The sequence below is a fragment of the Globicephala melas genome, chromosome 2 (assembly GCF_963455315.2).
Source record: "Globicephala melas chromosome 2, mGloMel1.2, whole genome shotgun sequence".
Classification (NCBI taxonomy): domain Eukaryota; kingdom Metazoa; phylum Chordata; class Mammalia; order Artiodactyla; family Delphinidae; genus Globicephala; species Globicephala melas.
In genome coordinates this window covers 167,435,027-167,495,804 of record NC_083315.2, presented here as the reverse complement: position 1 = coordinate 167,495,804, position 60,778 = coordinate 167,435,027, and the positions used below count along the sequence as shown (strand labels likewise).

Sequence of the window (60,778 nt, the reverse complement as noted above, 5' to 3'; positions counted from 1 at the left end):
GCTATTCATATGTCTTCTTTGGTAAAATGTCTATAGAGTCTTTTGCCCATTTTTTTAAATTAATTAATTTATTTATTTTTGGCTGCGTTGGGTCTTCATTGATGCACAAGGGCTTTCTCTAGTTGCAGCGAGCAGGGGCTACTCTTTGTTGTGGTGCGCTGGCTTCTCACTGTGGTGGCTTCTCTTGTTGTGGGGCACGGGCTCTAGGTGCGTGGGCTTCAGTAGCTGTGGCTCGAGGGCTCTAGAGCGCAGGCTCAGTAGCTGTGGCACATGGGCTTAGTTGCTCCGTGGCATGTGGGATCTTCCTGGACCAGGGCTTGAACCCATGTCCTCTGCATTGGCAGGCGGATTCTTAACCACTGTGCCACCAGGGAAGTCCCTTTAGCCCATTTTTAAATTGGGTTGGTTTTCTTTTTATTGTTGAGTTATAAGAGTTATTTGCGTATTCAGGATACAAGTCCCTAATTAGATACACGTTTTACAAAAATTTTCTCCCAGTCTGTGCCTAGATATTTCATTTTCATTATGTCCAAAGCACCAAAGTTTTAATGAAGTCTAACTTATCAATTTTTTTATTCTTGTATGACTCATGCTTTTGGTGTCAGGTCTAAGAAGACTTTGCTTAAACCAAGTTCACAAAGATAATTTCCTCTGTTTTCTTCTAGAAATGTAATGATTTTAACACAAACTTAAATCTGTGTCCCATTTGAGTTGAATTTGGTATCTGTTGAGAGGTAAGGTTATAAGCTTTTTGGTTTTACTTTTGCAGATGAGATTCTCAATTTTCCAAGCACCATTCGTTGTAAAGACTAACCCTCTCCCCCTTTAATTATCTTGACACCTTCTTTTCTGATATACGTATTTAAAGTTATAATTTTCCCTCTAATAGCTGCTTTAGCTGCATCCCATAAATTTTGAAATGTTGATTTTTTTTTGTTTCATTTACTTTAAAATATTTTTACTGTCCCCTGTGATATTTTCTTTGAACCATGAGTTATATAGAAGTGCTTTGTTTGTTTTCCAAATATTTATGGCTTTTTCAGATTTCTTTCTGTTGTAAACATATCACAGTCAGACACCATACTTCTTATAATTTCTGTCTTTTCAGTTTATTGTTAGACCTGTTTTGTTGACCAGATTATATACTATCCTGAATAACATTTCCCATCATTTTAACCTATTTATGTCTTTGAATCTAAGCTGTGTCTCTTGTAGACAGCATGTGGGTGGGTCTTGCTTTTTTATTCAGCCTGATAGTTTGTTTCACTTAGATGCAATGTTTAGTGCATTCATATCTAATGTATTTATTGATATATTTGAATTATGTCTCACATTTTGCCAGCCTCATGCCTTTTTTGCTTTTCTGTTCCTCCTTTATTGCCTTCTTTGGGGTTAAATAAAAAATTTTAGTGTATCACTTTAATTCCTCTTTGAAAATATTTTTCTTCTTGTTGGCTCGAGGGATTACAATATATACCTTAACTTATCACAATCTACTTCAAAATAGTATTAATTTCAGTAAAATATAAAAACTTGAGACCAATATAGCTTCATTTCCTCCTCCTCCTTTTTGTTATTATTGTACGTATATTGTGTGTATATATGTTATAAATGCAGCAACACATTGTTGTATTTATTGCTTTACACAATCTTATGTATTTTAGAGAAGTTAAGAGAAGAATGAGAAAACATATTTAGAGTCTCTATATTTACCATTTTTATCATTGTTTATTTCTTCCTGTGGATTCAAGTTACCATCTGGTGTCATTTCCTTTCAGTCTGAAGGACTTGTTTTAGTATTTATTGTAAAGGAGGTTCTCTAGCAACTATTCTCTGAGTATTTGTTTACCTGTAAATGTTATTATTTCACCTTCATTTTTCTATCCAGTTTTGCTGGATAGAATTCTTTGTTGACAGGTTTTTCTTTCATTCAGCACTTTAACTATGTCATCCAACTGCATTCCTCCCTCTATTGTTTCTAACTAGAAGTCAGCCACTAATTGTTTTGTTATTCCCTTGCATGTGATAAGTTATTTTTTCTCTTGCTGCTTTCATGATTTTCCCTTTGTCTTTGCCTTTCAATAATTTAATTATGGTGCCTAGGTGTGGATCTCTTTGAGCTTCTTGGATTTGTAGATTAATGTTTTTCCACCAAATTTGAGGAGCTTTCCATCAGTATTTCTTCAAGTATTTTTTCTGCCCTTTTCTATCTCTCCTCTCCTCTGAGACTCCTGTTACAGTTATGTTAGTATGCTTGATGCTGTGTCACTGGTCAATGAGGCTCTGTTCACTTATTTTTCAATTTTTAAATGTTCCTTTCTCTGCTCATATTGGAGCATTTCTATTGGTCTAGATTCAAGTTCACTGATTCTTTCTTCCACCATCTCAGATCTACTGTTGAGCCCTTTAGTGAATTTTTATTTCAGTTATTGTACTTACAAATCCAGAATTCCCATTAAAAAATAATTTCTATCTCTTTACTGAGTTTCCCTATCTGTTGTATCAATGTCTTCATATTTTTCTTTCATTCTTTAAACTGGTTTCCTTTAGTTCTTTTGACATGTTTATTACAGCTGCTATGAAGTCTTTGGCAGCTAAATCCGACATCTAGGGACACTCAGAGACCACTTCTATTGACTTCATTTTTCCTGAGTATGGATCACACTTTCTTATTTCTTTTCATTTCTCACAATTTTTTTGGTTGAATGCTGGACATTTTAGATAACATATAGCAGTAACTGGATTCTGACTTCCCCTCTTGAGAGTTTTTGTTTGTTTAGTAATTTGCTTGGACTGAATCTGTGAAGTGTGTTTCCCCTGAAATTTATGACCAATGATGTTTCTTCTCAATCTTTATTTTTAAACCTGCCTCCTAGAGGTCACCCCTGTGTCTGTATTGTTTATTGTTCAGCCACATATTGGCCAACCTCAAGTACCATCATATTTTACTTTCCCCCTTTCTCTCTTGCTTCCCCAAGGGCCAGGGAGGTGTGGGTATCTTGGGTCTGCTCCAGTCTCTGTTTGCACACGTGCAGAACCTCCTTTCAACTTGAGATATGCAGAGAGCTTGTCAAGCCCCCAGTAGCTGTCACACCTCTTGGGACTCCCTGTTTAATCCCCTGCTAATCCATTAGTCCCTTTATTGTTCCAAACACAACTCCAGGCTAACAGAACCCCTGCCCCCACCCACACTCACACACACTCTGCTTGCCACCGATGTCATCACTTTAACTGGCAATGCTCCAAGTCAAGTGAGTCTGCTCTGGCGACAGCAACCCCCCTCCGGTTAGACAACCCACCAGCAGAGCTGGATTAGGGTGGAAGCAGCCCCAGACAAGCATGCCACAGGCTCACTCTGTTCTTACACAGAGTTCAGTACTTTTCATGAATGAACACTTATCTGTTTGTTGTGGGCCTTCGGTGGATTTTCTATAGCACCGAAACGGTTGTTTTTGACAATTTTGTCCACCTCTTTAGTTGCTATTGAAGAGAACATTTGGCATTCACCTCACTCCACCATGCCAGAAGTGAATTTCTCCTAGACTTGGAGAAACCTTGCACACACAGCCTTGACCACCACTCCCCCAGGGAACTTCACCCCAGCCCGGCATCTAGAATTCCCTCTTCAGGCTTCCTGGACAATACATTAACTCTTGTGTATTTTTTTAAGACTTAGAGGAAATGTTACTCAATCTCTCCTAATTGTCCTAAATTATTAACTGTGCCCTTCTCTGTCCATGCACAGCCCCTTACTGGTAATGCGGACTCTCCACGAACTAGTCAAAATGTAGCCCACAGTCCTTTTACATGTTTGTTTCTTCCTCAAAACCAAGATCTCCTTGAATTCAAGGGTGAAGTCTCCTCAAGGGTGGAGGTCAGGCCTGAAGCCTTGTGTTCCCCCAGTCCCTAGCCCAGAGCATGGCTCTTAGTAGGAGCTAAGTAAATGTTTGTTGAAATAGCACAGGAGTAATTTAATGAACAGTAGCTCAAACGGTACAACAATCCATTAATTTGTTTATTGTCTCACTGGGAACTGAAATGATTCATCTCTTGTTTGTTCTGGACAATATTTGAACACAATCTTTTGGCCAAGTTAATATTAATTCAGGTTTATCCATTTCATTACACCAGTGGCAGTATAAATAAGTCACTGATGGATGCAGAGAACAGCAGCAGTAGACAACAGCAGGCTCTCCTGGAGGGTAAGTCATCTTTCTCCTCTTGGGGACAGTGAGGGTCCACATGGGTAGGCATTTTATTGCTCTCTTGCTATGGTTCAAGTAGCATCTGCCTTAGTGCACAGCAGATGCTATTTCAGTAGCCATGAAAAAGGTCACCAGTGGTGGCAGTGATGATGCAGAGAAGTGGACCCTGTACCCAGAGCTGAGCTGGTTACTGTAGGAAAATAAGGAAGGGAGGACATGGCCCTGCCCTAAAGAGGTGAAACTTGAACGCAAGCTCAGGTCATGGTTCTCATCTTCTCCTTTCCCATCAGTGGGGCCAGAAATCCACCATTGGTGTCCCCTTCAGATGCAAGGCCTGACTTTTGGTCTCAGTCAATCATGGGGGGCACTTATGGGGGCAGAGAGGGTTTTTGCCCTGACAGTGGGTGAGGGACCATAGCTGTGAGCACAGGGAGGGCTTAAGTGAGGTGACCAGGATTTCCTGAGATGACCTTTGCCAGGCCCTTGATTCAGCTGATGTCCAAGTCGCCTGAGCACCACCTGGGCTTTACTTTAGAAATCACGCTGGCAGCTCTAAAGCCAGATCTGGCTGGGTTGCATCTGGGCCAGCTGCTACTAGCAAGTTGCTTTTGGCAAGATTGAATTTTCATGTAAAAACATGGATTTCTAGATGCTTCAGAAACAAAAAAATCCGGCACCACTGACCCAGCACTGCCACTAATCACAGCTGGAGCTGAGTGACACCTGCCTCTTCAGCCTGGCCACGATGACCCATTTTCCACAGTCCCCAGCACACCTTATTGCATTACACTTGCTGTCTTTCCACGTGGGTATTTCTGGCCAGATCTCTGCAGATGTTTGAATCTGCAATCTGTGCTCTCTCTCTCCTCTTGTTTCTTTCCTTTCCACACTTTTCAGGATTTTTGTCATGACCTCTGTATTAAAAAAAAAGAAGAAGAAGAAAAGCAAGCAAAAAGGATAGAAAAAACCCCAGTGTGGATGGAGAAGACCCACTTGCAGCGTAGGCTAGGGGCAGAACTGAATCCCTGTTAATCAGGTCACTTACCTTTAATTTGTCTGAAGTCATGTTCCAGAATACTCATTAGACTTTCCTTGTTAGACTTAGCTAGGATCCTTCAATTAAGAACAAATAGCGACCCCACCCAGGTGAACTGCACCCAGGTAAGAATGAGCCTTTTTCAATCCCCTCAGCATTGAGAACACGTTCCATAGAATATTCACCCGTATACCTCTTCTTTCCAATAACAGCTCTGGATTGTTGCAGAAATGTCCCACAGGAAAATACATCTGGTGCTGTCTCTGGTCCTTATACTCTGTGGCCTTTTTAATAGCATCTTCTGTGAAAAGCAGCAAGACTCCCAAAAGAATATCAACTTAGTCTTATTAAAGAAAATTCCATCTCTCTCCCAGAAGACGGAAGCTGGCCATAAGGCGTTTGCCCAAAAATTGTTCAAGGCTTTGATAATTGAGGATCCCAGAAAGAATATCATCTTCTCCCCTGTGGCCATCTCCATCGCCCTGGTCACCCTCTCCCTGGGGATCAAATCCACAACACGCATCAACCTCATTGAGGACCTGGGACTTGACCTCAGAAAAATCCAAGTGTTAGACAAGGACAAGCATCTTGTCCAGACGTGGAATGAGCTAGTGAAGCAAGAGCAACTGAAGCACAAGGACGTTCTCTTTATTGATAACAACAGGAAGATCAACCAGATGTTTCTGCAGCAGATAGACAGAGTACATGAAGTGGACATCCAGACGATTGACCTTAAAGATACAGAAAAAACCAAGAAGGCCATCAATCACTATGTGGCTGAAAAGATACATAAGAAAATCAAAGACTTAATCACCCACCTGGACCCTCAGACTGTCCTATGTCTTGTCAACTATGTTCTCTTCAAAGGTGAGGTTTATTAAATGCATGAATTCTCATTTGGGGTAAACTTTGCCCTTGTGTTTCCTAAAAGATTTAAGTCAGGAAAAAAAAAAAATTTGTCAGTATATCCCATTTTCCCAGAAACCAGTAGATCCAAAACTTTTTAAATGGACTTTGATATCATTGTGTTGTCTAAGATTTTTCAGTATTTCTCCTCTTAATCTTCTCAGTCATCTTGTTTGCCGTGCTTAAGATATTTTGGAGTAAAAAGGCAATGACTCTTGCTGGTAAAAAAGAGAAAAAGAAATCTTTTTGCAGAGGCATGAGCATTGGCTAATTCACTTGTTTTGTAAGGTCAGATCAGCGTGAGATGAGATGCTTTTCGAAGTTTTGTCCATTGTTGAATTCAGGATCACACACCAGGTGTCTAAACTAGCAGTTTAAATTCCAGGTCACAGGTCTTGACGTGGCCCTTGTTTCTTCAGGTGGGCTCAGAGTTACCGCTCACTGGCATCTATTTATACCCTCTTCCTCCACTTAGCATTACCAGTCTCCTTCCGCCATGGACTCTCAGTCAATGGCCTTGCCTCCTGCCCGAATGGGGACAAGAAAGCAGTTCTGACAGGATGTCCTCCATGTGCTGCCCAAGGCTCACACACCTCTCCTCTCACTCTCCCCTCTGGTCACAGTGAGGGAGAGCTTGTCCCCTCCCCTTCCTCAGGGCAGGTCCCCTTCCATCCTCCCTGCCCAAGGACTCCCTCCACTTTCCTCTTACCCCATAGCTCATGCCTTTTTTGTCTCCTTTGCTGGTTTCTCCTCTTCTGACTTCTACAACTGTCTCCTGCCTCACCTGAGCTCACGACCTCAAACACCGTCTGTACTCGGACTATTCCCCGCACTCTAGATGTAGCCTGGACCACCTCTTCTGAGATCCAGACTCTAATACTCATCTGCCTACTGACATCTCTTTGGGGATGTTTCACAGACCCTCGAACACAATCCCCCCAACCACGCCCAGCATCTGCTCACCTCAGAGAATCACAATGCCATTCACCCACCTTCTCCTGACAAAAGCTCCCCTCCAGCCTCCAGATTCAAGAACACAGTAAGTCCCATGGATTCTGCCTGCAGAGCTGATCTGGAGTGTGTTCGCTTCTCACCATCTGGTCTACCACATTTGTAGCCAAGGTCACCACTATCTCTTGCCTAGATGACTTGCCCCAGCTGTCTAATTACTATGTTTCCATTCGTGCCTGCCTCCAATCCCTTCTCCATTAAAAGACCAGAACAATTTTCTTAAAACATAAATCACATCATTCCCCCATCTGAAGCCCTTCCATAGCGTCCTGATGCACTTGGAATGCAATCCCACCCAGAGCCAGCTGTTTGAGCCCTGCTGATCCCTCCAGTGTCTCCCCATCACTATTCCTCTCATTGTTATGCTTTGCCCACAAAGACCTTCCCTTCTTCCTTAAATGCATCCTGCTTTTTCCTGTCTTAGTCCATGATGTTCCTTCCCTAGGAATGTTCTTCCTCCCCTTCTTTGCCAGATGGAGCGCCCTCTTCTTTTAAGCCTCCGCCTCAATGCTCTCTCCTCAAGAAGGCCTTCCCTGGTCTTTCAGAGGAAGTGCTTCCATGCTAGCACTCAGCTCTTTACTTGCATCTTTCCTAATGCTCATCACACTTTTAACCATTTACAGTGGTGGATTGCTTTTCTCTCTGTATCCCCCTTAGAAAGTAAACGCCATGAGGACACACGTCCTCTGTTTTATTCACTGCTATAACCTCAGTACTTAGCGTGGTACCTGGCACATTTTTTGAGCTCAAGAAATTTCAGATTTGAATGAGTCAATGGATAAACTGTTGTGGATTAAACAGGGTTCCTACCAGGACATGCAGATTGTTTGTTCTTTACATGATAAGTGAAGGAAATGTTCATAAAAACAATGCTTCCCAGCACAGGATGCTTGCTCAGGCTACTGGGACCATTATTCATATTGGGACTCACAGTTCCAGATTAGGTGCCTGGGACATAGAAAGTGCTCCACAAATGATCTTGGAGGGATCATGTCTCTGGATGCTTCAGAGAACTCTCGGGCATGATTCCCTCTTAAAAGCTTTATCTATATCACACTTTAGAAGCCAAGTTGTAAAAAGAGAACAGAGAGGACCGTAAGCCTGGCTATAGAATCAGAAGCAAGGCTAACACTTGCAGAGATTTTCCAGACCAAACTAGATGGCCGTCACTCTGGGTGACATGCATTTTTTAACTGGTGTGTGCCTTGAATCTTTTTTTAAATCCACTGGGGAAGTGCATTAGCTAAAGTAGGATTTCACGCAGGGGTGTGCATGTATGCGCAGGTGTGTGTATTCTGATGAAAAGTTTCCCTCCTGGAATAAGTTACATAAATTTTAAACAGGTTTCTTTACCGCAGGACTTCTTTGAACTCTTAATACACTCAAATGCAGTGGGAGTTTTCAAAGAAGGTTGCTGTGGTCAATGTTTCCTAAATTATTTGATGACAGAATCCTTTCTTGGTGTAATAGTTCCAGAAGCAGGTATTTTGGTAAACATCCTTTGAGAAATACAGATTTAAAGAAATTCTATGGTGAATATCTTTGAAAATCATGTGTTAGCTTTTCTTTCCTTTGCACCAGTCTAGAATTTTAAATATTCTGTTCACTATGGTCAAGGTATCACCAACAATAGACTGCTTCCTTCCCAAGCTGATGACCTCTGGGGTCCCCGAACCTGGGGGTGGTGATGATTTTCCGCCAGATCACTCTTTGACTTTTTCCTTCCTGATTCCCCCAGGCATTTGGGAAAGAGCTTTTCAGAGCAACCTCACGCAGAAGGAGGACTTCTTCGTGAATGAAAACACCAAGGTGCAGGTGGACATGATGAGGAAGACAGAACGGATGGTTTACAGCCGCTCCGAGGAGCTGCTTGCTACGATGGTGAAGATGCCTTACAAAGGAAATGTGTCCCTCATTCTTGTGCTCCCAGATGCAGGACAGTTCCACTTGGCTCTAAAAGAGATAACTGCTAAGCGAGCTAGACTCCAGAAAGCCAGTGACTTCAGGTATCCTGTTCAGGAGGGACATGCTATTGCATTGCATTTTTGCTCAGCCCTCACTTCCTCTATGTAAAAGCCTTATTGGTGGTGGTGGTGGGGGGGGGGGAGTTTGGCATCTGGTTATTTCCTAGCACATTTGTGGAAAATGAAACAAACCAAACAGAAAGAATAGCAGCCTGAGTCCCCTTACCAGCCAGAAGCCCCTTAAACTGTTAATTATGGTTCTTTTTGTCACATGTACAGCATCAGAAACCCACTTCATACAAGCTCAGGATGGGTAAAGAGAGGACTTTATTGGAAAGATACATGGGAATTTCACGGAACCCCAGGGAATATACACAGCCGGGTCTCATGAGGGATTGGAACAAGGGACTACAAGGGCACCCAGAACCCCATCTCTCTTGGTGTCACTAGTCCTTGCTTCTAACCTCTCTAGCTCAGCAAACCAGCTTTTCACACACATGTTAGCCCGTGATCCACTCACCCAAAAAATATTTTCTGAGCACCTATTGTATGCGAGAAACTGCTTGGTGCTGGGAATATAATGGTTAGCCAAACACTTCCCTACTATCGTGGAATTTTCAGTCTGGTGGAAGAGGTAGAAAGTCAACTAACAAATACACAATTTCAAACTGTAGTAAAAGCTAAGGAGATAATGAGTAGGGTGACATCGGCCAATTCAGTTGTGAAGTATTAATTAGGGCTCTTAATTAGTTATGACGGTCAGGGGAGGAGCCTACGCAGGTAAATTTCAAGCTGAGACCACTGTAGACAGGCATGGCTCTCTTTCATTCAGTCAAATGCTCCTCCTCACACTGAACTGAGTATCTTTCTATTCCCGCTGCATACTCCTGGAAGGGAGCATTGAACTAACCGAGCTTGGGTATGCTATTCACCAAGGTCCCATCAAATGTGGGTAAATTAAATAGTGAAATCATGACTTTCAATGGCCCACTGATCTGAGCGGCAGGGTTGGGGAGACAGTCTTCAGGCAGTAAGTGTGTAGATTGGGAAGAAATCTCTCAACAGCGTTTACTCCTACAGTTGAGGGCCACGGCAGAGGGGGTCTGCCATCTTCTGCCATGGTTGTGCCTACCACAACGTTCCTGGTTGGGACAGAGCGGGTACAGCAGTAGAGAGACCCAACGGAACGGGTTGCTAGCCCATCAGAAGCTCAACACCGCACTGACATAGTCTAAAATGTTGGGTGGGAGGACTGGCGCTATGCACTCTGATACTCTCCCTTAGTCATAGAGTGGTTGGTCTATAGAGGGAAGAGTCCTCCTCTCTGTTCGAAAGCTTATCATCCAGGCTGGAGCTTCCTCTCCTGTGGAAACTCCCTCTGCTCTACCTGCAGCATGGGGACCTCATGCCCTCCATCTCCCTCACCACATGTAGGGTCATTGCCCAATTTAAACCCCTGCTTCCAGAAGAAGGGTTGGAGGGACTCAGGGCTGGATGCTCTTGGTCTGACCCTCATCTTCTCTTGCATAGAGAGCCTGTGAAGGGACTCATTTGAATAGCAAGGTATATTTTGAGTAAGTGGTTTGCTTGGAAATTCAACATTGCAGCTCATACCCCGGCATCTTTAATCTCTCCCCAACCCAAAACAAACACTTCTGTTACCTTTTCACTCGGAAGAGGTCTTTCAGCCTAAGCAAGGTGCTTCCCCTAGACTCCAGGAGAGGGACATTGTTCAGCTTCCTTGTCGTTTTCATTCTCAACAGATTGGTGCACTTAGTTTTGCCCAAGTTCAAGATCTCCTCCAAGATAAACTTAAAACATCTGCTTCCCAAGATTGACGTCAAAGATGCGTCTACTACAACAGCGGCCACCCAGAGCATCACAAAGAAGTCTTCTCTATCTATTTTGGAGGTGAGTGGGGCAATTTCTAGAGTCTCTGTTTTATCCACCACAGTCCTGTTTGAGAAACATTTTTTTTTTTATACAGCAGTTATAACTCTTATCTGACTGGGTCCCTGGGCTTTGGGGGTTCTTTCGTCATTCACTCACTCAAAAGTAATTGCATCAAGCACTGGAGGCACTGAGGATGAAGTCGTGAGCCAGCCAGACAACACCTTACTCTCGTAGCCGTTCCATTCTATTGACGGCGTAGGCAGTGAGCACGCCAACAGACAGATATGTATTACGTCCCCCAGTGATACTTCCTGTGAAGAAAGGAAAGCAGAGAAACTGGGAACGGCATGCTGGGGTGCAGTGAGCAGGCTTGAGAAGGCCTGGGTTGGCCTTTATGCCAAGGCCTGAATGAAGGGCAGGAGAGAGAAGGGAGCAAATACCTGGGGACATGTGTTCCAGACAAAGAGAGCAAGTGTATCCTAAGGGAATGTGAACTTGAAATTTCTGAGGAACCCCAAGAAGGCCCAGGCAGTTAGAGTGCTGAGTAAGATGGAGCCTGGTAGGAAGTGAGGGCAGAAGTCAGGCAGGGCCAGGTCATGTAGGTGTCCCAGGCCCTGGACAGGACGGGAGTTTATTCTGACTGACATGGGAGACCACCGAGGCTGACATGAGCTGACATATGTTTTACAAAAGACCACTTTTTGCCGCGCGGAGAACAGGCAATGGCCCTGGAGGAAGAGGGGGACCCATTAGGAAGTTTGGCGGGTAACCCAGGTGAGAGGTAATGGAGGATGGATGGGGCCTTCGAGGGAGGGTTAGCTGTGGTGAGAAGGCTCTGTGTGCCTTTTGAAGACAGAGCTGGGGAGCAGGGAGGGAAGAGTCGGGCTTGTAAGCTGGAGCCTGGGAAACGATGGAGCCAATGCATGAGGCAGGAAAGATGGAGCAGGAGTGGTTTGGGGGAGCAGACAGAGACTGGCTCTCTAAACTTGAGGTGCCAGTTAGATCTCCAGATGCCGGGGAACATTTATTTATGAGATAGTTTTACCCATCCCGGTGGGCACAGGGGCTGCCCTCCAATGACTCCACCAAGGTCACTAACTGGCTGGCTGCTATGTGGCCGCCATAGGGGCCAGGATACTCTGAGGACTTTGCCTAGGACAAAAATAGCAAACACAATCCCTCCCCGTGATACAGCCCCTGACAAATTACAAAGCACTTTTTCATGGTTTCTCTTGCTCGAGTCTCCCAATGACCTTGGGGGTCGGGACAGGGCAGGGGTCCTGTTCTTTAATTAGGAGATGATGAACCTGTCACTCACAGACACTGGATGGAGTTCCCAGGGTTGGGACCCCGAGGGGACGCCGTGCTTCCCGTGGCCCAGTGGGTGTAAGCACTACTTACCGTGTCCAATTCAAACAGAACCCACCCGGCAGGTGTGCACTGAGTGCTGGTTGTTGGGCTGGGTTTGAGAGATGTTGAATCCATCACCAGTCATGCAAGCAATGTCATGGCCACGTTCCCCAGCAGGGCCTCTTGCAGATCAGGGAGGCCAACGTGCATGTTCCGGCACAAGCACTTTTACACGGAGGTTAAATTGTCCTTGCATGGATGGAGACAAGAAGAACTAGCCCCCTAGTAGATTTTATCACATTCTTCTTGAAAGTGTTGGAAATGACTATCTCTCAGTCGTTCTATGGGATTTTTTTCTAAGCCTACAGACCACCCAGCCTTCCTCTGTGTTTTATTCCCCTTTCCTCCTTTTTAAACCTGTTAACACCTTGAGCTGTCTGCCCTGCGCTGAAAATGTCTGAACTCAACAATTACCAACCCTAGTATCAACCCCACTCGGGGACGTCTGGCCTTCAATGGTGAACCCAGCTGCTGGGAGCTGAGGGTGGTTTTCTAGGAATGGAAGTCAGCTTTCCTCCACCTGCCATCGGCCATGGAGGGAAGCTGCCTCCCTGATCTTGACCACAGGAGATAGTTGGGCACACCGCCCCGCCTTGCTCTCCAGCCAGCCAGGTGAGTTCACTCCCAGAGCTGAGAAGGAAACTGTCTCTCCCAGGCCGTGCATCAAGCTGAGATAGAGGTGAGCGAGCATGGCTTAATCACGGATGCAGCCAAGGACGCGGACGTGTGGAAGGTCCCCGTGGACACGAAGGAGGTCCCTGTGGTCGTGAAGTTCAATAGACCCTTCTTGCTGTTTGTGGAGGATCAGATGACTCAAAGAGACCTCTTTGTGGGCAAAGTCTTAAACCCCAAAACTGAGTAGAGGGGCCAGGCTGTGCTGCACAGGAACTTAGCTGGTCATGAATAAAATGAATACAATTCACCACCCTGTGCATCAAAATGCTGAGACTGACAAGTGTGGTCTGGGAATGGAGTGGGGAGGGCCACTGCTGGTCTTCTGTCCAAGAACAGAGCAAGCTAAGAAGCAGGTTGAGGGCCTGCCAGACACATTTGGCTGGGGCACCTTCTGTCCTGGAAGAAGGCTGACTTAGGCATGGAAGCAATTCTGAGGGGGGTGAGCAGGTGCGGGGGAGCTGTTTCCGTCAGTGGCTGTCTCATCAGCCTTGCTTCCTGTCCAGCTGGCAATCAGAGCCTGTCGTCTCATCTGTACAAGAGGAGCTGTACTAACTCCCCCGGCAGCTGCGGGCAGAGGCATGTCCCACAGCAGAGAGGAGGCTGGGAAGAGGGTTGGTACCCACAGACACCTCGGTGGGCTTCCATGTGTTCACCCAGCTCCAGGGGGAAATGGGGATACCCGGAGAAGCAGAGGATCCCAGATATGTTGGCAGCATCTTCTCTGCCCCATGCTCTAGTCTCTTTTCATCTTTACAACAACCCTCTATGAGGGAGTTATTATTGCCCCCTACTGGAAACGAACTAAAACTGATGAGGGGAAAACAGGATTGTGTGTGTGTGTGTGTGTGTGTGTGTATGTGTGTGTGTGTTTGACAGGCTGGGACTTGGGAACTAGCTGGCTGGCCATGACTTGCCTTGGACATATGGGAGGGATCATGGAGTCTGATGGAAACCAGACATTTGACTAGGGAAGTCAGATCCAGAGGCCATGGGCACAGCTGGCAAAGACACTGGCCAAACAGGCTGACCCAAGAGTGATACCCAAGAGGCGGGACCTTGCCTGGGTGGGCTAGTTCAGAGCAGTAACTGCAGCAGACTAGGACAGAGGGTGAAATAAAACTCTTCTGGTAGAGAGCCCAGGCTCAGTGCTGAAAACACAAGGCCAGGAATGAGATTGGAGGCCAAAGATGGGACAGGGGGGACTGACTGCAGAGCCATGCAATGACATGACCAAGCCAGAGCTACCTGGGGGCCCACAATTAGACCCAGGAGCCTTGGATTGGATGAGAGAGGGCTGGTCACCCCAAACCACAAAAGTTCCTCTGTGGTGGGGTTTAGGACACAACCCAAGTATTCTCTTCTGGGAACAATGTGACCCTGAAGGAACTCCATCCACTACCAAAGGAGTCACTTCAGGGCTAAAACTTTCATTCCTTTAACAAGGATGCTCAAACACCCAAGAAAACACCCAAGCTTGTCACTTGTATCACCACTTACAACCCAAGCTCCAAGAAAGGAGAGGCCTGGGGATGGGCCACAAGAGCAGTTTGGAGAAGTAGCTCAATAAGGAAGCTAACTCGAGAGAGGAACAGTAAAGTGGATTGTTCTAGAAAACGTGCAGGAAGTGAGTCAACAGCATAACCAGAGGGAGGAAGGGCTAGAGATCCATGCTTGTGTATGTCTTATCTCCAAGCAGATCCACAGCAGAAGCAGAAGGGGAAGGTGCTCGTGAGGATGTTGAGGGCCTGGACCCATTTAGTAGAGGGTATCCGTGGAGGATATTGAGGGCCCACTGACCCACACGCTAAAGGGAGGTAGGCAGTGGCACGTGAAACAAGAAGATTATTGGCATATATAGGAAAAAGCCCGGGAAACGACTGAGAAGCAGTCGGCACCCAGGTCAACTCTGCAGACTTAACCAAGCCCACCTGCCCAAGCTCATGGCGAACTGTACCATCTCACAAACTTTGGTGCCACAGATGCGGTGTCTTCACTAGAGGCCAGGGTAGGCTTTTTCTATGACTGCAGCAGTGAGCTGGTGTGATTCCAAGGTTGACGGTGAGAGGAGTTTACTTTCATATGTGTAAGGGCACATTTTCCTGCCCTTTGCCTCTGAGATTGGACACACAGGTGAGGTATCCATGCATCAAGGTCAAAGGTTTGCACTCCAGGAAGGAAACCAAGCAACCCAAGGAGGTGGTACTCAATCCTCTTTCCTACTAACACATGACATGTGTGATAGTTAATTTTATGTCAACTTGCCTGGGCCACAGTGCCCACATACGTGGTCGAACATTCTTCCGGATGTTTTGCTGAGGGTGTTTAGGGGAATGATTAACATTTAAATTGGTGGGCTTTGGGTAAAGCAGACTGCCTTCCATAAGTTGAAGGCCTGAATAGAACAAAGACTGACCTCCCCTGAACACGAAGGAATTCTACCAGCAGGCAGCCTTAGGACTTGACCTGCAACGTCCACTCTTCTTGGGTCTCCAGGCTGACAGGCTACTCTGTAGACTTTGGACTTGCCATCCTCCATAATCACGTGCGTGAACCAATTCCTTAAAATCTCTCTCTCTCTCCTTGCTCTGGGCCAGGCATTGCATAAACGTTGCCCACGTACAAACGTTTCATTCCCACCACAGCTCTGTGAGGGTCTCTACTGTGGCGGGGTCTGTAATCGATTCCAAAACGTGGGTCTCCCGGGATCGTTTCTTCTTCCCTAGCATGTGACACACGATTGTAAACAGCCAAGTAATTTATGTGCAAGCCAAGAGTGAACTGGATTCCTCTTAGGTGAGAAAGGAACTCTGGCCGTGTACTTCAATTTTTTGTTTATTCATACTGCAAATGTGTCTTTATAAAGCACCCAGAAAGTTCTCGGCACTGTTCTAGACCCAGGGGTAGCGTCTCAAACATCAGTGGGTGTACCAGACTCCATCAGTGCCTGGCCAAAGTGTCCTTGGCTTTCACCTTTCCAGCACACACCTGTTGGGTCCTACTGTGAGTACCTTCTGCTCTCCATCTGGGGCTTCAGCACACCAGACAGGCCAGAGGTACCTCCAGTCCCACCCTATCATAGCAACAGATTCAATATCCTAGGAGCCTTTATGTTTTAAAAGTGCCTTTTGATTGGAACCACTGTGCCGACCTGAATGAGCTTTTATTTTGCTTTACGTGTACAATTAAATAATTCTACTTTTTAACAATGTTTTATTGTTTTTTGTTAAAAATAAAATACATGCTCTTTTTGAGAAATTAAGAGAAGACGAAAATCTACAAAGAACATAAAGATTACCCAATTCCATCACCAAAAGACTCACTCATAAAAAATATTCATTTAGTTCCACGCTTGGTTCTAGATCTTAAGTAAACAAAAATCAATGATTGGGCTTCCCTGGTGGTGCAGTGGTTGAGAGTCCGCCTGCCGATGCAGGGGACACGGGTTCGTGCCCCGGTCCGGGAGGATCCCACAACAGTGAGAGGCCCGCGTACCGCAAAAAAAAAAAAAAAAAAAAAAAATCAATGATCCCACTTTACAAAGCTTTTGATATGGCGGGAGAGAAGATTTTGCTCTATTCTCTGAATTTCCTTCCAGTCTTTTTTTTCCTGTACATGGATCATATTTATTAAAGCATCAGTAAAATACCGGAACGGTTTAGTGTTGTAGTGAAGGCCTCGGCCGGGGGGTCAGATCTGTCTTCTGAGGATGGACGCCTCCACCACCCACTTACTGAGCGAACGAGTTACTGACCTCGCTGGGCCTCAGCTTCCCATTGGTAAAGCAGAGAGAATCATGCCTCTCGCGTTCTTTAATGGTCCCAGTTTTACTGAGAAATAATTGACATCCATCACTGTATAAGTTAAAGGTGTACAGCACGATGGTTTGACTTCCAGATACTGTGAAATGATCACCACTGTAGGTATAGTTAACGTTTCACATTACTATTGTGAGAGTGGTTCATAAAGAAAACTGCCTGGAATACACCAAACACAGGTAATGCATCAGCAGCCTCCGCATCACGACCCCCTGCTGCCACCTCCAACATGAGAACGTCCTCAAACCAAGCTGGGTCCAGAGTCACAATTCGCTTTGTAGGACAGGCTGGCAGGGCAGAAACTTTGAAGAAAAGGTCACTTCCTGTTTTCATACCGGTTCCAGGAATTGACCTGACAAATATTGACTAGGCTGCCATGACCTTCAAACACTATTTTCCTGTGGGTAGGAGGTGATGCAGCGCTGAAGACCCAGGGCCCCCAGCCCAGGGACCTTGCTGTGAGTACCACGCTTGTGTCTGAAATGCAGGCCGGGGTGGCAGCTCTCTCTCTCTCTCTCTCTCTCTCTCTCTCTCTCTCTCACTTTGGCAGAATAAATGGGAGAACTGAGTCCCCTAAAGGAAAAAAGTGATGATGTACTCCTTCTAAGGCTTGAAGTAGGAACTTCAGGTTTTAAATAACATTTTATGGATAGCTTGGCCTTTAAATTTTTTGAGAAATTCCCAGTATTCCTCAAAAAGTTAGACAAGAAAACGGAACAATACAACCCAAAACAAAATGATAAAGTTGTTTCAGCAACTTTACTGGAAACTCTATTATATGAAAGGGTGATGATGCAGGGGCCTGGTCTGGAATTTGAATCATGCCCCTGCCACTTAATAAGTGTTTCTCTCCTTAATAGGTGTTTCTCTCCAGGGATAATATTACCAAGGTCTTAAGGTTCTCGTAAGGATTCAATTTAAAGAAATTAAGCAAGTTTTTCTCCACTGGGGCACTGTTGGCATTTGGGACGGACCCTTCTTCTTTGGCTGTGACTATTCTAGCATTTCGAGAGTTTTCTCTCTCCCATTAAACTCCAATAATAGCACCTCCTTCTCCAGACTTTGAGATGATCCAAATACTATCCCCGCTTCACACACATCCCTCCCCCTGCATTTAAGAACAAATCTGTCCGGGAACCAATGATACAATATAGCTAATATCCCTACCATAAAAGAAATAATAAATAGGGATATTATAATTAATTATGGAGTTCTTAATTTTCCTCTGGGATCTTTCTGGAAAAGGAATAAAGGAATAAATTGGGTGTAACTATATCCAGCCTCAGTAGAAAGGAGTGAAAATTAACACTGCGTACTTCCTATGTGCTACGTGCTATATACATATCACGTCTTATAATCCACAAGCAACCCCACCCCCAGGAGGTAGGCATTGTCATTTGCATTTTACAAATAACACACTGCAGTTCAGAGAGCTTCCTCTACATTGTATCACCCAGTGATTTAACTGCAGAGCCTTGATTCAAACCCGGACCCCCTGACTTACAATTCAGTCCTCTGGGAAATAGATCCTCTGCAAATTTGGGTATCCTGGGGGTTCAGTAAGTAGAAAATGGTGGTGAGTTCATTGGGGTAAGAAGAATAAACTGGAAATAGTTTTATTACAGCTGTACTTCTAATTTTCCCCAGGAGCAGACCAATTTTTAAGTTGTTCTGCTTCCCAATATGAACAGAAATTAAGCGGGCCTACAGCAAGCTGTGCTGGAGGGGGTAGGACGTGGCATTGGGAAACTGCCTGCAGTACTTTGACCAGCAAATGTGTTTCAACGTAATCGATAACGCGGCTAGATTCGTCCCTCCTGACAACTGGCCTTGGAGGTTTGGTTGGGTATTTAGAGCACCAGGCGCTATAAATCATCTACAAAAATATGTAAGCGACCCAGAGATCATTGGTTTGGGCAAAAGGTATTAAAGGTGCTGATTAAGACACAAAATTTATCAGGACAGATGAGCAACAAGGATGGGGTGATTAGCTGTGGGCAGCCGCTGTGGCAATGGGACAACAGAAGGGTCAGTTTTGAAGGGAGCGAGGGGACGAGACTCCTTACGGAGGACAGCAAGGCGGGGGATGGGGGGGTCCGAGTGTGTGCACGTGGGGATGTGTGTGTGACAAGCACATTGTCTACACTGCAGCTTCACCTTGAGCTGGAGCTTCGCTCCCAACCCTGAAGCACTTTGAACCCCTCGGGTGACACGAAGGCTCTTGTGGCACATTTTATAACTTAAAGCACAGGAGTTACTGCATTTGTTTCCTAGGGCTGCCAGAACAAACTTCCACCCAGCTGAAACAACAGGAACGGATTCTCACAGCTCTGAGGACTAGATGTCCAAGATCAAGGCGTTGGCAGGGCTGGTTCCTTCTGAGGTTCTGAGGGACAGTCTGTTCCAGGCCTCTCTCTTTGCTGCTGGGGGTTTGCTGGCAATCTTTGGTGTCCCGTGGCTTGTAGAGCATCACCCTGATTGATTTCTGCCGTCATGTTTACATCTCCTTCTCCTTGTGTGTATGTCTGTGTCCAATTTCCCCTTTTTATAAAAACACCAGTCATATTAGATTAGGGCCCATATTAACCTCATATTAACTAGTTACATCTCAATGACACTATTTCCAAACAAGATCACACTCTGACATGCTGGGGATTAGGACTTCAACATATGAATTTGTGGGATGGGGGTTACAATTTAACAGATATCTTTCCTTAAATTCTCCATCAACTAAGATACAGGTTTCAGCCCTTGCGTGTGACAAGAGGTACTCGAAATAGCAGGTTTGATGGAGACAGAGTAGATCTTTCTTGTCTCTTCCCCACCCTCAGGCTCCATCCATCCTGCAGCTTTGCCACCCCTCATTCCTCATGAGCTGCGCCCACCCGCAAGGTCCCCAGGGCTGATCGTCGCATCCACACTCCAGCAAATGGAGACCAGAAAAGTAGAGGGCACTCCTCTTTCTGGGAAAGCCTGGCCCAGGAGTTCCACACATCATCCTCTCCCCTCCAGTCAGCAAGATTCTAGTTACTGGCAACACCTAGGTGCAGGGGAAGCCCAACATCACTTGTGTCACAGTGTCCTGACCATTCGTTCCATAGTATTGAGGGTTGCCCCAGTCTTTGAAAGTTAACGAGTGATTGAAAGAATGACTGGAAAGGAGAAAGATAAAAGAAAAAGAAGGAAGGAAGGAAGGAAGGAAGAGAGGGAGGAAGGATAGATGCAGGGAGGAATGCAGGCAGAAAAGACCACAGAAGTTCTATTTTTAATAGACCAGAGTCCTTTTCTCAGCAAAATCTTACAGGCAAATCAATATGTAAAGCAGACAAGAGGCTGCTGCTCTGACTCTAGCCTGGGGGAAAGCATCTGGAGCCCGCTGGCTCATCACCGCCTCACCCTCCGTAGCAGCGGTCCCCAAACTTTTTGGCACCAGGTACCGGTTTCATGGAAGACAATTTTTCCATGGACGGAGTTTGTGGAGCGTTGGTCCAGGCGGTAACGCAGGCAATGGGGAGTGGCAGATGAAGCTTTGCTTGCTTGTCCGCCGCTCCCCTCTTGCTGTGCGGCCCAGGGGTTGGGGACCCCTGCTCTACAATACCCCGCCTGACACCTCTATGGGATCCAGTTTGGATGGGAGGTTTGCCGAATGTAAATGTAAATGTAAATTCCCTGATGAATGTAAATGTGAAGCACTGTGAAGCTATTTATGAAGGAGAATGATGTGTTCACCATCTTGTTTTTAGAGGATGGGGCCAGCGTGGCAGTGGCTGCTGGGAGCGGGGATCCTGGCCTCTGTCTACTGGCAACCCTTTCCTGCCCACGGAGATAAGAGCCTGGGGGTGCCTGAAGCTCCCCGTGGCCAGCTCTCGGAAGCCCTCCCGGCCTACCGCAAAATCACACCCACCATTACCAACTTCGCTTTGCGTCTATATAAGCAGCTGGCAGCAGAAACCTCAGGAAACATCTTCTTCTCCCCGGTGAGCATCTCCAGCACCCTGGCCCTGCTCTCTCTGGGGGCGCAAGCTGACACTCCAGCTCAGATCCTGGAAGGTCTCGGCTTCAACCTCACGGAGATCCCAGAAGCTGACATCCACCGGGGCTTCCAGAGCCTCATCCACACCCTTGACCTGCCCAGCCCCAAACTTGAACTGAAAGTAGGCAACTCCCTGTTCCTGGACAAGCAGCTGAAGCCTCAGCAGCACTTTTTGGGCAACATCAGGGAGCTGTACCGGGCTTTCGCTTTTTCTGTCAATTTCACGGACTCTAATACAACTAGGAGGCAGATAAATGACTTCGTGAAGAAGCAAACGTATGGGCAGGTCGTGGACTTCCTGGAGGAGCTCACCCAAGACACGCTCATGGTTCTCTTGAATTACATGTTCTTCAAAGGTGAGGGCTACCTCCGGCTCCTCCATCCCCAGCCCTGCCCCTAAAAGGCACCTATCTAGAAGCCTGTAGCTGTTTCTTCTGAAAGTTGCCTCTGTATATTTAAATAATGTTCTTATAGGGCTACTTCTTAATTTATCAATATTTGATTTCTCTTGCCATGTTTTTCCTATTCTAGTTTTATCCTGATTTTTAATACCACTGACACTCAATCTCACTTTTCTATTAATACTTCATTTTTTAGAGAAATATTTTATTTTTTATATTATTGCCTATTTCAAACCTATAGAGATATGCAGAGAATGACATCGAATCCACCGTGCACTCCCTGCCACCAAGAATTAGCAAATATTAACATTTTTACTATTTACTTCAGATTTTAATTTTTTTAAAAAAATGTAATATTGCAGATACAGTTCAATTCCTTTTTAATCATCCCTTGGTCCCATTTTCCTCCTTTCATCCCTCCCCGGAGGCTATTGCTATCCTAGGGTTGGTGTGTATCCCTCACATCCATGGGTTCAACCATTACGGTCTGAGTCTGAATCATCTTTGATTCTCCAAAGGTGAGGAAAGGTCCAAGGAAAAGAGCTACCATTGACTTTCAAGAAACAAATTTCGTTGGACTGGAGCATAGAACACAATAGTGGAATGCCTAGGTGGGAGTGCTGAGAGTTGTAATAAAAAAAGTAATCAGGGGCTGTGTTGAGAACCCTAGACTTTATCTTAGGATCCCCAAATCACCAAAACGTTCAAAGCAGTGCAGTGACATACCTGTTGTAGAAAGTTCAGTCTGGCTACAATTTGGGAAATGAGAATAAGGGTGGAAGAACAGAGACAAGTTAGCTTAGTGAGATGGTTCAAAGTAAGACGGTGGTCTCAAATCAAGGTGTGGCTTTGGAGGCAGAATCAGCAGTACTTGGTCACTTGGAAGTGGGCGTGAGGGACAGGATGAACCAGCCCCCTCTCCCTGTCACCAAGATCGGTGCTGTCAGGAGGTGGTTGTCAGTGGAGATGATAAGTAGAAAGAGACGAGATACTACACACGGGGACAAGATTGTGACAGATTGTGCATCTCTAACCAGTGTGGCTTAGTGCATGTCTGCCTAGACTTGCTCTCCTAGAGTGTGTTCTCATGGTTTCGTGGGTTTTGTGTTCCAAGCCAAGTGGAAGCATCCTTTGAATCGCTACCAGACCCCGAAGCAAGAGAGCTTCTTTGTGGATGAGAGGACCTCTCTCAGCATCCCCATGATGCACCAAAAGGAAATGCACAGGTTCCTCTACGACCAGGAGGTGGCCTGCACCGTCCTCCAGATGGAATACAGTGGAAACGCCCTGGCCCTGCTGATCCTCCCTGACCCGGGAAAGATGGCTCAGGTAGAGGCTGCCCTGCAGCCAGAGACCCTGAGGAAATGGGAGCAACTGCTCCTCCCCAGGTAAGTGCCAGAGTGCAAGGACTTTGTTCAAGAACTCGAGCAGGCCTTGATCAGCTCCAGTTGCAAGACCCTAAGTCCTGGCTTGGCTCACTGCCCTACCAGCTAACCAACTGCGTGGTCTTGGGCAATTCTTGCTCTTCGGGCCTTGAATTTCCTCACATGTAAAATGGGGCCATGATAACCACCACATTGGTTGGTTGGAGGATTAATCGAGTTAATATGTATAGAATATGAAATTGGTACCTGGTGCAGAAGAAGTGCTCACCAGGCATTAATCATTCTTATCCCCTCCCAGACATCTTTCTACCTTTGCTCTTCTCTTTTTCTCCAAATAATAATTTACTACCAGAAGGTAGTTAAGTGTAGGCAACAAATCAGATCAAGGACAATTATTAAGAATAATTATGACCCCCACAGAACAGTGGGTATTTCTTAAGAGTGCCTCTGTTTTAATTAAAACATTTCTTTAAAAAATTAAATACCAAGAAAAACATTGTAAAAATCAAAATGCCAATTGCCAGTTTGGGGGAATCTCTACATACCCCCTTCCATCTCACTTGCTTTTTGGTTTGTGGTTTTTCTCACAGTGGTTTTAGCCTTTTCTGATTTCCCTAGACCCCATACTCCAGCTACCCATTCTTGAAGTGTATCTTCCTTTATGGGGCACTCTGGGATAAAATCTGGCCTCAAGTTCTAATTACCTCTTGTTGGATAACAAACCACCCCAAAATGGAATGGCTTGAAAAAAAACCCATCTGGTATCTCTCTCAGTTCTGTGGTGGACTGGGCTCAGCTGGGTGGTTCTCACTTGGGTCTCTCAAGGATGGAGTCAGATGGTGGCCAGGGGGGGAATATTGAAGACTCCTCCACTCAGATGTCTGGAGGCTGGGCTGGCCGGCTGGCTGGGCTAAGGGCCGAGCAGGCACCTCTCTCTCTCTCCATGCAGCATGTCCATGAGGCTAGCTTGGGCTTCTGCACAGCAGCTCAGCACAGTTGATATTGTTATATGACAGTTCAGGGCCCCAAGAAGGAGCGTTCTAAAAGGCAGGAAGTGAAGGCTCCCACTCTCTTAAGGCCTGGGCTCAGAAATTTACCAGTGTCATTTCTGCCATATTCTATTGATCAGATCATTCACAGAACCCACCAGATTCAAGGGACGGGGGGCATATAGACTAAACATCTTGATGGCTGTCTTTAATCCACCATCACCAACTGGTAGGCATCAGTCACCTGCATGTCCACGGGAGCCTTCTCTCAGCACCCCAGTGACATTGAGGTATCAAGGATAGAGAAAGGGTGTTTTGTTTGGGGGTAGAGATTCAAGTACCAAATAAAAGAGATACAGGTCAAGAACAGAAGCCAGGATTTAAAGTATTATTCCTGTTGTCTGTGAATCTACATAGCTCTGGTCAGTTTCTGATTCCAGCCCCATATTCCTAAGCTCCCTTGGAGCGAACCTGCCCCTTCCCCCATCACAGGAGGAAATACTATAGGATCTTCTAGACCAGTAGGTTTTCCCTTAGGAAGGGTCTCTTTTGACCTCCCACTTAGACCTTCAAAAATCAAAGCCAATCCAAGTTATTTTTCTAAACCTCAGATGCTCCCTGATACCATTTCTTGAGCCCGAGAGTTACAATATCATGGCAGCATTTGAATGGGCTTTCAGACATGGAAAATTCAGGCTGCCAGGTTTCCCTCCATTCATCTGTGAGAAAGATGAGTTTTTTCAGAGGAATCATGCTTCCTGGTAACTCCATTTCTTCATTTACACTGATTGAACACCTACTCTGCGTTGGGCTCTCTAACAGACACCCCTCAGCTAGACTGTACTCAAAGCCCCCTCCATGGTAGGGCCTACTCTCCAAGTTCTACCTGTGAAAAAATTATGTCAAGTAAGCCCTGTTTTCTGTTGTCCACATTTGTTTCCTTTTTTTCGCCATTCAATCCCTGACTTCCAACTACCTCCCATTTCAGTTAGACATCAGGACCCTCATATTGGCCCAGGAGTTAAACCGGTAAAGATGCTCTAACCTGAGTTAGCATCTCTAATCTGAATTCATTCGAGGCAGGAGTTTCCAAGCTGGCTATTAAATAAGCAAGCTTGCGGGTGTCATGGCAACTGTCAGACAATAATTCCAGAGGAGAATAATCCCAGGAAGAAAGGGACAGCTTTTCTATGGGTCACAAGAAACTTGTGAATGTAGCACAAGGAATATGGCAATCTGATGGCAAAGGCATGACAATAACAGGAGGGAGAGTTAGTCTATTGATTTGTGCCCACACTGTACATGCATGATCTCTCATCAGCTCTTCAACAGGCCGTGAAGCTCAGACAGGTGAGAGATGGTGTACTTTCTATTAGGGGGTTGCCAGTAGATGGATTTAGGATATAGTTCAGAATCTGAGCCAACAGAGCTTGCTGATGAATTGGATATGGAGGTGGGATAATGTTAACCATACTTAACTTCCATGGTTATTACATGGCTTCCATCAGTGAAGCCTTGTAATCCAATGTCTGGCACCTAGAAAGCCCTCCAGAAATGTGACAAAGATGAAGATCTATGGCTATGCCAGGAGTCTTCTCAGATCCAGACACAGACTCTCTGTGAGGTCTGAAGAGAAGGAAGCTCTGGGTTGTGGAATGTCCTGGCATAGCAGGTAGTGTCATGAGAAGACTGGTTCCCACACTCTGAGAAGCACATCTCCTTCCCAAAGCTCAGGCTGCCCCCAGACATGTCAAAAGCAGCACAGATAACGAGACAGCAGTGCTTCTCCGTCTGATTCTCTCCCCAGCCTGTTGGATTTGCATTTGCCAAGGTTTTCCATTTCTGGAACATATAACCTGGAAGAGATACTCCCCCATATTGGTCTCACCAGCTTATTCAACTTAGAAGCTGACTTCTCAGGAATCACTGGGCAGCTCAACAGAACTATCTCCAGGGTAAGGTGGTGAGTGTGGATGTGTGTTGGCAGAGGTGGGGTGTCTTTTCTCCTCTGACATGAGGTGCATTTGAAAGTCAAGTTCCCCCTTTTTTCTATTCTGGCTTTTTAATATCACAATCTTTAAGGCTTCTTTTCATAAGCATCTCCCTTTCCATCCCCACCCTCTTCTTCTAGACCTTTATATTCTTCAAAGCAAGGATGGAGTCTTGAATAGAGTAGACACACATTCAGGGTCATCCACAGAGCCAGAGTTTCCCCAGGTGTGGGACTAGCTTTGTTTTTATCCCTTAAACTTCCTCCGAGGGCAGGTAGTGAGACTCTATCTGCCTTTGTTATAGCTGTAGAGAGTAGTGGGCATGAACAGAAAGTATATCCATCAGTTTTGCTGCAATAACAAATGATCCCCAAATCTCAGTGCCTTATCATCACAGAGATTTATTACCTGGCCATATGACATGTCAGAGGTGTGTCACTACCATCTGGCTACAGATCTACTTCTCATGTTTTCTTCCTTCTAGAATGTAGGTCAAAGGAGAAGCTCCTATTTGGGACATACCATTCTTATAGCAGTGGGAAAAAAGCAGAGATAATGTGCTATATCTCTTAACACTTCTCCTTACGTGTGGTCTCTGTCAAGGCCACTCACAAGTCATTGGCTAAAGCAAGTCCCACAGTCAAGACCACCGTCAATGGGGTGGGCTCATGTTCTCCTGCAGGAGGTACTGTAAGCCACAAGGCATGGGCGAGGGCTGATGAGATCCTACAGGAAGGGAGAGTTCATACTTGAGAATAATAATGCAATTTTCCACAGGAGGGAAGGCAATAAAAGACACTTCTCTGTTCTTCCATCATCTTCCTAAGATAGAGTCATTATCAGTTGGGTCTTTATTAGAAATTTCATAAGGAAAGTTTACTCTCTTTTATTTGGGAAAGACCAGCTGAGATTTGGAATGTGAAACCAAGGAACAGGGATGTGGTCTTGTGTGTGTGTGTGTGTGTGTGTGTGTGTGTGCGCGTGTGTGTGTGTGTGTATGCGCATGTGCACCCTCTGTGGAGAAGGTAAACAAAAAGGAAAAGAAATAGTTTAGTTTTTTACAGAATTTCTTCCACAGTGACCTCAGATGTTAGATTTATCTCTTCACAGACCTTTATGGAAATGAAAGAGACTGTGAACACCAATGTTTTTCAACTTTTTTTAGTTAAAGCCTCAGAATTCTTCCTAAGGAGTTGTGTGAAAATGAGGTTTTAAAAAAACAGAATTCTTTTCATGGAGCCCAGTGGAGGGTTCGGCACATCACACAACCTGGTTTCACTGAGCTTATTTTGAAAACCATTGATTCAGGCTGAGCAATCCATTTTTCTTTTCATGTTTTTTAAAAAAAATTTCTTTTTTTTAAATTTTATATTTTAACATATTTATTGGAGTATAACTGCTTTACAATGGTGTGTTACTTTCTGCTGTGTAACAAAGTGAATCAGCTATACATATACACATGGCCCCATATCTCCTCCCTCTTGCGTCTCCCTCCCTCCCACCCTCCCTATCCCACCCCTCTAGGTGGTCACAAAGCACCAAGGTGATCTCCCTGTGCTATGCGGCTGCTTCCCACTAGCTATCTGTTTTACATTTGGTAGTGTATATATGTCCATGCCACTCTCTCACTTCGTCTCAGCTTACCCTTCCCCCTCCCCGTGTCCTCAAGTCCATTCTCTACGTCTGCGTCTTTATTCCTGTCCTGCCCCTAGGTTCTTCAGAACCATTTTTAAAAAGTTTCTTTAATTTATAATCATACTTGCCCTATCAAATCAGGACCTTGATCCATCAATTGCAACATTCTAAACTGCAAATCTTTTTTCAGCTGGGAGCACCTTTCATCATATCTCTAAAATGCGAGTGCTTTTTTTTTGGAGCTCCTAATCTAATTGGGATATATGTATACATATGGCTGATTCACTTTGTTGTATGGTATAAACTAACACAATATTGTAAAGCAACTATACTCCAATAAAAAATAAATAAATAAAGCCAATTAGGTGAGCAAGCTATTTTAAAGATGAGAAAACTGAGGCTAAGAGAGGGCAAATGCAGCTCGTAACAGAAAATGACAGAAAATGTCCTTGGGTCTGTGCCACGTGCACCCAGGTGCTTGGGAAATGCCCCTAAAAGTCGCTGTTGGGTTTTTGCAGCCTGGTGCATGCTCAGGTAGCCTTCAGCCCTGTTCAGGCCCATCTGTCTCCCCTTCAAAGAACAAACAGCACAGTCAGGGTGACTCCCCAGGAAATGATGGAGGCGGAGAAACCGGGACGGGGCGGGAAATGAAATAAAGGTTGGAGTGCTGCCTGGGAAGGCGGGACCTGAACGGGGTGACTCCGCTTCCATCTCCCTCGTGCCGCGTGAGGTGGCATCAGCCCCTGGAAACACCCTGCCCTGATGCTGTCTCTGCCCCTCTTCTCTCCTTCTAGGTGTCACACAAGGCGGCAGTGGACGTGAGTGAGCGGGGAACAGAGGCAGGTGTGGCCTCCGGCCTCCTCTCCCAGCCCCAATCTCTGAACGCAACGTCGGCCCCACACGCCCATTTCAACCGACCTTTCCTGGTGCTGTTTTGGGAGGTGACCACCCAGAGCCTACTCTTCCTGGGAAAAGTCGTCAACCCAGCTGCGGGGTGACGGTGGTAGGAGGCCAGGAGGTGTCCTGTCACCTCCCTGAAAAACAGGAAGGCCAGCGCCAACCTGCATCTCAGGGTTGCTCTGAGGACCATTTAATCAGTGTGCAAAAATGCTAATAAAGTTGGCCTTGGGTTCTGTGAACAGTGAGGGGCGATGCTTACGGGGGTGGGGGGTGAGCACGCAGAGCAGCGGTCAGTCATTCACTCTACAATCTCCTCCAATCTAGTGTCAACTGTGGTTAGAAATTTGGAGGTGAGAACAGCCTCCGATTATGGTCTCCTCAGAGACGTCCACCACTTCTCCTGCCACTGCTGGTCTTTCCTGAGTGTCTTTTGGGTCCTAGGAAAAGGCACAAAGGATATCAGGAGGAATAAGCGAGTCTCTCACTTCATAGTGGCCAATCTTGGCTATGCAGCAAAGTGAGGTCGTCCTGAAACGTCATTGCCTCGATGTCAGGAGTTAGTTCACCTTGAGAGGGGATTGAAGCCAGGGCAGGGACTCTAAGACATGTTCTATGAAAAGAAAGGGATGTGAGGATAGGTCAATGCAATAATGGGCCAATCCAGAAACGGAAGTCAAACGCCCAAGGACAACCCCAAGATCAAAGAAAGTGGAAGGGTTGACATGGCCTGGTGAGACAGTGGGCTTAACGCACAATCTTGGTCAGTGGGATGAATGTGGGGGCAGTATTCAGAGGCAATGATGCATTGTTTAGAGGTCAGAAGTCCTACTCCCACAAATGTGCCCCCCAGTCTTAAAAAGGCATCAATCTGGAAGTGGTGGGGAAACTCAGAAATGCCATCTTAGCTGCATGTATGTACCATACATGTGACAATACATCCCCATGATGAAGTCAGTGTCGAGACCTAGAGGGTGGCTGTGTGTGGTGCATGTCTAGGAAGAAGCTGTACCAAAAATTGCAAGTGGTAGAACTCCCCCATGCCCACCCAAAGGAGGCAAGACTCGAGTTGGGTCTTGAAAACAAGGGAAGCCTTAAATAAAGGGAGGGTAAGATAGTCCCGGAGAGGGTGGAAGAGACATACTATGGGCAAAGGCCACCGGGGCAAAGAAAGAAAAATGTATGTTCTAAGAAGAGAAAACCAGTTTCGCAGCAACAGAAAGTTCATGTAGGGTCACAGTGGAAGGTCACGCTGGAGAGGGATTTGGAGGTAAAGGGTTGGAGGCTTTGGATGCCAGCATTGAGGCAGACTTCCGGACACTAGTGAATTCTTGCCACCTCCCACTGGTCAGCCAACCTTGGACATGATGCTTGATCCCGCTGTGCCTCAGTCTCTTCTGAAGAATGGAAAACATAAAACCTAAGTTACAGAATTGTGAAAATCAAATGAGGTCACGAATGTGAAGCATTAAGCACCTGGTAAACCATAGGTGCTCAATGAACATTTGTTCATCTCCACCCTATTCTTTTTTGGTTGCCCCAGCCCTCAGGGCTGTTCTTTATTCTCACGGAGCATAGCTCAGCTCTAGGGAATGTCCAAATCCCCCAGGTGGCCACTGGTCCAGGTGCCAGATGTGAACCCTCCCAGTGAAACCATATGGGGAGCACATCCTCAGAACCCGAAGGTGTAGATGGCGAGCCTTCAGGGACTTTGCCCAGGCATGAAAGATTCCATCTGGAGGGCAAGATTGCTCTTGCTGCAGGGACATTTGCTGTGACAGGGACATTCACCGTGACAGCACTGTGGCTCCCAGAGGGAACCGCTGGCCCAGGGATCAGGGCTGAGACTGTAGAGGCACACGTGGATGACAGCCTGCAGGTTTTCTCTAGAAACATTATTGTTAGTGTCATTCACTGAGTTGTTTCTTCCTTTCCATCTTAAGCTGTCACTTTCAGTCATCTGTGAATTGAGTAAATTTCTCCCCAAGTGGAGATTCCATATGTATTTATACTTCAAACTGAACTTTTAACCATCTAGAAGAACCCGATCATTTTCTTTTTTTAATTTTCATTTTATATTGGAGTATAATTGATTAAAAATGTAGTGTTAGTTTCAGGTGTACAGCAAAGTGACTCAGCTATACATATACATGTATCTATTCTTTTTCGAATTCTTTTCCCATTTTGGTTATTCAAGAATACTGAGCAGAGTTCCCTGTGCTATACAGTAGGTCCTTGTTGGTTATCTATTTTAAGTACAACAGTGTATACATGTCAATCCCAAACTCCCAATCTATCCCTGCCACCAACACTTCCTCCCTGGTAACCTAAGTTCATGAAGAACCTGATCATTTTCAAGGTAAGTCAACAGCTACCTAAAATGTATATTTTTAAAGCTCTTGTGATTCTCTTTGTGGGTCTTGAACCATTTCTGCCATGCCAGAGAGTCCCAGCTACACTTCTTTTGCCCCTGGGTCAAAGGAGGTAAATAGGCTTTGAACATGCAACTAAGCCCCTGGCCAGGTACAACCTACACGAATACACAGGACCCTGTGGGGAAAATAGCATTAAAGCCACTGTCACCCTACCTCAAGTTTCCATGAGCATCACAGAGTCCACGAAAATGGGCATAAATGTTCTCCCTTCATTCCAGCCAGGAACAGAGCTGAGAGCTTTAAAGTTGTCCAAGTAGGAGAGGGTGTTTTCTAGACTCCTACTTACGCTTCTGTTGAACTCTTTGTCTTTTCTTGCGTCAGTGCTACACCATCTTAAATATCGCAGCTCTGTAAGTCTTGATATTAAGTCAAGCCCTCCAGCTTTGTTTCTCAGAAGTCCTTGTTAGCTTGCTTTAATTTGTTTTGCTTTCAGTGTTTGTTTACCATCCTGTCCACTCCAGTAGTTCCGGCTAAAGTAGTTGGTGACTTTCTCTGTTCCCCCAGCTGCAGTCTTCCAGAACTTCATACCGGCCCCAATCCACCCACACTCATGGGATCCCCAGTTCCTATAATAAAACCCTTTATTACAAAAACTACTTGCAGTGCCTCTGTTTTCCTGTTGAAGGAACCAGACAGATTCAGATAAAAACACCTTTGTTTTGCCTTCATTCTTGAAGGATAATTTTACTGGGTGTGGAACTTTAAGTAGGCAGATGTTTTCTTTCAGTGCTGGAAATATGTCACTCCATTATATTTGACTTTCACATTTTTAGTTGAAAAGTTATCTATAATTTTTATAATCCTTTGAAGGTAATGAATTTTTCCCCCTCTGACTTCTTTACATTCTCTCTCTTCTCTCTTTTTTTTTTGGTCTTTCACCTGCTTTAAAATGATGTCGCTAGGTACAGTTTTTCATGTATTAATCCGGCTTGGGGTTCATATAACTTCTTGAAAATGCAATTTGATGTCTGTTTTGAAAAATTCTGAGAGACTGTCTCTTTAAAAATTGCTTCTATTCCCATTTTTTTCTTTTTCTGGGACCACAGTCATGCATATATTAGATGTTCCAGGCACGTCCCATATGTCTCCTATGTGCTTTCCTGCATTTTCTATTCTTTTTTCTCTCTGGGCTTAATCTGGATACTTTCTACTTGCTCATCTCTCACTTCTGCTCTCTTTTGCTCCGTTTGATCTGCTGTTAAATACCTCTATTTTATTCTTAATTGAAGGTATTTTAATTTTTTAGTACTAGAGTTTTGATTCTTTTTATGGATTCCACTTCTCTGTGAAATTTTCTATCTTTTCATCTATTTTATTATACAGAATAATCATGGTTGAAGTCTGTGTTTGATGACTCCAATATCTAGATACCGGTGAGTGTTTATTCTCTGCTTTTCATTTTCAGTTATTTTTTCCTGTTATTTGTTATGCCTGGTCATTTTTTATTAGATGCCGAACAACGTATATCAGAAATTATGTAGCTGCGGCTATTTCCTTCCTCAAGAGGAGATTTGATTTTCTTCTCTCAGGCAGATAGAGTACAGACTGGGTTTCAGTCTCTTTTGGGGTCAGGTTTATTTGGCCTCCCCCGTAATGTAGCAGTGAGGAGGTATCCACGGAAAGTGTGGCTGTTTTCCAGAGCCCTGGCCCCTTCACAGGTTCACGCACAAATTTTTGTTTCCTGAGTACTATGAGCCTACTAAAATCTGTGTTATTTTAGCTGGTGACTTTGTCATGATTATTCAGCATCTCATCCCATACATTCACCACTCAGGAGTCAGAAAATTCTTTGAAGGGAAATTGTATGCAGAACACTGGATTCACTTCCTTGTGGTTCTCTATTCTCTAGGAACTTGGTCCCTCGAGTCCTAACTTCTTGTTGCTTCTGAACTCCCGTTTTTGTTTCCCCACCCTAGTGACACTATTATAGGCTCTAGGCCACTGTGTCCTGTGCCCCAGATTGCGAATCAGCAAAAGTCCCAGAGGGAAAAGGCAGCAGCAAATGTTAGCTTCACTATAACACAATTCCTTTCTCTCTGGAATCTTCTCCCCATCCTTATCTCATCCTTCTCCATTGTTCTCCAGTACCTTTAACCATCTATATTTTTTATTTTATTCAGCATTTATAGTTTTTTGAGGAAGGATGAGTCTGATATTAGACTCTCTCCCATAATCAGATGCCAGATGTATTCCTACAAAGAGAAGCCCATGCTACGATTCCACGCCCACTGTAATAACCTCATATTAGGTGTCAACTTGGCTGGTCCATGGAGTACCCAGACATTTGGTGTCCAGACATTATTCTGAGTGTTTGTGTGGTTTTGGGGTGAGATTAACATTTAAATCAATAAACTAAGTAAAGCAGATTGTCCTCCATAATGTGAGTGGGCCTCATTCAATTCACTGATGGCCTGAATAGAACAAAAAACTGACCCTCCCCTGAGGAAGGGAGAATTCACTTGCCTGATGGCCCTCACGCTAGGACATCAACTCTGCAGATTTGGGACTTGCCAGCCTCCATAGTCACTTGAGCAAATTCCAATAAACAAAGATGATAGATAGATACATACATACGTACATACATAGAAATAATCTCTCTTATTGGTTCTCTATAGGGAAACTTTTTTTTTCTTTTTAGAAGAGACCACTGTGTAATAATAAACAAGAATAAAATGCAATTCTTTATGGAAAAGAATAGTAATAAACCTGTATTTGCCAAAAACACAGTAGCTGATTATATACAGACTATTTACTGATGGACTGATTGATTTTTAACTTGATCTTATTTTATTAATTAAAGCAAAATTGCACTGATGCCAAAAGAGACAGATCAATGAACCAGTACATAAAACATGTAATAGACCCAACTGCATCTAGGCATTTGTTTCTTTTTATTTTCTTTTTTTTTACTGGTTTTAAATTTTTTTAACTTTTTATTTTATATTGGCATATAGTTGATTAATAATATGGTTCGTTCAGGTGTACAACAAAGTGATTCAGTTATACATATACATGTATCTATTCTTTTTCAAATTCTTTTGTCTCTAGGGAACCTTGACCACACCACCCGACACTCATCTGCAATATCCAATGGCAGCTCCACTGTGTGAGAAGACCCTTGGTAATGAGAAATCTTGTTACCTCGTCTCTGGATCTCTCAACATTGTAGAAGCGGGTTTGTATTTATTTTGTTCACTAATGTGTTAGAAACCAGTGTGCTATTAAAATTGTAAAAGGGCAGGGATCTGGAAACCCCCATGGTCTACTCCAATTCACAGCCCCACCTCTCCAAGAGTTTCCTGATAGTGATGCTTGAACAAGATGCAAAAGGCAAATGGAAATCCAAGGTTTGTTTCACTGTTGGCAATGGCTTTGAACCAATATCATCCACAAAACCCTGGTCAGCTGAGCTGGACCCAGTGACATCTGCCTCAGACCCACAAGAACTGTTTCCTCCAAAGCCCAAACCAAAATCTGGAATCCTACCATTAAGACGGTTCAAGATAGAAATCCTGTGGTAGATGGAGGGATGAGGGAGTGTGGGATGAGAATGTACTCAAACAGCAGACCGAGAGGGGATATGTTTGCCCCAATGCTTCATGCTGCAAGTGTGATGGGGGAGGGGTCCATTCAAGAAAGAAAGCCCTCCCCGCCCCCAAGTTAGAGGAAGGGATGACCCTCTTGAAAGCCTGCCTGAAGGGCTCTGGCCTGGACTGACTGCTGTAGTTATACAGAGATGTTACAAAGTGAGTGTCATAGCAGAGCCTTCTCCTATGTGGAGAGAGGGCTGGACATAAGATTGGGTCTGCACACGTAGGCCCAAATCCAAATCCTGAGTTCAGCTTGTGGGCCACCAGTTTGAAATACCTATAAAGCATCCAGGTTGCTAAATGTTTAAATAATATCAGGATAGCCTGGGCCCAGAAGCCCATGGACTTCAGCACCAAGTAGAGTAAGATTAATGAGGCAATACCGAATCTTGTGTATCTATGGTGATGCCTTGATCGACTTCATGTTTGAGAGGGAAATGATTCTCAAAGTAATTGAGATCTCTCAAATAATGGGTACCCTCAGCCTACATTTTATCACCCACCATTTACAAGGAGAGAGAGACTGAGAAGATTTTGATCCCGTACCCACTGCCCTATTATCGAAGACCAGCCCTGCCCCCTGCTGGTTATAGAGGATCATTGCCCATCCTAGAAGCAGCCCAGCACCCTCTCCTCTCCCTTGAGGCTGGGCCAAGGAGGACTTGTGGGAGGGGAGGGTTAACAGACAAAATAAGAACACCCAATTAAACTTAAATTTCAACAAGTAGGGGCTTCCCTGGTGGCACTGTGGTTGAGAGTCCACCTGCCGATGCAGGGGACGCGGGTTCATGCCCCGGTCCGGGAAGATCCCACATGCCGCGGCGCGGCTGGGCCCGTGAGCCATGGCCGCTGAGCCTGCGCGTCTGGAGCCTGTGCTCCGCAATGGAAGAGGCCACAACAGTGAGAGGCCCACGTACCAAAAAGAAAAAAAATTTCAACAAGTCATCTTTTAGTTTAAGTATATCCCATGCTATGTTTGGGACATACTTCTACTTTAAAAAAGAAAAAAAAGTGGTTGTTGTTTATACAATATTCAAATTAACATTGTCATATTTTTATTTGCTAAATCTGGCAATCCAGGGAGGGGTATAAATGCTCAATATTTGTGAGGGGGTCAGAAGAAAGGAAAGGTCTATTAAGCTGGAGGGCAGGCTGGCTGGGCATCAGGGGAGAAAGAGCAGTGAATATGGTTAAAAGAGAACTTAGAAGAGACATCTGTGAGGCAGAGACCGCTCCGGACCCTTGCATGTGAGCAAATCCAGGCTGGCCTGCTGAAGGATCAGAGACACATGGCTCAGGATCCTCCATCACCATGGCTGACATCCAATCGCTTGCAAAACCGTGAGTGAGGCCATCCTAAACCAGCGGCCCAGCTGACCAGCCAGCTGACCACAGCTGCTGATCTAGCCGAGCCAAGATCAGCCAAGCCTGGGCCAGGCCAGAACTGCTCAGCTGACCTAAAGATTTATGAGCCAACTTCCGGAGTGGTTTGTTATGAAGTATAGGTAACTGATATAAAGGGGAGAATGGGTGTGGGGATGGACCTTGGGAATTCCAGACCAAGAAGACAATATGATGAGTTGTGGTGCCTGAGTGCCCAAGTTCTCTAGGTCCTCCCCACCCCCTCCCCAAGGACTGAAGTGGCAGGTTTTGAGGTACCTGCTCATGTCCCCATCTCAAGGAATCTGATGTCCCTGAAGGCCCTTGAACAGGGCCAGCTGAGCGAGGGATGGGATTTGATTCAAGGGTAACCCGTCCATTGGTTGGCTGCCCATGAGTTGTGGCTGAGCTCAGAAAGATGAACTGGACCAATCAAGACCTTTCCTGGCAATTCGTGAAAGTACTGTGATACCAGAGCTGAAAGGTCATGGGTCAGCTATTAAAGGCCACTTACGAAATGGAGAAGCAGAGGATGTTTAGAAGTGAAGGGAGCAGATGCACAGAGAGACGCAGTGGCAGAGAGATGGGCCAGAGAATGGCTTTCCTCATTTTCAGCCCTGGTGAAGGGATTTGTTGGTGATCGTCTGGGCCTAGGGAGCAGAAAACTACTCAGGCTGGTATGAGAAGAGGGGTATCCATTGTAAGGATGTAGGGCCATCAAAGAACCCTCTGAAAGCCATATAAGCATTTGCGGAAAAGTGGAAACTGCAGAGTCATCAGACAGGATAACCTCTCTCTCTCACCTTCTCTCCTGCTTAGGCTCTGTCTCAATGCCAGATCACTTTGCTTCATTTAATCCAGTGTTTATCAAGGTCATTTGATCACAGATATATTTTTGTCTCATAACACTTACTAACATCCCACAGATTTGGTGTTCTGTGTGACCCACTTTAAGGAAAAGTGCTCTGTGGTCTGCATTATGTTATCTATTGTTCTTTCTTCTTTCTTTTTTATTTTCCTTTTCTTAGGAAGCTCCTGAGGCCTAAAGAGGTTGTTGTCCTGCCCAAGGTCACCCAGTTTTTTAGGGGCAAATTTGAACTAAGACCAGGATACCCTTCCAGTATAGACTATTAGGCAACATTATTTATACTATTTATACAAGAAAGAAAAAGAAAAAAAACAAGAACAGCAACTATCACCACTGGGCATTAAGTGACAGGCACTGGTGTGAGATATTATGAGGGTTGAGAGGCAGGCCACAGATAAACCCTCCAATTGAAAGACAGGTAAGACCAGAGTGAGACTTCCCTGGGAGGAGAACTAGAAACCGTGTACAAGCCCCTGTGTCCTTGTCTTTTGAAGTAAAAGGCTGCCTCAAGAGTTAATGACTGGGAAGTGAGAAAATGTAAAAACGAAGAATAGCTGTTGGGCCTGGGAACTGGTAACAATTTAGACTATAAGTCCGCCACATAGCAGAATAACCAAACTCACAGTTCCCTGAAAGACAGAGATAAAGGCCTGAGACACATTCCTACCAGATGAAAACTGCTGACCATAAGAACATAGACCCCAGATTGGTTGGAAACAGAAGGTTGATGATGCTGACTCCCCATTACCTCACCACCAACCAGTCATAAGAACAACCACAAGCTGATCATGCCCTGCTCCTTGAACACTATGACTCCTCACTACCCCCTCCAGGGCAGGACACAGTCTTGAGGGCATTAGCCCACTGTGGCCTCCGTTGCCCAGCAAAATAATAAGAGCTAATCTTTTCTACTTCACCCAAAACTCTGTCTCCATGTTTCTATTAGGCACCGGTGAACAGAGGCCAAGTTTCAGCAACAAGTTCCCAGCTGTTCATCTCTGCGCTTGGACACCTGTGCATACACCCCTGGATAACTCTCTGCACCTGGTAGGCGGAGGCTGGACCACAGGGGCATGGGGCTCTCGAGTCAGAGTAGGCTGAATGAATTGGCAGATTGGCCATGAGTGTCTGGGGCATTGATGAAGGATCAGAAGCCCTGGAGCCAGAGAATGTAACAGATAAGAACAAATATAACAGAGAAGAACAAATGTAACAGAGAAGAACAAACTTGACTCCATACTGGATCTATTCCTTAGCTCTAACTCTTGTTGCCTGTGCTTAGTCGTGCTGGCTCTGCATCTTTGTAAAAGAATGTTGCCTACAGCCTGAAATATAGGCAATGATACCCCATTCTCAAGGCTCTGATCCTTAAAGGTATAACCCTTTTCCATTCATATAGAGATAAAAAGTTGCAGAACAGAGAATAATATTTGTCTTGTTGGAGGCTTATAGGAACATTGTGACAAGACCAAACTGGACAGCTACAAGAACAAAGGATTCATACACCAAGAAGGATTCATACACCAGCCACACGCCCTCCTCTTTTAGTAGAAAAGAAGCCTGAATTCTAACTTGGGTAAGATGGTTCTTTGGGACATGAGTCCACCATCTTCTCAGTCTGCTGGCTTTCCAAATAAAGTTGCTATTCCTTGTCTCAACAACTAGTGGCTCAATTTATTGGCCTGTTGAGCAGCGAGCAGTAGGAACTTCATAACACAAAGGGCTCCCTGTCACTGAGTGATGGAGTGAACATCCCCACTGCAACCGTAGCCACCACCACTGGTCCTCGCTGTCAGTGCCTGCAGCCCTCCATGTGCTGGAAGAGACACCATCCTTGGCTCAGATGCCTCCACCCACTGCAGGCTCCCCATCCTCTGACTTCAACGCTCCTGGAGGCTGAGGCCTGAGTTTTCAGGGCCAGGAGTGCTCCCTTTTATGGCCTTACAAGTGAGAGAAGGTCAGACAGACCCCACTGCACCTGCCAGCGTTGCCGCTAGGAGGACAACCCCTACTACTGCTGTGGAACTGAGTTTCGATCTTGGGGCACTGGCTCTGTCACTGTCACTGTGCCTCCTTACAAGCCAGGCTCACTATACACATCTCTGAAGGTCAGTTTCTGTTCTCAGCCTCCCTGGGCAGGGCTCCCAAATCTAACTTTCTTCCAAAAGGATTTCAAGCTATTTATGGAACTAAATAATATGAAAGAACATAACTTAAGATTTAAAAAAATGCAAAAAAGCCCATTTTAAAAGTATGAAAAAATGCAGAAATAGAAGTTGTCTATCATTTATCTTGTCTATACATGTACACTGAACTCAGATATAAGTTCTTGGCTTTTGAAGCAAAAGGAAATGTATCGGCTACATAGTGTTTAGTGGCAAGGGAGAGAATAGATGTTTGTGGGCATAAAAACACTTATTGTTTTCTTCCTGGAATCCAGCTCCAGTTGGTCTTTGTATTAGCGCAATTCTTCTTGTTCTGATTTTAAGAGGCACAGAAGCATTGTTCAGATGACTGATGCCTGCAATCAGAAAGAAAGGTCAAGAAGATGCCACGATGTCTGCCTTGGCTCAACAACATAAGGCAATCTGAACAAATGGGCTTTGAAGTTGAAGCTCAGTTTTCAGGTGAGACAAATAGGAAATTAAACGGGGTTCAGACGCTGCTGCTCCCTGAGAGTGCTTCCGCTTAGGATGTATGTCATATGACTGGATAAGTAGGACACACGGTGATGTCATTAATTGTATGATTCAGCAAACTAGACAGACCTGCTCTAGCAATGAGGGGTTTTGAGTGTCCCCTGCACGAGCTTCCTTTATTATTAATGTTTAGTTCCCTGAGCCACACATGATCACTGTGTGCACTTCATAAGGTCCATAGAAGTAGTATAAAAATAAAATTTAGTTACCCACCACCCAGAATGAGTCCTATTAGCCTTTGCCATATTCTTTTCTTAGAATATATACATTGCTAAAATAAATAGACACACACACACACACACACACACACACACACACACACACACACACCCCAAAACAAGATCCTACCATGCATACTGCTTTTAAAATTTTATTTGGACATAACAACATATTATTTTAATGACTGCATAATATTGCATTTTTAGGTGTGCCATCCATAAGTTTTTAGTTTAAAATTCTCTAACAGGTTTTAAGATTTTTTTAAAATTTTAAGAACAAAAAGATGCGTATCCTTTGAATATATCTGTGCAATTAAAATTGTTCACTCAAAGGAGATACAAATTATAGGATATTGAAGCGTTTTTTTTCAGATTATCTTCCCAAAATAGTTGTGTCTGGGTAGCCAGAGTTGATTTGAATTGTGATCTTTTGTAAGTCAAATTCTCCTATACACATGAATCTGTTTCTTGACTCTCTCTCAGCCAGCGTGAACTGTCTGTGTTTTTGTACCTGGTACTTCATGTGTTAATACTGTAGTATCATTGTATGGAACAAGTTCCCCATATTCTTATTTTTTTAAAGATTTTTCCAGGGTTTTTTTAAATAAAATGAGGCTTCTAGATGAATTTTAGGATCCTCTTGTCAGAGTCCAAGAAAAATTCTGCTGGGTTGTTGATAGGAATTATACCGTATGTATAAATCGACGTAGAGAAAATGTACATCTTATAAATTGTAGAGTCTTTCCATCAAAGAACAAGGTGAACCTCTTCTCTTACTCATCTGTATGTGGCCCTTACCAAGTTTTCCTTTTTCTTTTTTCCTGAAGATCTGGCGCATCTCTTGTTACTGTCATTCACGAGTGTATTACACACCTTGTTGCTCTTGTGCGTAAGATTTTTCCTTCCATTGGCTGGCTGCCTTTTCTACCATATATATGAAAACTACAGACTCACGTCTTAACTCACCACCTTAATGAATATTTTGAATGTGTTAATCGTGTCTAATACTTTTCAGTTTTTTTTCTCTTGGCTTTCCTAGCACTATAACACAGGTCATTTGCATAAAATGATTATTCTGTTTCCTCAAAATGATTTATTCCACTCAGGGCCAGAGATGGAAGGGAGAATCTTGAAATTTGGATCTGCAAGCAGGATGGGGCGACAGTTTAGCACTTATCCTTAGCCAAAGGTGGCCTTGGGTGGAAAGTTCTCTAAAACTGGATTTTTTTTTTTTTTTTTCAGTACGCGGGCCTCTCACTGTTGTGACCTCTCCCGTTGCGGAGCACAGGCTCCGGACGCGCAGGCTCAGCGGCCATGGCTCACGGGCCCAGCCGCTCCGCGGCATGTGGGATCTTCCCGGACCGGGGCACGAACCCGCGTCCCCTGCATTGGCAGGCGGACTCTCAACCACTGCGCCACCAGGGAAGCCCCTCTAAAACTGGATTTTTACTCTCCCTGCCCAAAGCTTCCAATTCTTTACCTGTAGAGCCTTGATCCATCTGCATCTGTAGACAAGTGTGACCTGCTGCACATGACAGCTCCTGGTTAGAAGTTCCTTTCTGTTACCCATCACGTGAACTCTAGTAGTCTCTAAGTCCCGCTGATTCAGCCTGAGAGAATTTCCTTCTCTTCCAGCTGGAGGATGCCCATCTGCACTCCATTGCACTGTCCAGCCTCTCCTGTTTCTAGGCTGTGTCTTGGGGCAGCTAATGATGTTTCCACCCACATGCTCCATCTATGTGAAGTTTGCTTTCTTTAAATGGTCTGTGGGGTCCAGCACAGAGCAAGCAGAGGTGAAAGATCAGGAGGCTTTCACAGATTCGCTCTTGGGCCTTGCACTGCCCCAAACCAATAGTGAGATCTCAGCCCACAGGAAGTGTCTTGGGGACAATAACGCCCAGAGGAGTGAATGTTGACAACTGACACACTGATGTTTTAAATGTTGTCTCTTTGCCTGTTGTTTCCTGCTGGTTCCCAATTCTACAGCAAGAATTCATTCATTTTTCTTTTCATTTTATATTTCTTCTACTCTCAACCAGAGGTGCTCAGGAGAATCCTTTACGAAGAGAATTGCTGTTTCCATTATCCCGGAGTGGAAAAAGGAAAAGTAAAGCCACCTGTGGATTGTACAAATTGTGTAAAGAACAAAACATCAAATAGCTTCTTCCTCCAGTTCTAAGAATTTGGCCAGTAGTTAAAAATAACTCTGAAAACCAGTAAAACTTCTGGGAGGAACGTAGCTTCGACTTTTCCCTTTCTGCATTATGAATGGCAGTCCAAACAATTGCTTGGGGTGTTTTATTCAATTCCAGTGCTCTATCGTTCTTTCATACAATTCCCTTACAAGCATTTACACAGATCTGTCCCCTGGGTATACTTTCTGCGTCTCTGAAGCTGATGGTCACACACTTTCCATAAGTCTCCAAGACAACCTTCTACCTGCCCTTCTCAACTTCCTCCACAAACTTTTTATTCTAATCAAAACTTCTATCAAAACTTCCACGTTACCTCCAAAGAACCAGAGACAACATAAAGTGGTAGCAGAAAAAAACTATATATAGGCTGAAATCCCAGCTCCACTCTTTTTTTTTTTTCTTCACAATACTGTGTTAGCTTCTGTTGCACAACAAACTGCATCAGTCATATGCATACACATGTCCCCATATCCCCTCCCTCTTGAGCCTCCCTCCCACCCTCCCTATCCCACCCCCTAGGTCATCGTTCTTTACTATGTGACTTTGGAAAGTTACTTAAACTTTCCCAACCTCAGTTTCCCCATGTATGAAATGGGGATAATCATGTGTTCATTTTATTAATGATCTTAAAAATGAATTCCTTTGAGTGCTCAGTGTGTGTCAAGTAATTTGCTACACAATTTGCGTGCATTATCTCATTTAATCCCCACAGGGATTTCTGACATATTTGCAATTATCATCTCTCTTTTATAAGTGAAAGAACAGAAGTTCAGAGGAGTCCAATAACTTACTGTTTCAATTCGGGTTCCTGAAAAACACTCAGAGACTGTGAAATGTGCATGCAGGAGTTTTACTGGGGAGTGCTCGCAGGAACCATCCCTATGAAGGAGCGAGGGAAACAGGTTTGGACAGAGGGAGATGTTCGATGCGCTTGCAACGGCAACCTCAGATCACAGGACACTCTGATATGGAGATGGGCTTAATAAAGGCATGGGAGACCAGGCGTTTGTAGCCCCACATCAACCAGCCACTGGTGTGGATTTCTCCCCAGAGGGGTTGTCACTTTGGGCGTGGTAGCTTCCTTCAGTAGAAAATGAATTTCAGGGCAACACAGAGCCATGAGCTGTTAGCAGCCGACATTGTTGGCGGCTGAATGCATGAGAACCTGGGTCCTGAAGGGAGATCTGGGTGGTGCATCCCAGCATCCTCTACCCAAACATGACAGAGATGGTAAGTGGTGGAGCTAGAATTGTCATACACACCTACTTGGTACCCGAGTCCGTGCTTTTATCCACTACCCTGCACCGCATTGAGTGAAATTAAGTGCATTAAGTGAAATAGCATATGTAAACTTCAGGGACCACAGTAAGTGCTAATTACATGTTGATTTCTGGTCAATCTGGGTCCAGTGAGGAGACAGAAACCACCTTGTGATTTAAACAGGACAATATAATATAAAGAATTATGAAGCCATTATAAAAGAGTAACTCTAAAATGTACATGAACTCTAGAAGATTCTGTAGGACTGACAGAGAATACCCAAGAAAGGACAAACTTGGAAAGGGAGAGTCCCTTGGGGCAGGGGGACTTCTCTCCCAAGGGGAGAAGGTGCCCGTGCATCCCACTGGTGTCAGAGAAGGTCACTGGTTTGCCCAGGCCAGAGCTGATCTGCAGTCACTGGGAAAGCAGGAAGCAGCCCCTCCAAGGCGCAGGCAGGCCACCGTCGGTGGCTGGTTCTGCAGGCATGCAGCAGGATTGCGGGCGCTGGTGCAGACAGGAGGTCACGTGGTGTCCATGTCGGGAGGACCGCAGCATCAGGAGGGCCACAGGAGACAAAACTCCAGAGGGGAAGGCAAGCAGAGGCAGTGGGGGCACCAGTGTGGACGGGAGGCCTGGAGTTGGTGTGGAGCGACTGGTGGCAACCACCATGCTGGGCTCAGGCTGGGAGGTGGCTGAAGGATTGCCCATCCCTGGCGTGTTCTGGGACGAAGCATCACTGGCTGGTCTCACACCCACACTGTGGTCCTCCCACCGACCTCCCACCAGCACCATGCTGCAGGGGCAGCTGCCGGAGGAGGAAGCCGGGTAGAAGCCCTCTTCCTCCTGCAGTGTCTCTCCAGCGCCCCCTACTGAGAAAGCTTGACACTGTAAAGGAGAAACGCCTACAGGAATCATGCTCATGATGCCGTGGTCACAGAGCTTGGATTGGAAGGTGAATGTGGAGATGAGAGGCAGTATACTGATAATTGTGCAAGGAAATAAAAAAAGCATCATCATAGAACAGTCCTCCAATAAATCAGAAATGGTGTGATGGTCTGAATTGTGTCCCCCCAAATTAATGTGTTAAAATCCTAACCCCCAATACCTCAGAATGTGACTGTATTTGGAGATAGGGCCTTTGAAGAGGTAATTAAGTTAAAATAAGGCCCTTAAAGTGAGCCCTAATCCAGTATGACTAGTGTCCTTATAAGAAGAGGAAATTTGTACACACAAAGAGACACCAGGGGTGCACATGCGCAGAGGAAAGGCCATGTGAGGACACAGTAAGAAGGTAGCCATCTGCAAACCAAGGACACAGGCCTCAGAGGAAACCAGCCCTGCTAGCACCTTGATCTTGGACTTCCAGCTTCTAGAACTATGAAAAATAAATTTATGTTGTTTAAGCCACCTATTCTGTGGCATTTTATTATGGCAGCCCTAGCAAAGTAAAACACGTGGACAGACTCTATTGTGAAACCAAAAGAAAACTAAATCTAAAGCAAAAACCTGCCAACCAACCAAAATGATATCCTTTTCCAGTGATTGATGGCTGTCCCTCCATCTACTGGTAACCCATCAGCAGTGTTTGTTTGCCTTTAGAATGTAATCTAAGACAACACTTGACGGGGCCTAAAAACCCGACTGGCTTGTCTTTCCTGAGCCCAGATTCACAGGCAGCAAGAGAAAGCAGGCTCCCTGCATGCTGGACAGTCAGGGAAGGTCAGCAGGACCAAAGCTGTTTCTGGAACATTGGTGAGAATGGCTGGTAGATTTACCAGTTAGTTGCTTGAAGCTAGATACTAATAGATAACAAGGTGCTGCTTCTTTTCCTCCTGGCCCCATCCTTATGTCCACAGTGTAATTGGCTGGCCTCATATCAGACCCAGGAGAAAAGGAAAGTTGCCCACTGACTTCAAACTCTCAGATAAAATTTATTACTTACAATTTTCAAAAAGTTTGATACTGTATATAAATTATGTCTTTTTAATTTGAATATTATGTTTTATTCCTAGACAATGTCCTATTGGTACAACGTTGTAAATCAACTATACTTCAATAAAATAAAACAAAATAAAATAAAATAAAAATAGAAAACAATGTCGTGGAATGCTATTTTAACTTACAAATTTAAAAAGAGGGAAAAGAGGTTCTAAAATAATGTTCCCAGTATTTGTACCCCAAAATAGCTTTGGTCCTATTGATCTAAGGCTGAAACTGGATTTTCCTGAAGGCTCTTCACCTCCCACCCAGCCCTTTCTTCTTTCCCAGATCCTGGGTCCCTTGGATGGCATGACCGGGTCTCTGAGCTGGACTGGAGCCTTTTCTTGACTCCCCATTCCTAGGACCCTACCCAGAATCCTGACATGCGAACCTGATGTGGCTTTGCAAGCATCCCTTATGCAAGTCGGGAGAGTTCCCAGCTCAGTGTCCTGCAGCCACCTTAGAGGCTCCCGCCTTGTGGTCTGCTCTCCACAACCTTGATTCCCAAGTCAGCACCTTGACCGTGCAAAGCTTCCTTCATCTGCTCCATCTCGCTTTCAGCAAACAGAGACAATTGTGCCCTGGACTTTTCTCTTAAATTCATCTACGACTCACTGCTCCCTCAACGAGGGAATAATGCAGTTAAAATGCCTGGCACATAGTAAGTGCTATATAAGTGTTAGGATTTTTTAAAATTGAAGTATAGTTGATTTACAATGTTGTATTAGTTTCAGGTGTACAGCAAAGTGATTCAGTTATATATATATGTTCTTTTTCAGATTCCTTTCCCTTATAGGTTATTACAAAATAAATGTTGAGACTTCCCTGGTGGTCCAGTGGTTAAGACTCTGCGTTCCCAATGCAGGGAGCCGGGTGTTTGATCCCCGGTCTGGGAACTAGATCCCGTGTGCTGCAACTAAGACTATTAAAATATTTATTTATTATTTTAAATAAATATTTTTAAAATATTGAGTATAGTTCCCATAAGTGTTAGTTAAATAAAAGTAAACTGTGCTGCACTTGAGTGAGAAACATTGCCTGGAAGTTGCTGCATCTCCAAAGAAGTAAACCAGAAACACAGCCCTACCTTGGCAGAGAAAGTCACAAAAGCACCTGTGTTCCCTTATCTGTGATTTGTGACATTTTCACTTCTGGCTTCCGTGCCTGGTTTGAGCTATTTTCAATAGGAAAACAAATATCAAATAGGGTAGAACTTGAAATTGAATGGAAAACCAAGTAGAAAAATTCAGACACTACTAGACACCAAGGAGAAGACAGGCAGATTCTAGCAAGGGCCTGAAAGTAGGTTGGATTTGACAGACTAGGAGAATCCCTGACTTTCCTTCCATGGAGAGTCAAAGGTCTTGTGCTTGAGTGGTTGTTCCTATGAGTCTTTCAGAAATAAAGGCCATCAGATGCTTCAAGTCTTGCCACTGTCACTTTTGCAGGAAGATTACAAACTAGAGTGGTGTTTGCTAAATCCTATTCTAGGAAAGCGTGGCAAAGAGTCAAGTAAATGAGTATGTCTTCAGTGTGATTTATTCCAGATTTAGGCAGCTCCATGATTATGAGGTTGCCCAAGTGTTTACTTCCTACAGCTAGCTATAGGGTCTCTCCCATGGTAAGGTAGTTAGAGCACCACCTCTTGAAGTCGCCATGACATTTTCGGTCTATCCAGGGGCATACGAATTCCTTCAGTCTCTGCTGAGAATGAGCTCTGGGCCAGGCCTGAAGATTGGGCCTGTGCACAGAGGCAGGGGAGCAGGAGTGGGGCTCTGTGACAGAAGAGGAAGTCACTGCTCCAGGACAGCAAGACAAGGAAAAGTAGAGTGTTACCCTGGTGGTGATGGGGGAGGGGAACGAGAAGAAGAGGAAGCCAGCAAATGGAAAGATCACATTTCGAGCGATGATAACATGCCCAATATTGTGCTAGTCCTTTGCATATATTTTCCCTTTCTTTTCTGGAATTATATTTTTTAATTATCAAAGTAATGCAAATAGTATACCACATAAGAAGTAAAACTCCCCCCTAGAATCCCATGTTCCAGGAACGACCAGTGTTAGTTTGTTTAAAGACAAATGAACAAGCAAAAAATAAACAAGATAAACCTTCTTCCTTTTCTGATAATGAAGTAATTTGAATCTACCCTCCCACTAAAGACAATTAAAATATCTGGATTAAATATTTTGCGAAATTTTCCCTTAAAGCCTCAAAAAAGTTAACAGGATAGTGAGGTTTATTGAGCCAAGTTCCAGGAAAAGATGACCATCCTGAAAGGTAAGCTGGGACCACCATTAACAAGTGGATGTTTTCTGATCCAGAAGAGGCTTCTGATTTCAAAGAGACTGCTAAAAGACTGAGCAGAATTTTTTTTTTTTTTTTTTTGAGCAGCATTTTTGACAACCTCAGCAAGAGTCGGGAGTACCTATGATCTGGGATCACCTTAATGCAACTTAGGTCTTGAAATTACGCCTGGATCAAATCCCGTACACCTGGTTGAAAAAAAAAAATCCTATCTGGGGGAAGATACCATTATCCTAGATTATTCCTTCAAATAAATTTTCAAATACAATGGAACACACAGAATCAAAGATAACTGAGCTGAAATATGAAGAGATAATACAACACACCAAAAAATAAATATAAGTAACAGGCAAGAAAAAAGTCCAGAATTACCAAACAAATAACAAACCAACTATGTTTCTGAAGATTAAAATAATCCTTTTAAATTTCATGGGGAATTAGAAAATATGAAAAGTGACACTGCAGATTTGGGAGAAATAAATTCTAGAACTGAAAATAAATTAAGAACTCGATGGGTGAGTTTGACGGCAAAAGAGTGTCACATAGTTGGTCAACAAATGTTATTTACTAGGAACAAATACTTTTTAAACGCCTAACATGTTCCAGGCAATGTTCTAAATCCATGGGTACTCAGTAAATGTAACAAATCCCCTTTTGTCATAGAACTTACAGCATAGTAGGAAAAAGAGAGAAAAAATGTGATGATGAAGGATATTTATGCTCCCTATTACTCTCACCTGCAGGATACCAAAGCCTTATTGTGGCACCAAGGGTTTTGCCATGGACTGAATATGTCTCCCCAAAATTAATATGTTGAAACCCAAACCCCCAAAATGATACTTAGGAGGTAGGGTTTTAGGGAGATGATCAGGTAATGAGGGTGGAGCCCTCATGAATAGGATTAGTGCCCTTATAAAAGAGACCCAGAGAGCTCTCTTGCCCTCTTTCCGCCATGTGAAGACATGAGAAGTCTGCCATCTGAAAGAGGGCTCTCTCCAGAGCCTAACCGTGCTGGTACCCTAATCTTGAACTTCCAGCCTCCAGACTATAAGAAATAAATTTCTGTTGTTTATAAGCCACCCAGTCTATGGTATTTACAGCAGTCCGAATGAACTAAGACAACCCTTAACATAAAGCTGATTTGGCCTAAGGCACATTCTCTGAGCAAATGATTGGGCTGCTAGGATTACAGTTTTGGAAGAAAGCTCTGGACAATATACACTATGATTATTTATCACATAATGACCATGGAACTGCAGAAAGTTTTCAAGAACACAATCTGACTAAAACATGGACAAAAGAGAAAATTTTGGATAATAAAACATGTAAAATATTCAGGACTTGGAAACGTTTGCCAAAACACACAAACTCCCTTCTTTATTTAAAACTAGAAGTTAGGTATGAATCATCATGCAGATCACATAAAAGAATCATGTTGCAAAAGCAGAAAGCCTTGTCTCCTGCTGGGAAAAAACTCACCATCGTGGTGACAGGAGAAAGTCATTTTTTCCTGTGACTATTTGGAGGCTGTATGACATTTCAAAAAAAATTTTTCTTTGGAAGAGGCAGTTTTAAAATATGAGTAATACAGTATATGACCTGGCCAGCTAAGCACAAATTCACCTAACGAATCCTAGATCCTTCCACAAACATCGTCTTGTAAAAGCATCCCTGCTCTTTTTCAGACCGTGGCTTGAGAGGATGATCTAAAGAAAGTTTAACTAGCAGACTTTGATGCTTTTCACTTGAGATTATAGGAGATAATACTTTATTCCCATTTTCACTATGCATTTAATCTTGGCAGAAAATACTAAATTAATTTCATCACACTGAAAAAAAGAGAGAAGTAAGTGAACTGGAAATAGCTCAGAAAAAACTCTCCAGAATACAGGATGAAGATATCAAAGGATGAAAGATACTAAGAGGGTTCAGTGGACATGAATAGTATCATGAGAAATTCTAAGACACACATAACTGAAATCTCCAAAAAGGCAGAAAAGAGAGAATGGGCAGAAGTAAGTCTTAATAATGGCTAAGAATTTTCCAGAACTGATGAAAGACATCACTCTCAAAATTCAAGATACCTAATAAATCCCATGGCAAATTAATGCTTTTAAAAAGAAAAGAAATTAAAACAGAGGCGCAGCATCTTTAACTGCAAAAAATCAAAGACAGATACTTTTTCAAGCAGCCCAGGTGGTGAGGATGCATTATCTTCAAAAGAGCAGGAGAGTGACTTCTGATGTTTCAAGGACAACTAAGCAAGATCAGAAGGCAATGGAAACAGATAAAGTAGGAAATGAAAACAACTGCCAGTGAAGAAAGTTAGAATTCTACAACCTAAAAATATCCTTCTAGGATGAAGGTGAAATCAAATGCTTTCAGATGAGAAAAAGCTGAGAGAATTTGCCAATAGCAGACCTCACTAAGGGAAAGTCTAAAGGAAGAACATGCAGGTATACCTAAAGTTGATGCTATACAACAGTCATAACATAATTGCCTAATAGTTATATGGAATGTAAAATGGACAACGACAACAGCTTGTGTGTTAGGAGAGACATATGTGAAATTAAGGTGTTCTAAAGTCCTCATCTTATCCAGGAGGAGGGTCAAAGTGCTAGTTAGCATTGTACCTTGATAAATCAAAGAATGCATGCTCACTTTGTAGGATAAGCACTAAGAGAATAATGAAAGTGTTTATCTTCCAATGGAGCAGGGAAAAGTGATATAATAAAAATATTCATTGTAAATAGGGCAAGGAAGGAGAGAAAAAGGACTGTTGAATAGAAAAAAAATAGAAAGCACCTAGAAAATGGTCAATTTAAATCCTAATATAACAGTATTCCACTCGATGTAAGTAGAATAAATAGGGATGAGTCTTGGCACATGTGGGATCTGAGTCCTAAGCCCAGATGGTGATGGAGAGAGAACCGAGAATGTTTTACCAGATCTTCCGAAGTCAGCGCCTGGAGCAAGTTGCTTTCACAGCTGCAGCTGGTGCCGGCTGAGGTGTACAAGGAGAAAGAATCCATGCTGAGGCAGGTGCTAGGACCCGGCCAGGGCTTGGTCACAGGTAGTGGCCAGAACCCTCTGTTCGAAGAACCCCTGGTCCCTGTAACCACTAGATGGCACAAAACCCAGGGTAGTGAAGAGAAAACTAGCATTGGGGCCAGACCACGTGGCAGCTAAAAATGAAACATCAGGTTAGTAAAAGAGACATGACCAGGGAAGGTGGAAGAAAATAGAAACCAGAGTCCATAGAACCAGTCAGAAAAATAGACAGCATGTAAAAGGAAATTGAAGGACTTATGAACTAGACTGGAACTACAGTGAACATTTCAAATGAGAGAGGAGATGCTGTGAATGTCATTTAATGAACATCAAATTAGGGTGATCACAAAATGAGACTAATGGCCGACTTCATTAGTACACAGAAACCCTCCTGGAAGGCTTAGCACTGTGTGATGGTGATAGTTGCTGTGATGGTAATGATAAGGAAGACAAGGATAAAATATGCCCAAATATGTCCTCTATACTGGACACTCATTTTGACAAACTCACAAGGTGTATAACAATAATGCTCAGTATGTAAAAAGTGCTTTATTATCCTTGAAATGCTGCCAGCTGTTCTATCATTATCTGCCTTGATCACCCAGAGCATCATTCTCCCTCAGTTATAGAAAAGGAAACAGGCTCAGAGTGGGGACGTGATATGCTTGAGGCCACTCAGGAAACCCACACTGTGATTCATGTCTTTTCATGTCATTCTATTTCTTTCTGTCACAGAAGGGACTGCATATATCATATCAGAAGACTCATCATTGTTACGATGTCAATTCCACCAAATTGATTTATAGAATCAATGCAATTGCAAAAAAAAAATGCTACCATGCTTTAATGAATAAATTGAAAAGCTTATTCTAAAATTCGTATGGAAAAGCATAGGAACTTGGATAGATAAAACAACTTTGAAAAAAAAAGAACAAAGTTGGAAAGCTTCTATTACCTGATTTCAAGACATTGTACAACTACAATGCGGTGTGAGCACAGAACACAAATATAAACAAATAGATCAAAGGAGCAGAGTAGAAAGTATAGAAATAGACCCACAAATATAAACTCAATTGATTTTTGACAAAATTACAAATGGCAAGTCAATGGTCAAAAGGATTTTTTTTTCAAGTAATGGTGCTGAAACAATTTGAAAAAAATAAACCTTTGATCTATATCTACACTTTATAAAAAAATTAACTCAAATGTATTATAGAATTAAATCTAAAACTTTAAACCACTAACTTCCAAGAGAAAACATAGAAGAACTTTGTACCCTTGGATTAGGTAAAAAATTTTTTGATACAACCCCAAAAGCACAGTCCATAAGAGAATAAATGAATTCAATGGAAGTTCATCAAAATTAAGAACTTCTCTCCTTGAACAATACTGTTAACAGAATGAAAGACAAGATGCCATTTGGGGAAAATATTTATAAATCACATATCTATAAAGGACTTTTCTCCTGAACATATAAGAACTCTCAACACCGAAAAATGAGAAAACAAAACAAAACAAAAATCTCAATTAAAAATATGGGCAAAAGAATTTGAACAGGCATTTCACCAAAGAAGATACACAGATGCTGAATGAAAGAAATCAGGCAAAAAAGAGTATGTCATGTACAATTCCATTTATAAAAATCCTAGCAGATGCAAATTAATCTGTAGTGACGGAGAGCAAGTCAGTTACTACCTGGGCATGTAGAAGACAGGGATGGAGGTGGAGTTACACCAGGACCATTGCGGGGGGGGGGGGGGTTATGTTCATATTTATTGATTGTGGTTATGATTTCATGAGTGTATACATATGTCAAAACTTATCAAATTGTATACTTTCAAGAGGTACAGCTACTATATGTCCATTTTACCTCAATAAATCTGTTTAAAAAGAAATGGAATATGACCAGAACTCCAGACACTCCCACCCCACCCCGTTGTGCTCCATTCAAATCATTAATTCTCCCTCAAAGCTAACAAGCATCCTGACTTCTAAGCACAGATTACTTAGACCAGCTTTGAACTTTACATAAATGGAATAACACAATACATAACACTTTGTGTCAAGCTTCTTTCACTCAATATTATATATGTGAGATTCACCTATAGTATCATAGGTCTAACAAAGTTAACTGCCTACTAAAACAAAACCGCAACACTTCTCAGAGAAATATAACAAAATCCAATGTCTTCACACCATAACATTCATGATGTCTGGGATACAATCCAAAATTACTCAAAACACAAAGAGCCAATGACTTTAAAGCAGCTGGTATAATGATGCTCACTGAGCAAAATGACAATTGGAATCAAAAATGGGAAATTTCAGGAAAGAGAGAGGAAGTAAGAAGTAACAAAGTGAAAATTCTTGTACTGAAAAATGCACTATCTAAAATTAAAATTCACCAAATGACCTTAATAGCAGAATGGAAATGACAGAAGAATAATCTATATATAACTTGAAAATAAATACATCAGTAAAAATTATCCAATCTCATGAAGAGAAAGAAAACAGATTTTTAAAATGATCAGAGTCTTAAGAACCTTTGTTACAATATGAAAAGATTTAAGATATCAAAAATTAGAGTACCAGAAGCATGAGAAAGAGAGAGAAGAGAACAGAAAATATACAGTAGCCCAAATTTCCAAAATTTGGTGGAAGTCATGAATGTACAGAGTCAAGAATCTCAATGAAACTCAAATGGGATGAGTAAGAATTAAACTTAAATAAATCATGCCTAGGCACATAACAGTCCAACTGCTGAAGACCAAAATTAGAGAGAAAAGCTTGAAAGTGGCCAGAAACAAAATGATACATCATAACAATATGAATTTTCACAGACATCTCATCAGAACCAGGGAGGCAAGAAGACAGTGGAAAGGATTTTAAGACAACCTTTAAAAGAAAAGGATCGGTGACCCAGAATTGTAGATAGAAAACATCCTTCAAGAATAAAGGCAAAATGATGAAATGTGCAGATAAAGAAAAACTAAAAGAGCTCATTGCCACCAGAAACGACAGGAAGTTCTTCAGGATGATACCCGAGGGGAACTATCTTCAGGAACAAATCTTCTAAATTTGTAAATAAATGGGTAACAAAAGAACTTACTTTTTCCTCTGAATTTCTTCAAAATAGCTATGCCTATTTAAAGCTAAAATTCTAGCATTTTCTTGTGGGGATTAGTGTAGGTAGACTATAATGGATGACATATAATGACTATATTACAATGACTATAACAGCGTGGCGTGTGTGAGGATGAGGTGGAATGGACCTATTCAAGGGCAAAGTTTCTGCATTTTTCCTTGAATTTGGACAATACTAACTCTGAACCAAAAGTCCCAGCCACCCTGGCAACCCTTAATCCAAATTTCTGTATTGTCCATGGAGTGAAACCATCACTCCTTGGGCTGTTTCCTGCATAATAATTTGGAAAATAGTTTTGGGGAGAAAACTGGAGTGAGTGTGGGCTCGTGTCGTTTGCTTCCCATCTCTTAGGGTTATAAAGATCGTAGTGCTGCAGTGATTAGTTGCTTCTTTTCCTACACAAATGTTTATCGTGCTTTTGTCATGGGGAAAAGGGTAAATGTAATGCCAGCTCTTCCACCACGGTCAGAACCAGAAGTCCTGCCAACAAGGCTGCTGACGCTGAGAATTTTGGACTTGATTCTTTTGACTGAATGAAATCATTGGAGATTTGAAGTGGTGGGGTGACAGTGGTAATGGTAAATGAGCAGTACTCGTTTTCGAAAGATCTCTGATCGCAGGGTGGGGGATGGATGGAAAGGAAGGTTAAGTGGGAGGCAGGGAGACCACAACCACCATAGTTACCATGCGTTAATAGTTGACAATTTGGGCTTCCCTTGTGGCGCAGTGGTTGAGAGTCCGCCTGCCCATGCAGGCGACACGGGTTCGTGCCCCGGTCCGGGAGGATCCCACATGCCGCGGAGCGGCTGGGCCCGTGAGCCATGGCCGCTGAGCCTGCGTGTCCGGAGCCTGTGCTCCGCAACGGGAGAGGCCACAACAGTGAGAGGCCCGCGTACCGCAAAGGAGTTGACAATTTGCGCCCCGCTAGATTGTTTTACCTGCGTGATCTCCTGGCTAATCCTCACACAACCCTAAGAGGTAAGTATTATTGTCGTCTCATTTTCCCAAGGAGAAAAATGAGGTCCAGGGAGGTTTCAAAACTCAACAAGATCTCCGAGTTTGTTAGTGTTTGGAGCTGAGACTTGAACTCAATTCTGCCTCAGAAGACTTCCTGAGTTGATCTCTATTGGAAAGCTTTTGTCACCATCCAAATGAAATGGGTGACCAAGGGTAGGTGCAGGCTGTGTCTCAGGCCCTTTCCTTGTCTTATCCAGATACCTTGGTCCCTGCCCAGCCTGCAAAATTCCTGCAATATTTCCTTCTGTTTCCCTCATCCCTCCAGCAGGGGATGCTCTTCCATGTAGGCAAAGTGGGAGCAACCACTAAAGACTCACCCAATTCTACCCTGAAGTCCAGTCTGGGGATGCACCCTGCTAAGGTTACCCATGGAACTAGTGCCACAGCTCAACTGGGATGCTTGTTTTCTGACTCCAGACCCAGTTCCTCCCCAGTTTGGCCCGTGCAGAAGTCAAATGGATGTCGGAGAATGACTCTGGAGTATTGTAAACATAATCACCCTGATTTATAACATTGATGACACCATGCTGACTGCAACCAATGAGCAGGAAATAGCGAGTATTTTAGCTGCCTTAGTAATACATATGCCTACTACAGGCAGTCAGAGGCCTGCCACCACACAGGAGCCTCTGGGCACTCAGTGGTCTGGCCCATGTCAGGATACCCTCTCCAAGGCAAAAGACACGTTTCTGCTCCCTGAACCGCCTACCATGAAAAAGAAGGCCCAGCGCTTGTTAGGTTTTTTTTTGGTGAGTTTAAAGAAATCCATATTGGAGTATGGGGTTCACAATGTGTACTGCTCTTCTCTGCCTTTCGTCTCTCCAACAAGTATCTCTCACCATATTCCCACTTGCAATTATGTCCCAGCCACACGAGTTTTCCTGTAAGTCCTGGAATAACCTCTGTCCTGCCTCAGGGCCTTTACACTTGCTACTCTGTCCTTTGCTTAGTTCACCTTCAGTCTTTAGCCCATAGGTATTGACTCGATTTCACTGCTTCATAAATGATTCCCTGAACACCTGACCGAAAGTGGATTCCCATACACACCCTTACTGTCCATTTTAGTCCCTTGTTAGTTTCCTTCATGACATAACATTTATCTTATCTGTTTATCTTTCTTGCATATGTTTTAGCTACTGGTTCATTGTCACTCCAACACTGCTTTTTAAATTCTTGACAATTTCAATGTCTGCATAATCGGAACTTTCCAGTCCCTGGACCTTCTCCTCCCCTACAGTGATGCTTCCCTCCCTTCTGTCTAAGACACACACTCCCATGGCCACGCCCTTCATCTCGTATTTACCAATGACTGTGTGATCTTCATTATAATCCCTCAACTAACATGCTCCTTTCTCTCTTTGTCATTCTAGCAAAATCAAACCCTGATAAAATCCTGCCCTTCATCTACTCCTTGGGTGCAGCTGTACAGCTGAAGGAGATGGAAAAAAACACACATGGCCATAGGGACTGGTCGTTCCTCCACTTTACGCTCTATAAACACAAGGGACCCCTCACCACGCAGAAATTACACTCTGTATCTCTAATCCATTCTTCCCCATTTCCTGTGACTATTTCATACTTTCACCTCTCTCCTAAGATTTCCAAAACAATCTCCCCATTGTGGTCCTAGGCTGGTGACTTTATTTCTTGCTGCATTGGGAAAATTGAAACAATCAAAAGAGAACTTCTTCAAGGTTCCAGCTCAACATTCTTCTGCTTTCTTACAGATATGTCCTTAAACTCTTCCTTCCCCGTAGTATAACTATGGATGAAGCATCTGTGCTCCCAGCCAAGGCCAACACCTCTACTTGTGTACAAGACCCACTCCTTCATCAACCCACGGACCACGCTCCAGCAATTCTCTCCTCTCACCCCCGCACCATCAAGGTTTCCCTCTCCACTTGATCATGCCCCTCGGCTAACAATCATGACATCTTCCTGCCAAACTCTGCGGCAGGTACCCTGGGATGCACAAAGGTGAATAAGCAGGTTCCTGCAGTCATCCTTTCCCTTATGTAATGATAATGTGGTTTTTGATATGAGACAAAGGGAATCTCTGTTCTCTCCGTGGGGTAATGGGAGGTGGAGTTGGGAGCTCAACGTGCGGAACGCAACACCGGAACACACAAGACATACTGGAAAAGTTTCGAGTAATTTCACTCTGGTCTCACCTGGCCATCATTCCCTCAGGAAACGGAGTCCCCTTGTAGGGAGAGTGAGTCTGCTCAGCTAAATAGGGAACCAATCTCATCCCATGGGGAAGGGGTTGGCATCCAGGGACCCAGGGTGTAAACACACAGAACAGAGACCCGAGGTCCCTGGAAGACGTGGGGCTAATGTTGGTAATCTGCTAAGGGATTGGTACCTCGTCTAGTCCCTGAACTCAGGTTACTCATAAAACAACTCAGAATGAAACTACTAAGATTTCAGAGACTGGTGTGATCTCTTCTAGATGAGGAAACACGAAAGAGGTAGCATTAGACCGGGGCATGACAGCATGCCAAAGAGGCATCACCATAAGTTAAAGAAGAGAGGCATTGATTCTCAGTAGGGGATTCATAGCTTCCAGGAGCAATGTGCCAATCACCTAGCTCACTGCCAAGGGAAAGATAGAAGGTCAGCCACTGAGTAGGGATCTTTGGAATTCCAGCCATTCCTCAGGGCAGGACTTGGAGTCAAACACTGTTTGCAGTTACTTCATGACAGTTGTTACCCAGAGTCATTGAGCAAGGTCCCTGGCTGCTGGGATCTAAGCACTGCAGTGCTCTTCAAGCCTCACCTGTGTTTGAGACACAGATTTTGCTGGTCGACCTTCAGAAGTCTGTCTTGGTTATTTATCAACCAGTGCAGCTCAGTTCCAGCCATGATGTGTTTTCTGTGCACATCTACGAACTGAGTTACTTAAACCGCCACAGCTCAGACTGCAACTGGGAGGCTAATAACTTCAGGTAGATTCAGTCAAGGGTCGTCACTGCTAGAAAGCAGTGTCCAGTGTTCACAAGCAGATGTCCAGATGTGGATGTCGGTTTGCAAGGCTCTGACTTGGTACTTGTAAAATAGTTGAGAAAACGGATGGAGAAATAGCAGCTATGTAACTTAGAGTGTTTCTCAAGTGTCAGCCTGGGCCAATGATTAACGTACTATGACGTACACATAAGAACTGTGTCGGGGTGAGCTGATGAATGTCAGTGGCCTTGTTCACAGGAATAGGGAAGGCAGAAAGGAAGAAGAGTTGTCACGGAGGGAGATGGAAGGTCGACAGATTGGAGCATAAATCAGGAATTAATCATTTGACATTTCAGCCGGCCCTCACTTCACTTTTCCAGACATGTCACCTACATTAGCTGTTCCCAAATATTTGTTCATGGTCCAGACATTTGCAATCAGCCTCACTTGGGGAGTTGTTAAAATAGATCCTATACAACTTTTATAGAGGCCATCTAACCCCAAGTGTGATGCGCCTGAGATTCTATAGAAAAAGAATTAATTACCTGAGAAGCCGTCACACAGGAAAATAGAACCAACTCACCTGCAGGTACAATAATTTTGAGAGGTTTTATCTTAAAACGTAAAAGTTGAAATCATACGCCCAGGAATGGATTAATAAGGCTTACCGTCCAGTCTTACATCAAACATAAGAAATCATTATTCCTATTTTTGGTTTGCTGAAATACAAAGTAATAACCCTGACCACTTCCAGGTAAACAAGAGGTTTATTATTTTAATTAAAATGACACTTGTAATAACAGGAATTCCATAGTGACAAGAAGAACCAAGCTGTGGGCTTCCCTGGTGGCGCAGTGGTTGAGAGTCCGCCTGCCGATGCAGGAGACACGGGTTCGTGCCCTGGTCCGGGAAGATCCCACATGCCGCGGAGCGGCTGGGCCCGCGCGTCCAGGGTCTGTGCTCCGCAACGGAAGAGGCTACAGCAGTGAGAGGCCCGCGTACCGCAAAAAAAAAAAAAAAAAAGAAGAACCAAGCTGTAGCATGAGGTGGCTTCAGAAAATTATCAACGTTATATTGTATTAGTCAGAACAAATTAGGTTATGCTTCAGCAAGAAACAATCTCCGTAACTGCAGTGACTTAATGACAAAATTTCTCTCTCATGTGAGTTGGTTACAGGTTTATCTACACATTCACGTAGATTCCATTTTCTTTATCGTTTACCTGTCCACACTCACTTAGGTTGTTTCCATATCTTGCCTATTGTGCATACTGCTGCAATGGACATGGGAGCACAGATGTCTTTTTGAGATACTGATTTCATTTCCTTGGAAATGCACTCAACAGTGGAATTGCTGGATCATATGGTAGCTTTATTTTTAGTTTTTGGGGGAACCTCCATACTGTTTTTCATAGCGGCCACACCAATTTACATTTCTACCAACAGTGCATGAGCGTTCCCTTTTCTCCACACCGTCACCAACATTTATGTCTTATCTTTTTTTTTTTTTTTTTTTTTTTTTGCGGTACACGGGCCTCTCACTATTGTGGCCTCTCCCGTTGCGGAGCACAGTCTCCGGATGCGCAGGCTCAGCGGCCATGGCTCACAGGCCCAGCCGCTCCGCGGCATGTGGGATCTTCCCGGACCGGGGCACGAACCCGTGTCCCCTGCATCGGCAGGCGGACTCTCAACCACTGCGCCACCAGGGAAGCCCTATGTCTTATCTTTTTGACAATAGCCATTTAACAGGTGTGAAGTGACATCTCATTGTGGTGTTGTTTAGCGTTCCCTGATGATTAGTCATGTTGAGCATCTTTTCATGCACCTGTTGGCCATCAGTATGTCTTCCTTGGAAAAATGTCTCTTCGGGTCCTTTGCCCATAAAGTGGCCCAGCCTTATAAATGCTGCTCAGTTCAGGTCTGTGATGCACGTGTTCCTCCAGTTGCCAGCATGAAAGGATGTAAAGTCAGCCATTGGCTAGACCTGGGAAGCAGGGGAATTCCGGAATTGGCTCTTACCACTTGCTAAACTTCTTGACATCAAGACCAGACATAGCGCATCTGGGAGGACAATATGTCGCTACTCCTTTTCTTCCATTACACGCTTCCTTGCAGCCCATGTTGAGCAGCCAGCCTTCTCCCCTAGTTACAAATGCAGAGTAGACGTAATTTCCAAGGTGCTTAGAATGCCAGGCACTAAACTCCTGTGCACGTGTGCGTGTACGAATGTGTGTACCCACACACCAAGGATATTAAACTTACCGTAATGACTCACAGCCCATCACAGGATGGCACTAACCCAAAAAACTGAAGGGACACAGAGATTTCAAATGATCATGCGTGCACAGCTAATATGCTGAGGCCCATCAGCACACTTTAAAAGGGAGAAATAATAATAATTTCAAATAAATCATAAGATCAAGGTGGTGCTCCTAGCATCCGTGGGAAGATTCATCTGGAACGATACACTGAGATTTGCTGCTCAGACTGATTGCAGCGTGGTAGACAAAATCAAGGTAATCAGCTGGTTTCTGGCTAGGGCCTTTACTAAAACCAAACTTAAGCAGCAAAGGAAAGAAGTTGGAGCAAAACAGAAAATTGTAGGCTGTGGAATAAAGGTATTTACTCAACGACTTCCTCAGATTAAAGGCTTTATAGCTCCAGGGCTCTGAGAGATCCAACCCGTTAGGATCCTAATGGCTCCCAGACGTATAGTTCTGTCCTGGTGTGACGGTTTAATATACTGAACTTAAAGTTGCAGGGGAAAGTACCAAGAGCACTTTTTGTTGATTCGTTCATGAGTTCAGGCATGCAGGAACTCACACTACATCTACAGGCGTGACTTAGAAAATCACAGCTGGAGACCTATTTCAGAACTGCCCTGAGCTCAGGAGAATGGCAAACCCTCAAGAATTACCAAAGGGTTGGGTAGAAGACAAGTCACAGTTTCAGAAGAGTTTATGCATGAAAGTTAAAGGTTATAAATACATTCATCAATTATTTCTCCAGTGGCTCTGATAGATGTGCCAGGCACTGGACCAGAGGCTGGAGGTGGCCAAGATGTTAACAGTCACAAGTATCTACAGGCTCCTCTTCATTTCCCAGCTTCCCTTGCAGTAAGGTGAGGGTCCTGTGGCCAATGGGAAGTGAGCAGAGTGAAGTGTGTGGCTTCCAGGCCAATGGAGTTAGGAGCTAGTGTGTCTGCTTTCTCTTTCCCTGCCCCGTGGAGGCCATGTTTCCAGAAGATGTAACTATGATATGGAGAAGGGTCCCTAATATTCCTGTGCTAAGACCCTGCGATTTGGAAATTATTGCAACAGCTAGTGTTAGTGATCTTGGCTGGGGACTCAGGACAGAACAAGTCAGACCTGGTCTTTGCCTTTATGGACGCTACACTCTAGTGGGAATGGTGCTCTAAGTTTTTGCAACTGCCTTTAGAATTCA

At 44.1% G+C, this 60,778-nt stretch overlaps 2 protein-coding genes and 1 long non-coding RNA gene across 3 annotated transcripts; all 3 read left to right on the top strand.

The window, feature by feature from the left end:
- The first annotated feature begins 5,471 nt into the window (after positions 1-5,471).
- Positions 5,472-13,287, top strand: LOC115867125 (uterine milk protein-like). Its single transcript, XM_030883125.1, has 4 exons — positions 5,472-6,108; positions 8,897-9,164; positions 10,886-11,033; positions 13,081-13,287. The coding sequence occupies exons 1-4, from the start codon at positions 5,472-5,474 to the stop codon at positions 13,285-13,287; spliced, it is 1,260 nt and encodes a 419-aa protein (XP_030738985.1).
- Positions 13,288-17,331: 4,044 nt separating this feature from the next.
- On the top strand, positions 17,332-28,347 carry SERPINA11 (serpin family A member 11). The gene is made up of 5 exons (XM_030883126.2): positions 17,332-17,373; positions 20,659-21,304; positions 22,464-22,737; positions 25,531-25,678; positions 28,144-28,347. The coding sequence occupies exons 2-5, from the start codon at positions 20,662-20,664 to the stop codon at positions 28,345-28,347; spliced, it is 1,269 nt and encodes a 422-aa protein (XP_030738986.1). The 5' UTR covers positions 17,332-17,373; positions 20,659-20,661.
- Positions 28,348-31,796: 3,449 nt separating this feature from the next.
- Positions 31,797-39,137, top strand: LOC132596784 (uncharacterized). The gene is made up of 5 exons (XR_009562788.1): positions 31,797-31,910; positions 32,005-32,054; positions 33,730-33,856; positions 37,466-37,566; positions 39,009-39,137. It is a non-coding gene; the product is annotated as an uncharacterized lncRNA (long non-coding RNA).
- Positions 39,138-60,778: the final 21,641 nt, after the last annotated feature.

Excerpts from the sequence above, each read along its gene's own strand:
- SERPINA11 (XM_030883126.2), top strand. The coding sequence starts at position 20,662 with ATGGGGCCAGCGTGGCAGTGGCTGCTGGGAGCGGGGATCCTGGCCTCT. Across the intron at positions 22,738-25,530 it reads GAGCAACTGCTCCTCCCCAG|CCTGTTGGATTTGCATTTGC; the intron begins GTAAGTGCCAGA and ends TTCTCTCCCCAG. Across the intron at positions 25,679-28,143 it reads TCAACAGAACTATCTCCAGG|GTGTCACACAAGGCGGCAGT; the intron begins GTAAGGTGGTGA and ends CTCTCCTTCTAG.
- LOC115867125 (XM_030883125.1), top strand. The coding sequence starts at position 5,472 with ATGTCCCACAGGAAAATACATCTGGTGCTGTCTCTGGTCCTTATACTC. Across the intron at positions 6,109-8,896 it reads CAACTATGTTCTCTTCAAAG|GCATTTGGGAAAGAGCTTTT; the intron begins GTGAGGTTTATT and ends TGATTCCCCCAG. Across the intron at positions 9,165-10,885 it reads CAGAAAGCCAGTGACTTCAG|ATTGGTGCACTTAGTTTTGC; the intron begins GTATCCTGTTCA and ends CATTCTCAACAG.